This window comes from Bidens hawaiensis, unplaced genomic scaffold (assembly GCF_021521415.1).
Source record: "Bidens hawaiensis isolate Kalapana, Puna unplaced genomic scaffold, B.hawaiensis_p1.1 tig00006258_1, whole genome shotgun sequence".
NCBI lineage: Eukaryota > Viridiplantae > Streptophyta > Magnoliopsida > Asterales > Asteraceae > Bidens > Bidens hawaiensis.
Window position 1 is genome coordinate 62,217 of NW_027491415.1, and position 66,811 is coordinate 129,027.

The 66,811-nt window shown below is 38.7% G+C and overlaps 1 protein-coding gene, 1 long non-coding RNA gene and 2 pseudogenes across 2 annotated transcripts; 2 read left to right on the forward strand and 2 right to left on the reverse strand.

Annotated features, from left to right (window-relative positions):
• The first annotated feature begins 21,701 nt into the window (after positions 1–21,701).
• LOC143631767 (putative CCR4-associated factor 1 homolog 6 pseudogene) lies at positions 21,702–22,786 on the forward strand (annotated as a pseudogene).
• Positions 22,787–23,858: 1,072 nt separating this feature from the next.
• Positions 23,859–26,831, forward strand: LOC143631768 (cytochrome b561, DM13 and DOMON domain-containing protein At5g54830 pseudogene; annotated as a pseudogene).
• Positions 26,832–30,208: 3,377 nt separating this feature from the next.
• LOC143631770 (uncharacterized) lies at positions 30,209–32,801 on the reverse strand. The gene is made up of 3 exons (XR_013153428.1): positions 32,729–32,801; positions 30,990–31,960; positions 30,209–30,492 (listed from the first exon to the last, which is right to left on the reverse strand). It is a non-coding gene; the product is annotated as an uncharacterized LOC143631770 (long non-coding RNA).
• Positions 32,802–50,997: 18,196 nt separating this feature from the next.
• Positions 50,998–51,456, reverse strand: LOC143631830 (nodulation receptor kinase-like). The gene has a single exon (XM_077100456.1). It carries the CDS (start codon positions 51,454–51,456, stop codon positions 50,998–51,000), a length of 459 nt encoding a protein of 152 aa, XP_076956571.1.
• Positions 51,457–66,811: the final 15,355 nt, after the last annotated feature.

Below are 66,811 nucleotides of genomic sequence, written 5' to 3' on the forward strand. Positions count from 1 at the left end.
AATTTTTAAATTTTGAAATTTGAAGAGTTGGTGGATGGATAACAACCCAATACCTCAAACGTCGTGCGACGGTTTCTTCTGACTGTGTCAGGACGTGCCAGAAGTTATGGCGACATGACATTATGTGGTCATTCCAGTTGCTTTTTCAGGCGCGTGGGCACGGGATTTCGGGCGCGTAGCCGCGAAATCTCTGGCACACGTCCTTTTGACAGCTGTTGCCAGCTTGCCTTTGCCACGCGTCATAGTTTCATTGCACCTTTGATTTCTCTCTCTTCCGTATTAAATTCATCGCATTAATTGCGATTACTATATAAAGGGGGAGAGGGTTATTTGCAATTCACACTTTCCACTTTCATCTCTTCTTCTCCAGTAATTTCCGGCGAATTTCTCTTTTTCGGTAAAGCATTACTCTGAAATCTCTTCTTTCTTCCACCATGTCTTCTCACGATGCTGATGATCAGAAGACTGCTGGCGAATGCCAGTGTTCTCTTCCTGTCGAGCTGTACCAGTATATCGTCAGGAAGTTCATGCTCGAGTCTCTCGAGCCTGAGTTTCCTGAGCCCCACCATACTGTGTACGATGCCCCTAGTGGCAAGATCGGGGTTTATGCTGCATTCTTTGTCTACGGGAACCTTAGGTTTCCGTTGACAAAGTTTGTGTACCGTGTCCTAGAGAGGCACGGTGTGCACCTGACAGAGGTGCACCCCATGGCCATTGCCAAGGTCCGGCACTTTGAGTGGGTGTGCCGGATACTGGGCCTTGAGCCCCTCGTTGACCGCCTGATGACCTTCTATACTTGGAGGTGCATCCAAGGGTGGTACACTCTTACAACCCGTATCAAGGGTTTAAAGATTTGTACCGCCGAGCGGAGTCTTCGCTCATGGAGAAGAGAGTTCTTCTTCATATCCGCTCGAGCCATCCCCATTGCCATGAAGTTCAAGAATGGCCAGACGCTTCCGAACCTTCCCGCCATCAACTATGAGGAGGCGGAATGGTTCGCGAAGATATCCCGGGTCCAGTCCCCGGTTTTCCGTTTTCCGGAGTCGGCGATGGTGATGCTGGGGATGAGCCGGGTGTGGAAGGCGGCGAATGCGGATAAGGTTCCGATCGTCCTCGAATATGGTTCGAACTCTGTCCCTTATGGTATGTCTTGTTTCTTTTTGCTGACTTCGATTTTTTCTAACTTTCTTGTTGATTTCAGAGGGTAACGATCTTCAGTCGCTCCTGAATCCGCGGGAGGAAGATGGTCCTGCGCGGATGGGTACTCGTGCTCTGGACGAGAACGAGTTGCCCATCTTAGAGCAGACCGCGGGTCGGTTCGTGGAGGTTTACCCGCCGGGCCAAGAGATCTTGAGCCACCGACGGCCAGGTAAGCCTATCTTCTATCCTGAACCCCTCAATGCTGTGCCTGCTGCTGGAGTTAACATGTCTTCTTCTGAGGAATCCGCAGAAGGTCCTCCGCTGGTGCGGAAGAAGAAGGCTGCCGTCGGGAAAGGCAAGGAGAAGGTCGCCTCTACGGCCGACCCGGTAGTCCTATCTGACTCAGAATCAGATAGTGCAGAAGTGGCGGGGAAACCCGGTGGTGAGGAGACCACCGCTCCGGAGGCTATAGCTGTTACCTCCGGGGAGGAAACGACGACGACGGTTACCGGTGTCAAGAGGCCGGTTCCCTCGGGTTCGCCCCCGCTCGTCCGTACGTTCAAGCTCAAGAGACCCCGTAAGTACCATCATGATTCTTGTCTAAATTTATTTCAAATAAATTTTTCTAACACTTTTGTTTGTGCAGGTGTGGATGTTAACGCATTCCAGGGTGGATTTGGAGCGAGTATTCCCCCGCCAATGACGGTAGGCTCGGTCAGCCTTCCCGAGGCGTCGACCCAGGCGCCTGCGCCTGCTTCCGCTGGTTCCAGCCTTCCTGAGGCTGTTCCGGCTGAGAAGATGTCTCCGCCGGCTGTGAGTGCAATTTTTACAGCATCTCTCACGGAGCCGGCGGTTACTGCTGCAGGAGATCCTTGACCAGAGGGGGGTGCTTGACCGCACTGAAAGGAAACTCAAAAGCGTCGAAGAAGCTGCCGCCAAGGAAGTTCAACTTGCCAACCTTGATAAAAGCGGAGCCGAACGTGCTTACAAAGAAAGTCAAGCTACCCTCCAATGGCTGCTTCGAGAAGCGTTGCCTCAGGTATCCTCTTTTTTTTTCTTCTCTTTCTACTTGTAATTAGAAAATGTTCTAACTTGTAATTTTCTTTTGTAGGTTGTGCGTCGGGTCCTTTCAGAGACCTCTTACGACGATGCAATGAGCGCAGCCCTCAACGCTTCTCATGAGGATGGGGAGAAGACTGGCTTCCTGCTTGGTCTAGGGTTTGCTGAGAGAGGCTTTCCGCCCTCCAACTTCCCTTTATTCAATGTTAACACTGCAGCTGCTTATGACCAAGCAGTGAACCAGTACGCTGCCTTCCCGCATCCGGTGGTGGAGAAGGTGAATGAAGCTGCTGCTGCTGATGATGGGCTAAACATCCTTAAGACTTTCCTTGGACAGCCGCGCTCTGACGGTGCTGGTCCAAGCGGAGGTGGTCCTGAAGCCTGATCCTGAAGATCCCTTCCCACTGCTAGGATAGACTTAGCTTTGTATAGATTTCTTTTAGGCGGGTAGTTACCCGGCCACTGTTGTAATATATCATTGAAATATACGATTGTTATTCCTTTCATTGGATTCTTTGCTTTATAAACTTATGACTTGCATACTTAGTTTAAATTAGCAATTTTCCAAGTGTTTAGAATAAGTTAACCTGTGAACGTGGTTGATGATGGGTTAGAGTTTTGCTTCCTCCTTCGTGATTGTGCGGGTATAACCGTCACTTGCACTTGGTAGGATGGCTGAACTTTTGCCTTCATCTGACCGCGTGTAGGTTTTTCTTATCCTTTTTTAAGTGTTCATAAGTTAACCTTTTAACGTGGTAGATGGTAAGTTAAGTTTGGCTTCCTTGTTTGTGATTGTGCGGGTAAGACCGTCACTTGCACTTACAAGGATGGCTAAACTATACCTACATCTGACCTGCGTGTAGGTTTTCCTTAGAACTTTTTAACATTTTGGCGTTGTGTTTATGCGGGTATTGCCGCCTTCCACACGCAACTACTTCTTCCCGTAAGGGAAGTTCATAGGTTACAAGCTATCAATACATCATGAAAGGAGAATCATTTCCATTAGAAGTGGCTCTAGGCCTTTTCTTTACAAGTTGGAATTGATCTACATATAACATTTGCGTAATTGAGCTCCATTCCATGTTCTAGGGATGGGAGTGCCATCGAGCCTTTCGAGCCGGTATGCGCCCTTTCCCAGAACTTCTTTGATAACGTATGGCCCTTCCCAAATCGGGGCCAACTTTCCTGGGCGTTGTTGGTTCGAAGCCTCGTTGTTACGCAGTATGTAGTCTCCTTCATTGAAATTGCAGAGTTTTACCCGCGTGTTGTAGTATTTTTGCATTTGTCGTTTGTAGTTTTCTTCACGCACGGCGGCTAAGTCTCTGCGCTCTTCGGTTAGCATAAGGTCTAACCGTCTTTCCGCATCATTGTCTTCTGGTTGGATTAAGACCCTTGGTGAGGGTAGACCGATTTCGACTGGGATCATGGCTTCAGTGCCATAAGTGAGACTGAACGGGGTTTCTCCCGTACTGGTCTTCTTCAGCGTTCTGTTTGCCCAAAGGACGTGTGGAAGCTCGTCCACCCAACCGGATCTATGTTCCAAGAGTCTTCTCTTTATGCCTTCGACGATGCTCTTATTTGCTCTTTCCACCTCACCGTTACCTTGCGGGTGTGCCACTGAGGTAAAGGTGTGGGTGATTTGAAGTTCTTTCAGCCACTGCTGTAGCTTCTTGTCAGCAAAGTTGGTGCCATTATCGCTTACCAAATTCTGTGGAAGCCCAAAACGACAAATAATAAATTCCCAAATGAATTTTTTGATATGCTTTGCGGTTGTTTGGGCTAAAGGTTTCGCTTCTATCCATTTGGTGAAGTAGTCAATGGCTACCACTAGGAACTGAACATTCCCAGCTGCTGTAGGAAATGGGCCTGTCACGTCAATGGCCCACTTCTGAAATGGCCACGAGGAAGTGACAGGAACAAGTTCATTTTTCGGGCGATGCGTGTTGGGTGCGTAAAGCTGGCAAGATCTGCATTTTCTGATGTATGCCAACGCGTCCATATGCATCCCCGGCCAGAAGTATCCCGCGTTGTTTAGCTTGGCTACCACAGCGCGGGGGCCTGCGTGTACTCCACAGATGCCTTCGTGAACCTCCCTTAGGAGGTAGTCAGCATCTTGGTTGTCCACGCATCTTAACAATGGGCCAAGAAAGTTACGTCTGTAAAGGGTGTCATTGACCAGCTGATAATTCAGTGCTTTACAGCGTAGTTTTCTTGCCTGTGACTTTGACTCTGGTAACGTTCCTGCTTCAAGGTATTTTATTATTGGGGTCATCCATGTTTCTGTACCGGTTTGGATGACACAAATTTCCTTGTGCGGGACTGATGGTGTTTCGAGGAGTTCAACGCGGATGTCCTTTCCCAAGTGGGTGAAGGCCAGTGATGCAAGCTTGCTTAACGCATCCGCAGATTTGTTTTCGCTGCGCTTGACGTGTATCACTTTACAATCATTAAAATCGCGCATGATGGCTTTGGCCTGGGCAAGGTACAGGGCCATTGTGCACAGCCGTGTACGTCCCGTTTATTTGGTTTGCCACTAGCATGGAATCTACATGGGCTTCCAAATTTTTTACACCCATTTTACGCGCAATCCTCAATCCGGCCAGGAATGCTTCATATTCAGCTTCGTTATTCGTACTTGGAAAATCCAGCCGAATAGCATAAGTATATTCCTGGCCTGCTGGATTTGTTAATTTTAACCCTGCGCCTGAACCCTCGTTACTAGCTGCTCCATCAGTGTAGAGTCGCCAGACCTCATTGATTTCGTGTGCTGGGGAGGGTTGAACCTCCTCCTGACACTCTTTCTCCCGTGAAGCGGGGACTTCTGCAATAAAATCAGCCAGGACCTGGCCTTTAATGGCTGGTCTCGGCTTGTATTGAATCGCATATTCTCCCAATTCAATTGCCCATTTGGCTAGACGTCCCGATAACTCGGGTTTGCCTAGAACATTTGAGAGTTTGAAGTTGGTGAGAATAGTGATTGGGTGACCCTGGAAATATCGTCTCAACCTGCGTGAAGCGTGTATAAGTGCCAAGACTAGTTTTTCCAGGGTAGAGTACCGGGTTTCCGCGTCTGCCAGCACGCGGCTAACATAATAGATTGGCATCTGGATGCCTTTTCGTTCTACAAGCAGGACTGCCCCGGTTGCTCTATCTGTTGCGGAGAGGTATAGGATTAACTCCTCCCCCGCTTGTGGTGCTGTGAGTGTTGGGAGTTCGATCAGGCGTGATCGAATCTCCTGAAAAGCTGCTTCCGCTTCTGGTGTCCAGCGGAAGTGCGTTTTCTTTAAACAATTTCTTAGCGTTGACACAAAAGGGAACGACCTATCCGCATGGTTTGCCAAAAAGCGGTTAAGCGCGACTAGTCGTCCATTCAGTGTTTGAGCCTGTTTTATGGTGGTAGGTGATTCCATTTTGACAATGGCTTCGACCTTTTCAGGGTTCGCTCTGAAGCCATCCTTAGTAATAATGACTCCCAAGAACTTCCCTTCTTCCACCCCAAATGAACACTTGCTCGGGTTGAGCTTCATGTTTATCTTTCTGAGCGTGTTGAAAGTTTCGTCAATGTCTTTCAACATCGCCTCTGGCTCGGGGCTTTTGATGACCAAATAATCCATATAGACTTCCAAGTTTCTCCCAATTTGGGCGTGAAACTCTTTGTCCATTAGTCGTTGGTACGTGGACCCCGCGTTCTTAAGTCCGAATGGCATCATTTTATAACAAAATGTGCCATCGGGCGTCCGAAAGGCGGTTTTGTCCTGGTCATCTACAGCCATGTGGATTTGATGGTACCCCTTATACGCATCCAAGAAGCATTTAAGGCGAAATGGTGCCACCGAATCCACCTTGAGATCAATTTCTGGCAACGGATAACAATCTTTGGGGCATGCTTTATTCAAATCTTTGAAATCTATGCACATGCGCCATTGTTTGTTATTCTTCGGTACCATTACGGGATTTGCAACCCATGTTTGATATTTGCTAACGCGCACGATGCCCGCGTCAAGGAGTTCCTTGACTTGGGTTCTGCACGCGTTGGTTTGCTCGGGCCCCATTACTCTGCGCTTTTGTACGATCGGCGTAACGGCCGGATCGCATTTGAGCTTATGCTCTGCCTTACTCCGGGGTACACCAGTCATGTCGGCTGGTGTCCACGCGAAGATGTCTGCGTTTCGCTGCAGTAAGCGCTTGAGTAAGGTGCGTGTTGGATCAACAATTGTCGGGCCAATGGTAACGGCCTGATCGGGATATTTCCCATTGAATGCCCACTTTTCAGGTTCAGTGATGGTTTGTTTGGCCATCTTCGGTTTGGGTTTAGAGGAGACGGATGCGATGCATACCTGGGGAATGCCCGTGATCATCGCTACGCCTTCAGTTGTTGGCCATCCCATCATGCCGTGGACTGAGGATACCACGGCGTTGAATCTTGCCATCCCGTCTCTCCCGAATAGGATGTCATACGTATGATGTGGTTTTTTCATTACAACAAAATCCACATCCTCCGTGCGTGAATAATTCCCATCGGTGAGAGTGACGGGGAAAGATAGGGTGCCCAAGGGAGTGTTCATGCTGCCGTCAAACCCTTCCATTGAAGCGTAGACCGTCTCCAGGCGTTCCTTGTCTTCATCGTCTAGCTTGTCGAAGAACTGCCTGTACATCACTGTCGACGATGCGCCATTGTCAACGAGGGTGCGGGAGGTGATGTAGTGCCCCAGCTGGCTTTTAATGACAATGGGGCCTTCTTTGTTTGGGCCTCCCGGCACTCGCGGGAAGCGCACTTCTGCTTCCTTCCATGCGCATGGTTCGGTCATCGGTCTCTTTCTTCCTCTGACCTTACCATGGACCATGTTGATGCTGATGTCGACGGGCTTTCGTCCGTTACCCCTGTACCTGTTGTCGTTCCTTCCTCCCTTCTTGATAGATGCCACGAGGTGTGCGAGCCTCCCATCCTTGACGAATGTCTCGACGATGTCCCTCAAGGATGTGCACTCCTCAGTGCTATGGCCCTTTGTCCCATGGAAGTCACAAGACTTGCTTTGATCCGCATTGGGTTTCTGTCGGATCGCTGGGGCTTTTGGCCATGGCAGTTTTTCCGTGGCAAATATCTCCGTGACGCTCTTGGTGAGTGGCGTCCAACGGTTTTTCCGGTTCGAAGGGTGCGTGTTGTCCCTTCCGCCAACCAGAGGGCGAGAGCTTGAGGGGGTGTCAAAGTTTATCCTTGACTGCCAAATACCTTGCCGCCTCTTTTTGTTTAGCCGGGCGGTTCTCACATTGTTCTCCCTTGTCCTCTGTGTGTAGAGGTTTGTATTCTGGGGGAGATCTCTTCCCAGCTGTTTCTCCGTTTCGGCAAAGCGTTTGGCTGCCGTCATTATGGCATCCCATGTGGATGGCATGCCGTCTTTACCTGTCAGAGTGCGGATAAGTTCTGGGTACTCAGCGCCCTGAATGAAAGCGGCGCGAACGAGGTCTTCGCTGATGTTGCCCAGACTCAGCTTCTTGGAGTTGAAGCGGGTGATGAAGTCCAGTAAGGATTCATCCTCTTCTCTCACACAGTTGAGGATCGTCCACTGCTCCTCAGTGTGCTTCCTCTGTTGACTAAACTGTTGACTGAACTTGTTCTGGAAGTCTGTCCAGTCATAAATGTGGTGGACCGGTAAACGGTCGAACCATGCTCTGGCTGCTCCTACCAGAGTCATCTGGAACATGTAGCACCACGTGGGTTCCGTCCAGTTACTGACGGTTGCCCCCGCAATGAACCTGTTCAGATGGTCATCTGGGTCGGATAGACCATCGTATGTGCCAATGTTGGACATTTGTTTGGCACTCCTCGGGGCGATTGCTTCTGCAATGTCCCTTGCAAATTTTGACCTTCCTGCGTTTGTGGCAGTAGGTCTAAAGGCCTTGGAGAAGTCACGCGAGCTTTTTTCCGTGACTGGTTGGAATGCTTCCCCAAAATTCCTTTTTGGCTGGGGATCCGTTTCCTTACGCTTCCCTTTCGCCCTATGGCGAGGGTTCGCGTCGGTGTCGGAGTCTTCCCTCTCGTCGTCTGAGTACTCGTACTCACTACTCATGTTGAGGTGCTGGCGAGTACTACCGAATTCCTCAGCTTGTTGGACTGAACGCAAGCGTTCGTCCAACTCAGCCTGAAATTCTCTTTGACGTGCCTCGGCCCATGCCTTCACTTGATCAAGTGTTTGGCGAGGGGCTCGAGTTCGTTTTTCCAGCTGGGCATCAGTGAATCCCAGTGGAATATTTACTCCACTTGCCCCTACATGAGTGACTGGGGTAGTGTTCGTAAAATGTACTTCACTTGCCCCAGCTTGGGTGGCTGGGGTAGTGTTTGTAAACATCGTGTTGCCGGTGTTTACCCCAGTGGCTGGGGTTGTGGTTACCGGAATTTCTCTAGTCATCTTGGAAGTTTTGAAAAACTGGAGAAAGATGTAGTTCTAGCTTTATGCACGGATGGCGCCAATGAAGAAACACTAAGTGACCCCGGGCAGATTATGGGTAATCTGGGGGCTAAGTAATGTTTCCCTCGAAGGTTAGGTCCAGCAGAGTAAGTTGTACTTCAGGGAACCTGCAAAACAGACACCGTGAGCTCGTCACTGAGAAGGGGGGGGGGGGTTCCTCCTTGTGACCACCCTCCGGCGTGAGAATCAGTCTATATTGCTCTTTAAATATAAAAGTATATGAATACTATTAGAGCAATTATCAAGTAAGTTATACGAGATAGTAGATGATGAAATGATAATACCATTTGCTGTCTTTTATAGCCGAAGGTGGGTTTCCAAGGGGTTTAGCCGGCCCAACACGCTACCAACTGTAACCTATGCACGTGCCCTACCTGTGAGTGGTGGATAGGTAGCGGCTGACACAGAGCAGGCGTGCCGTGCACTCTTCGTCTTCTACCAACTGCAGGCTAGGCACGTGGTCTGGCAGGAGTTGGTGGGCAGGCGGCGGCTATTGGTCACAGTGCTGTGGCGTGCTGTCTGCCACGCTGCTGTCAGTGAGCTGTCGCATTCTTGGTCAGATCTTTTGTCTTTACCTCGTCAGGTATCACGCAAAAGATCCTCCATACGGACTGGCCCATTTTCTCTTATGCCAAAGTTGTTGTCAGGGTTGAAGCATAGCTTAAGCCTTACCTTATCTTAACCCCATAATATTTTTGTCCAAGCTTCATCACTGGTTATAGTATATGAAAGAACTTAGGCACTCGCAAACATGAAGAATAATTTCAATAAATCCTAATATAATAGAGTACTTGAAAAGATAGATCTTTTCTAATAATTCACCATATTTCTACAAATTTAAAAGGTATTATTTTGAATAATTTTTTTTATCAAATGTACATGCTTTTCAAATAAGGTTGGGAAAAAAAACCTTAGCCCAGTGGGTATATACCAAACATTAGAGATGGCTATACTCGTTACCCGTAATTTAATGGGTATTGGACCGGGTATAGGATTAGTTTTAAGTTTTTCCCCTAGTTAACTTTTAATTATTTGTTAATTTATTAATAACTTATGAATTGGGAATACTAATAGTTTCTGTAAGATATTTAGAAGTAAAAAGAATTATATATATTTTTTTAAATTGAGAAAAAGTGTGAATGTGATAGTCACTAGCCTTATTGTCAACTTCTTTGAGATGTATTTCTCAATGTTCAACCACATTCAACTATACTCTCAAGTGGTTAATTACCTATCAAATAAAATCGTCACATCTCCATCCCATTAATCTATTCGTCAATTCAAGAAAAGTGATCAATGATTATTTTTACACCAAAGGAATCATGTGTGTATACTAGTTTTTAATCCCGTGTGTTACGGGAGTTGTGTTTCATTTTTTATGTATAATATTTATATATTTTTTTGAATTTTAGTTTTATTTATTGTAAAAACTTAATAATATACTTAAGGTTTGACGATGAAATAATTTTACAAATAAATGAGATGTTATAACCAGTCTAAAAGCTATATGAGTTTGGTGAGATCCATGACCCGCTTATTTTGTTTTTTTACTATCAAACTGTTTCTTAATAAAAATAATATTTTTTTAAATGATATTAATTTTTAGAGCATGTTTGGGATTGAGTTTGAAAATTGTTTATTGGCTTATTGACTTTTTCAAAAAGTCATTTTAAAAAGTCAGGATTTGAGCCTTTTGTAAAACTGTTTTTAACCTTTTTAAAAACTTAAAATAAAAGTGTTTTTGTGACTGCCAAACACCTTTAAACTTATTGACTTTTTGAAAACACCAATAAGCCAATAAACATTTTCCAAGCTCAATACCAAATCCGATTTTATAGGATTTCCATATCCAATATTTGGTGAAATTAATTTTTAATATAATGAGATGTTATAACTCGTTTAAGGTTACATGGGTTTGGTGAGACAAATACCCGTGAATTCGGGTCAGATGTATGAAAAACCTCCATTTACAAATAAAATAATTTGGTCGCTTGGGAGAATGTAGGAAGCAATCAGAGAGCTTTTAAATGTTTCGTTTATATATATTTAAGATATAATTATTTTCAATTTACAAATCAAATTTCATACAAGTTACAACGATAACCCTAGGCTGTTTTGACTCATGAACTCGAATTTCTTCATTTTGAGTTACGGTTTTAAGTTTCGAGATTTCATGAAGTTTCTCTATCTAAATCGATTATGCTTTATTATAAAAACATATATATTGTGAAATTTAATAATTCCCACGTTTATTTAACATAGTTTTATTTTATGCTTAACAATTTTAATTTACAAAAGTTCAATCTTATCCATCAAATCTTGATCCTCTTTGTAAAAATGAGGGTTTGATTCATTTTCTAAATTCAAAAATATATTTATTAATTTTGTAAAAATGGGGGTTGCGGCGCAGCTTGTTGCCCGTTTGCCTGCCACTTTATTGTAATCGTTTTATAGTAAATTATATAAAACTTTTAAAAAAAATTTATTAATTTTCACCAAATGTCTTCTGTAATTTCCTTATAGACTTTTGGTGTTTACTGTTTTCTTTTTGGTGGCCAATGTTAATAGTTGAAGTAAGCAAAATTCTTGATTCAACAAGTAGGCTACAAAACTGCCTTTATCTAATCTAAATGAGCATAACTTTTTCATTAAAAGTTACGAGTCTTGTAAGAGATAGATGAAAAGAATCTCAACGAACGATGTATTGATTGAAAGACATAAGAAATATGTTTAGCCATCAAGCCTAGGTTCCATCACCCAAAGGCCGAAGCCTAGATTCTGGCATTGACGATTCACCCGAATTTTAGTTATTTAACTTATTTTCTTTTTAACGGTAAAAAAAAGTAAATCGGGAATGCCATTAAATTTACACAGTTATTATACTTTAATTTCATTTATAAAATGGCAACTTTAACTTCAATATTTGACAAAGCCCATCAAAGTTAAAATTCCCCTACAAAAAGGTATTGTTGTATTGATTTTCTCTTTCCATAATCCGATATATTTTTAAAAAATATTATCTTTTGTTTTTCCTTCTTGATGTGGGAGGTTGATAATATAGTGCGAATCTCAAAAGGACATTATGCTGGTAAAGTGATGTGTTCTTCAACCAAATGACCGTAAGTTTAAATCATGTGTGATGATTATAGGATCGAGTAGAGCAAGTGTAGAATACATAGTGTGTGTTCTTCAATAAAAAAATTAACTTAGTGCAAGCCAAACCTATAGAAATAGCTTTTTGCGAGTAATTGATTCTTTCAATTAACCATATCAAAAAACTCAAACAAACACTGCAATTGTTATTAACAGAGCGAAACAACAAAACATTGATCGTCTAAGCATCATTAAGGTTAGATAGGTCGTTCGAGGAATTAATGTTCGCTTCTGTAATATATTTATTACCACAAACTAACAAGAAGTTCTAAAAATGAATTAATAAATGATTAATCAAATTAAGCAAACCTTGTTCAGAAAAAGAAAAAAAAGAAATAAATAAAAATGGAAATAGGATGGACACGTGTTGATGTACTTATCTGCTATAGATTGGACCCACCACACCCTAATAAAGGTACGGGGTAAGTTGGTCCAACACGGATGATGACGTGGAACGGACCCATTATTTCATTGGCCACTGGGACCCACTAAGCTCACTGTCACGGACTTGCCATCCTTATCAAAACCCTCGAGACATTAGTTGGCAATTGGCAACTGCCTACAAGCTGCTTTATTAAATACAAAGTTATTTACTTCTTTTTAAGGAACATGTTTTCTATGATTAAATATCATATTTAATTTTATTAAACATATACCGGTGTAGGAAACTTTGGTAATGAAACGGGGTTAGCGACGCAACTTATTTATTTGTTTAAACATGTTAGAGATTTATATACTGTAATTAATATTATCAATACAAACTCATGTGGGTTAGTATATACTTTTTTATGTAAATAAATAAGGATCAATTATATTGTTTAGATAAAACATGACCTATCGTGTATGACTTGTTATTTTCTTAAATCTTTTATTCTAATTAATTAATTTGAGTATATTTGTTATAAAATAAGATAATATCGTGTTTAACGAATCCTTCCATTTTATTATATTGTATATAAGATAAAAATAACTTTATCACCGAATCCTTCATATAGGTTCAACCACTTGCACTTTTTATTGAACCTAATTTATTAATAACATAAAAGGATAGGACGTAAACAAGTTAAGCCGATATATAGATAAGTTGAGCGGAGTCTTTGTTAAACTCATTTAGTTTAAAAGAGCTCAACATCGACTTGTTAATACTTTTATTTAATTAGTTGATCTATTGTGAAACAATTCTTTTTTATAAGTAGAAATTTCTAAAAGAAAGATTGAGATACAATTCTTGATATCTTGATGGCTGGATTGATTTTATATAGTTGTATTATTAGAAGAAGAAAAGGTAATCATGCCATATTTCCCAACCTAGGATTGTTGACAGTGTCTTTAAATAATTGTAACAATTGTCACAAAAAGATGGACACCAATGCCCATGGTTGGGTGGTCTTTTAAAGCACCTATGGTTTTTGAATTTTGGTAGATCATTCAAAGTTGAGAACCATGTGTTTATATGGTCCTAAATGTGTTTGTCCCTTTCTACCAAGGGTCATGTTTGCTTAGTAGGGAAACCTTTGAAACTTTGAACATGGTTTAGGTTCTACTTATAGAATTCACAATTATTGCATTTTGCTAAAAGCCTAAAATAAATGAATCTAATATTGAATTTAATTAATCATACACTTGTACGTTGGTAAATAAAGTTGTACCTTATCATACGAGATTGAACAATAAATAGATTAAAACCTAAAATCAAAATTAATAATATTGAAAGTATATGATGTAATCAAATTTGAAGTATCCATTAACACCAGAATTTCACAATCCTAAATAGCAATGATAAAATAATAATATTAAAAAAAATAGTAATAACAACAACTGCACAGCACCACCGGTATATTTAAGTAGAGTTATTTCCTTTAACCTAGCTAAAAATTTGTCTTGTGTATTGATAGGACTACACTTCCCAAATTACCTCTTTGCTACATTATCTTTGCTACTATTAGGCCATATGTAATGGGGCTACAATTTGGGCGATTTTGACGCGAACACCGCCCCCTGGGCGATTTTTGGGCGAAAAAGGGCGGGGGCGAGGTCTTCTCGTCGCTGGAAGAAGGGGCGAGGTCTTCAGGGTGGTGGGGCCAGCATGTATGGATGTGTGTGTGCTATATATATACATATATATATATATATATTATATTATTATTATATTATTAGTTGTATCCCCTACACCATTACACCCCAAAACAAATTCTCACCCCTTGCTGACTGGGCGCCACACGGCGCAAAACGCCCCAATTTGTAGCCCCTCCACACGCATAGCCTTACCTGCCGTTAACGAATGCCCTGCTCTACCAACATAAAGGTTATTCCAATTACCAAAAGAAACATTAAGCTTAGTCATTTATTGTCTTATACGATTAAGGTACATATAACCTATTATTTTAAATTTTGTAGTACAAACTATTTTGTTACAAACCCTTTGATCTCGGGGCATAATTTGACTTATGATAAATTTCCGAAAACAATATATGTTTAGGAATGATATTATGACATTTTTTGGGCCATCAGGTGATTAATAGTTGATTTGCCATTTCGTTATCTATTTCCATGTTTTTTGTATTTCTTCTAAGGAATGCTAGTTATGTGCCCCTAGGTGTATATATCAATCCTAGGAAATAACACATCGTCTAAGTCTATAAATAAATTTGAGTCCCAACCGTGTAGCTCAGTTGATTAAGGGGGCGTTAGACTTGGAACAATAAATAAATTTAAAGATTATCTAAGTATGTAGTGTGTTCCACCCTAGGAATCGAAATATCACCCAACTACTTTCTTAGGTTTCCTTAAGAAATCATTTTTTGATGACTTTATTAAATTTGTTTTTAATGCTATACTATTATGATATTTCTAGTTTCAAGTTATTCGAGTTTACGTGGAAGGTACAAGTTATAAGTCTACGTGTTACGAGATACAACTTTATATGGTTATAAGTTACACGTTTCTATGATTTTATCTGTGTCCACTGAGTACATACTCTGACGTGAGTTGGTTTTGGTGTTTCTGTGCATGTTAGGTTACCAAGACCATACGAGAGGGTTTATGAAGTGTGTCTGATAACTTGAGAGCCTTACATTCGATACTAAGTTAAGAGTATGCATTTGATTCAAGTATTGTGATGTTTTGGTTATTAGTTACTGCCGTTTGATGTCTGATTACAGTAGTAGTGATACGTTAGCCCTAATCCCTAACCGAGCCATAATTCAAATCCAAGAATAAGAATAATACAAGTGTAGAATAAATAATAAAAGTTAGTCATAATTCTTAACTTTTGACAATGTTGAATACATCTAGTTACTTAATTATTAAGATGATGACGACCTCTTGACCTAGTGGCATAATGTGTTTATCTCTACTAAAACTATGAGGATTCAAGTCCAATAAAGTTGACATTAGACGGATTTTACGAGTTATATATGTGTATCATTGAAGACGTTTCGGATATATGCATTTATAAGAAATAATTCCGTAATATTAAAGTTATTTTACAACTTGTCGAACGAAGTTGAATGAAACAAGATTAAATTATGATTGAAACTTGAAAGCGGTTGGAGGTCGATTGCTTTCATTTTAAGTTTGATAAATCACGTGACATGAACATGAGGATAAGAGAACTTGAACAATATTGGATGTCATATTCTTAAGGTACAAAATGGAGTTGTCTCCACTATCCAAAGTGAGAGGAATTTTTTTTTTGTGGGGTCCTATTTCTTTTAATTAATCTATTAGCATTGTGTGTTTAATTAGGCCGACAAGTTAGTTCCTTTTTTATTTTTAAATAAACATTCCTTCGCATAATAACATTTTTGTCTTTGAATTTTAAGAATTCTTTACTTTAAATTTATAGATCACTTATTCACAAAGCTGATGTGTTTATGATAAAAGTTTAGTGGGTCGTGCATAATAACTCATCGACGTTGAATAATTTTAGCTTTGTTTTCAGAAGGCCCGGTTTTGTTATTCATAAAAGGACCGCAACACAACTTGTTGTCCGCTTATCTGTCTTGTCTCTCTATTGTAATTGGATCATTTATAAAATACAAATCATATATTGTTCATTATATTTTAAAACTTAACGAAATAAACTTTTCGGAGAAAATATGATTGTTTTAATTTTATTAGAACATCAAGTCAAATATTCATATAATTTACACGTAATTCTGTTCTATAGTGTATGATGAGACTTGGACCCCCTCGATCTTAAGGGAGGGATTATCAATTGACACATCAGGATATTATTATGTCAAATACTATTTGATTTTCATTTATTCAAGAACGAAAATCTCTAGAAGACTGGCTAATAAGCGTGTTAGAGGATTATAAGAATTTGCATAATTGCTAACATTTTACGGTGGAAACAACGAACTAGCAAATGGTATTCACGACTAATCTTACCGATGACATGATAGGAATCTATTGGCTCATCGCATTTGAGACAGCCAAATATCATTTTTCCACATATGGATCTATGGAATTTTTCTTTGAAAAAAATATAGGTTCATGCATCTCTTTAACAAAAAAACATATGCACTGAATCTAGAAATTATTTATAAGATATAGATCATAGGAAAACTTATATTATAAGAAGGATGAAACCGAACATAATGATATTATTTAGTTTTTAATTTGCAGAATGAGAAAGACCAGTATCAAATTAATACATATGTGTGTGTATCTGTATAGATGTGTATTTTGGTTTTTCCTTTTTCAAATACAAAACCCGATAAAACATAAATAACTATTTATTAAAATATAATATTAGTAAGTCTTGAACTTATAAAACTATAAATCAAAAGATTGTGTGGCATTAAGTTGATCAAATCCACTATTTGCATCACTCTCCACTCACTAGAAATATAATCAAATACATTAACTTTTGACTAGTGCTGTTCTAATAATATAAAATTCTCACTCACATTTTGACAAAAATATAACCACTTATCATCCATCATTCATTAAAATATTTAGCTATTATTTTCTTTTGGTTTTAATTTGGTTTTATGCCAATTAATATGTTTACTAGAAAATGTCAAGTATTAAAAGTTGACAATCCATCATGTTCAAACCAAAACACACATTACATGTAAATTTTCCGGTTTTGATGGATGTCACGAGAAAACTAATAAACTTTCGGTCTATAATATATTAAACACAATCAAATTTAAATTTTTGTTTAAGTGAACTGAAGAGTAACTAACTTTCATTTAGAATTATCCAAAATCAATGTTTATGCGTCAAGTATCTCTAACCAATGAGCATATACGATTTAACCCGTTTTGGGGCAAATTAAAATTTTTGGCTTTCGCTAAAAGTATTATTAGTGTAAGAAATCTCTTTTATCTGAGCGGAGCCGACAACTAAATAAAATATAGCCGATGGAGTTATCAATAATTAAACTTTTTTTTTTATTATATAATACTTAAATTAACTAAAAAAGAATAGCTAGAAAACCATATAAACAAACTACATTATCTAAGTTTAAGTGGATAGAATGCAAATGGGTTTAACCCAACTTTGTGTATAAAGCTCAAGCCCAGATCCAGTAGAACTCTTTAGGTTGCCCTTTTTTAATAAATTGAATGTTTGATGCATAATATTATATTATTTGCAGGAAACTTCCCTCACATACGTTTAAGGGATAGGATGAGAATGCTCTTATGCTGGTCAAATGTTTTCTCTTATCATTATCTTATTCTCTCATTTACTATATTTTACTAGGTTAACTATTTAGAAATATGAGTTCCGTTAAAATTGAAGTCTACTTGTTTTCAAAACTCTTAAAACTACAGAAGTATTTTATGCATAATTTAATAAATATTTTTCTTACACCTTTGTTTTCCTTATTATTTGTAGGTTCAACCATTCCATTAGCGATACAAACCATATAAGAAGGTTACATGGAATGGTTTAGTACAAGCATCTAAATACACAAACTACATATACCTATTATTTAGCATCCGTGTCACCTGACAAAACGATCATCCTAGAGCTTGCTGACAGCTTCAAAATCTTTCCACTCGTATTTTTTTTTGGACTACATGTTGAGATATGTTACGCAACACTTCAACAGAAACGGGTTTTATTCGATAATCACACGCCTCGAGAGTAACCATTTGGCCATTTAGCAACGACATTGACCTGAATCCTGCATCTAGGTCACCATAATGCCCGAGTTCATCCCACTTGGAAGCAGGGACTCCCTGAGTCTTCTAAGATAAAGCGGTATTTCTACACCAAATTCTTGCAGTTGTGAGAAAAAAAGATCTTCAATGCATTACATAAAAAGTCAATAACGAACAAAACGTCTAATTTGAAAAATGTAAGTGTTTTTCGGTACGTTTTTTTTGTTATGTTATGGAACAAATAGTACTAAATACAATAAGGGCTACTAGGGGTGCAAACGAGCCGAACCGAGCCCGAGCTCGACTAGACTCGAGCTCGGCTCGTTTAACTTACACAGAGCTCGAGCTCGGCTCGTTTCGAGCGCTATTTTCAAAGCTCGAGCTCGGCTCGTGTATGGATTTTGAAGCTCAAGCTCGGCTCGGGCTCGGCTCGTTTACTATTTATCAATTATTTTTTTATATAATTATAATTATTTTAAATATTTTTTTCTATTATAATTTTATGTATAAAAAAAATATATAATTCAATTATTTTTATTTATTTTTTTCATAACATTATATTTATTAATTAATAATTATTAAATATATATTTTAAAAAAAATTTATAAATGGCAGGCTCGTTTAGGCTCGCGAGCCGGCTCGAGCTTGATAAGTAAAGCTCGGGCTCGGGCTCGTTTATTAAACGAGCTTGTTTTTAGGCTTGAGCTCGGGCTCGGTAAAGCTCGGCTCGAACGAGCTTTTTAACGAGCCGATCTCGAGTAGCTCGCGGGCAGCTCGGCTCATTTGCACCCCTAAGGGCTACAGGGTCACTTGTTGTTAGTCAGAGGGCTGTTTTATCATAAGTCGTTAGGGCAGTTAGTTTGTTTCACTCAAACAAACTAACTTAGCAAACTATTACAAAACAGCCCTCAAACTATCAACAAATGACACTGCAGCCCTTATTGAATTTAGCAATATTTATTTCATAACACATTAGCAACCCATTTCACTTAAAAAAAACCCGAAAAGAAGTTTTACTTGAAGGTGACTCTCAACGTTTTCTCTCGTTAATCCTGGGACATTCATCAGCTCCAATATCTTCTTCGGGACCGCTTCTGCATTTAGTCAAATTCAACAACACAAGGACCAATTAGTAATTTTACACGAACAAGTTAAGAATAAAAAAACGAGTAAAAAATTTTCGTACTATCGATTCCAAGCTGATTAACCGCGGCAACAAACTGTTGATGAAGCTCAACCGACCAAACGACTCGAGGCTTCTTCAAAGAAGAAGAATCGTCTCTTTCTTCGGCTTCATCTTCCTCATCTTTCCGTCTTTTTCCAATTATTCCCTTCGTTCGCAGAAGACGAGTAGTCGGGCTTACGTCTTCGAACCACGTGTTGCCATATGTTACTTTAAAGCAAAAAAAAAAAAAAAAGAATATTAAAATTAATTTGGATTTCATCAAAGATTTTTTGAAAACTCAAAATTAACTAAATGGTTTTTTGATTATTTCAATTTCTACCACAAAGTTTTAATCTTGATGGATTTTTATAGATGGAACAGTATCTAGAGCATAAAATAAAACAAAAAAAATAATAACAAAAATTGAAAAACTTAGAAGAGCAAAAAAAGTTAAAAAAAAAAAGATTAAATCCATAATTATATGAAAATTGAAAATTAAGAAAAAAAGGGTATACATATTTAGCAATTGAAGGCATAAATCACCATAAGAAAACCAAAACAAAATGTTGTTTTTTTTTTTTCACACAGTGAATGTGTATATAGTGTTTGTGTTGCATGTACCTTGATAGTTGCATTGTCTAAGCATATTTTCTAAGACCACGAGACAAGTTGAGTCATCATCAACTACAAGCACCCGTAGACCAGCCGGAAACTGATCAGGGACACCGCGGTCACCACCGGTGGAACTGGACATCATCTGTTTGTTATTTTGGAAGATTTAGATTATCCAAAGAAGAAGAAAGGGAAAGCATGCAATTATAAGTTGGTTTTAATGAGCTAGACTTATATTAGCAAGCTCATGGCCGTGGCATAATTTCTAAAGGTTTTTTTTTAATCTTTTACTTGCTGTTTAGAAAGTGAGTCTTTATATTGAGTGTGAATCCAGCTCATGTATGATGTTAACCTTTTCTTTTTAAAGGCATTTATGATTAAAAGGTTTGGTTATTGTAATAAGTAATGACGTACAATGTGTCCTACCCGAAACAAAAGTATGTGTAACACTAACACATTTCAAACCTGCTCTACTTCTGTGTTTGATCCAATAATATAATTAGCTTTGACGTAAATGTATATAGTGATATGTGTTTAACCCATTACAATACGATGTATAACAATTATTGTTATTTTTCTCATATTAAGAGAATAAAAGCGATATGACCAAACATACTAAGACAATTTTTTTTTTTAACTTGGAAGCCTTAATTAAGTGAGGGCCTAAAGCCCTAACTTGTTTCCGTTGGCCCACGGCCCGGCCTTGAAAGTAGGTATTCTTGTCAAGATAAGGTGTCTAAGATTTTAAAGATGGTGTAAACCAATGAACACTACTAGACAAATGAGTATGATCGATGATCCATTACTAACGAAAATTCTGTTTGTACTTTCCCAAAGGAAACCACAAAAAACTTTAAAAAAACATTTTTTAAAAATAATGCCTTAGTTCAAAATCATGTCATTTTAGGCGGGGAAGCGTTACCCGATGAGAAGGGCCACACTAATCCTTGGTAATACTAGGTTAGTTAACGACACCCGTTGGTGGCCCCTCTCTATTCTTTTTAGGCGATTGTCAGTATATGAAATCTTTTTGTGTCGCCCTCTATTCATTAGAAAAAAAAATCAAATACAGTCTTTTTAGGCTTTAAATTCACTTACATTTTAACATAGCTATATACGATATATAACTATTTATCATCAATCATCACTATGTTAGTCTTACCTTTTAAGGCTTTAAGCTGTATAGAATCCAAATGGGTCGAAACGGGTGACACCGCAATGGTTATTTCCTTTTTATATTTATATAAATACTAGATTGAGTCGAAACAGGTGAGCTTTCTATGTTAAGATTCGTCTGAAGAAAAAGAATGCCGCTAGTCACGTCATAGTAGAAAGCCATATGAATCACCTCCTGTGTGATAGTACACATTTGATAATAAGTGAGAGAAAGACCGAATAACATAGAGCTAAAAACATGTGTTGGAGCATGTACACACCTATTATTAGAGCGTGATATATGGTAATCGCTGACACTAATGACATTTATCGTAAATACGCAACCCCTATTTAAAATATCCTCACTATGTCAGTTGGATTACCGTAGCAGATACAAGAATACATCACTCGTGTAACATTTGCGACTCTTCCCTGACACGTCTTTACCGCCTAACACATTGTCATATATTATTATGGCGATGCCTATTTCCTTGTTTGTCAAAAACAGTGTTGTAAAAATCGGTAGTTCTGCGGTGGGGTGTGGCATAACGATTAATCGAAATTTTATCAAAACTAATCGAGATTAATTAACATTTAATCGGGATTTTTACAACATGGTAAAAAATAGGGGTCTCTCCATAAATCTAAATTTGTAACTTTAATACCATATTTAATATCTCAACCAAAGTACCAAATTAGAAATTATAATATTATACATACATACAACACTATATATACCTTAACGTTTTCTTTTTTAAAATTAATATTTTCAACCGAAACCGTTACCCTCCCGCTCTGTTTTCCATTTTCAACATTACACGGTCAATCTCCCCTGTTTCAGCTCCTATCTTATCTTCCTCAATTTCATCGATTGAACACCTTCAATCTCAATACCCACAATAATATCCAACCAATTCACACCAAACCCACTTCAATTTCCCAATTCTTCATCTCCCCTGTTTCAAATTTTGCAATTACTCTGTTTCTAAACATGGCAGAAACAGAGTCTGTTGAAATCAGAGAAGTGTGGAGTGACAATCTTGAACAAGAATTCAAGCTAATTCGAGAAATCGTTGATCAATTTCCCTACATTGCAATCGATACCGAGTACCCTGGTGTTGTGCTACAACCAATAAATGAATTCAAGAACAATAATGATTCCAATTATCACAAATTAATGGTTAGTGTCAATTTGACGAAATTGATACAATTAGGATTAGCATTGTCTGATAATAATGGAAATCTTCCCATTTGTGTGTCCGGGATCCCTGGGACCGAAAAACCCTGTATTTGGCAGTTCAATTTTAAAGAATTTAGCATGAAAGAAGATATTTTCATGGAAGATTCAATCGAGTTGTTGAATAAGTCCGGGATTGATTTCGAGAGATTTAGGGAAAAGGGTGTTGATTTTTTTCGTTTCGGGGAGCTTTTAATGTCGTCGGGAGTCGTGTTGAATGATAATATTTGTACGGTTAGTTTTCATGGCGGGTATGATTTCGGGTACTTAATTAAGTTATTGACTAGAAAAGAATTACCCGAATCTCAAACCGAGTTCTTTAATCTGATAAAGATGTTCTTTCCTATGGTTTACGATGTAAAACATATGATCAAGTTTACTAATAATCTTCACGGGGGTTTAACTAAAGTCGCGGAAGCCTTGAAGATTCAACGAATCGGGGATAGTCATCAAGCGGGGTCCGATAGTTTGCTGACTATTCGCGTGTTCAAGAAAGTTAAAGATTGTCACTTTGTCGGGCCTATAGAGAAGTGTGCGGGTGTTCTACACGGGTTGGGTGTGGAAACTGAGGTGCAAGATAAGTAGAAAATATTCGAATTTGTTTTCGGGTTAAAGTGTTGATGCATCTTAGTATTGCAAGTTAGTGTTTGATAACAAGTTTGAAAGATTTTGGTATATTTTTGTCTAGGCTTGTTACTTGTGATTATACAGTATAATTGTGGATAACCTGATATATGGATATTGGTTTATAACTGTGGTATTTGTGAGTTTATTGAAGATTTCATTGTGACAAGAATGTACAAATATTCACTTGGGCTTTGTGGTCTTGGGGTTGTTTCATGTTTATTGAAATTGTTTTTGTGTTTATTATGTTTTCATAATACTTACATGATGATTATTCATAAGTGAAATAAGTTATTGTGAATTCAACAATGTAAAGTAACTTATCCCAAGCTGCCTGTCTTGTGATTTGTGTTTAAAACCATTAATTATGTATGTATAAGGATATTTGTTTTGAAATACTATGTACCATTGCTTGGATGAGCTTTGAGGTCTTGCTTTTGGCTCAACACAATTATAAACATGTTGATTAACCCTTGGCTAAAATTGAATTAGCAATTCCATGTTTTCCCCATCTTTGAGGGACGACTATGAGTCGATTTTGATATTAGCAATTCCGCGTGTATTGTAAGATTGTATCCTAAACCCAATATTATAGGTTTCCGATTACTCAATACTCATCGGGTATGTGATCGAGCTACTCTGCTAGTATCGGGATCCCAATTATTCTTTGGTAGTTAAAACTTAAAAGTTACCTGTTAGAATTCTCGAAACATGATTTAAAAACCGACTTCAGTATTTTTTTAGCTTTCAAGTTTCAAACGACTTCAGTATTTTTTTAGTTTTCAAGTTTCAAACGACTTTAGAAAATGTTTCGGATCCCGGGATACCTTACCGGATTCGTATTTTAAAAACATAAGGGGTTGTATAATATTAGTTAATATTATAAGGTTATATCTCATCCAAACCACCTTTTTTTGATGGACCAAAATCAAACAAATCACGAGGAAACAAACACAAACACAAAGACATCATTTCATGCAAACCTTTGATCTCTTATTCTCCGATGGCCAACTTTCAAACCCACCAAATTCCGGTGATCATCACAACCATACGCTGTCGTTTCGATTATTATTAAAAACCCATATTCATCTTCCTTATACCACCCTTTTCAAATCATAAAAATACCAACCAAATTTAATGGCAAATGCCCATACAATAATATTAATCTCATTCTATTTCCTCATACCCTTTTCAGATTCAACCCCGAATTGCCTGAAAACCAACACGTCTGTTATCAATTTCACAACACAATTTGTCATGAAACAGCAACAGGTACGAGGATCATTTAGTATCATAAATGACTGTTCTTTTAAGGTTCAAGAATTTGATATGATCAAAGGTGGTTCTGATGTGTATTGGTGGGGTGCTGCTGGTGATTCGTACGAGAATTTAACATCCGGGTTTGTCATATCTGATCAGAAATTAAACTCTACCACTTATAAAAATGAAAGCTTTACTGTTATGTTATTGAGTAATGTTACATGGGATAATATTAAGGTTGTGTCCATTTGGAAGACATCTATGGATTCTGATTTTGGGCATGTGGTGTTGGAAGAGAAGATGGATGCTCCGTCGCCTGCTCCTTCCCCGGGTGATCATACTAATTTTACGGGTGATTCGGTTGTTAAGATTGATGGTGAGCCGACTATGTTTGAGAATTGTAAGGTTTTATCGGATAAGTATAGGATTAGATGGACAGTGAGATCAAGGAACAATGTGATTGATATTGGGCTCGAGGGGGCGGTTGATGTTAGGGATTATATGGCTTTCGGGTGGGCTGACCCGTTTAAGGAAAATGATCATATGCTTGGTGCTGACGTGGCGGTCACGGGGTTTACTGAAATGGGATTGCCTTTTGTGGATGATTATCATATTACTAAGTATAGTGAGTGTACTACTAATAAGAATGGTAAAGCCGAGGGCGTGTGTCCCGACACGATGTATGTTGATTCGGATGATCGTTACGATAAGGAGTTGGTCAATAACACGATGCTGGTTTACGGGCATAGGAAAGATGGTGTCTCGTTTATTCGATTTCAGAGACCGTTGAAATCTATTGACAAAAAGTATGATTGGAACATTGATGTTAAAATGATCATGACTTGTATATGGGCTTTAGGGTTAATTAAACCGCCCGATTCAAACGGGCCTTATTATTTTCCGGAAAATCATGGTAAGACGTACGGTCATGTTCATATTAACGTTTCTGAGAATGTAAACGATTGCGTGGGCCCTCTTGATACGAAAAACAAGCAAGATCAAGACCTTGTGATTGCGGATGAAAAGGAGCCGCTTGTAGTGACTTCCGGGCCGGGCTTACATTACCCTAACCCTCCACACCCTTCAAAAGTTTTGTATATTAATAAAAAAGAATCTCCTGTTTTACGGGTCGAAAGAGGGGTCCCAATTAAGTTTTCAATCCAAGCGGGCCATAATGTGGCGTTTTACATCACATCAGACCCGCTTGGTGGGAATGTGACATCAAGAAACAGAGTTGAGACGGTTTATGCAGGTGGGCCAAAGGCCCACGGGGTGAAGTCCAAGCCCAAGGAGTTAATATGGGCCCCTGACCGGAACACTCCGGGTCAAGTGTACTATCAGTCTTTTTACACTGAAAAAATGGGCTGGAAAGTTCAAGTAGTAGATGGAGGTCTAACTGATATGTACAACAATAGTGTTCTTTTAGATGATCAACAAGTTTCATTCTTTTGGACACTTTCAAAGAAGTCAATATCGATTGCAGCCCGAGGGGAGAAGAAAAGTGGGTATCTTGCAATTGGGTTCGGGTCAAAGATGGTCAATAGTTTTGCTTATGTGGGTTGGGTTGATACTAATGGGAAGGGTCATGTTAAAACATATTGGATTAATGGTAAAAATGCCCAAAGTTTGCATCCGACGAATGAACACTTGACATATGTTAGATGCAAATCCGAAAGAGGAATAATCACTATGGAATTCACCCGCCCGTTGGATCCAAATTGTGAGGGAGATAAAAAGATCGAGTGTAAAAACATCGTGGAGCCCACTTCACCGTTCCCGGTTATTTGGGCCATGGGGGCTAAGTGGTCTCCGGGCCACTTAACCAAAAACAATATGCATTCGGTCACAAGTAGCAAGCCTGTTAGGGTATCGCTTATATATGGCTCAGCCGAGGCCGAGGAGGATCTACGGCCCGTGTTGGCGGTGCACGGGTTTATGATGTTCCTCGCGTGGGGTATGTTTCTTCCGTGTGGGATATTGGCCGCACGTTACATGAAACATGTGGACGGCGATGTTTGGTTCAAGATTCATGTCTACTCTCAATGGTCGGGTTTAACAATTACCTTTCTCGGGATTCTTTTTGCGGTTGCCGAGCTTCGGGGGTTACATATGGACTTGTTACACGTTAAAGTCGGGATCTTGACAGTAATCTTGGGTTGCATACAACCAATTAACGCATACCTAAGACCTAAAAAAGGTGACGGGCCTGAAAGCCCGTCACCCCAACGAGTCATTTGGGAATACATACATTCTTATTGTGGAAGACTAGCGGTTTTTGTTGGCATTTTTGCTATTTTTAGTGGGATGAAACATTTAGGAGATAGATACGATGATGAAAACGTTAGGGGATTAATGCGGGCCTTTGTATTTTGGGTTTTGGCGGGCGTTTTAGTTGTGTTATATTTGGAATCCAGACGGAAAAGATATATAAGAGAGAGGATTTTCGGGTTAGGTGATTGGGTTTTGGGTAATGATGATGAAGATGAAGAAACTAATCTTTTAAGGCGAGACCGGATACATGGAGTGAATGTGGAAAAACTTGCACGTTCTTCTGAAAGATCGGAAATTCAGCTTGAGCCTTTGACGACATAAAGTTTTCAAAAACCGAGCAGTCTTTCAAAAAACATACAGGCGGGTTTTCAAGAACAGGTGCATTTCAAGCGCTTATCTTTTGAGTTTCTTGCGCCTTAATGCACATTTTTTATGTTGCGGGTCATGTTAGTTCTCCGGGTAATATACTGTTTTCGTACGGATGTTTTCATATTATAGGCATATATGTTCTTAATAAAGACAGCATTATTTAGAATGATTGATGGTGTTCATGTCACATTGTTATAGATATAAGAGTACATGGGCTAATGTTAAAATAATTCATAGTTGAGGGATACAAGTGTAATAGTAGATATCTGCAACAATATTAACAGCCATGTGTAACAGAATTAACTACCTTGTACTTAACAGCAATGAGCAACCTGCAGAATAATGGATGAACAGAGTTCTACATGTATTATGTAAATATTTATTTTTTATGTACATTTTGTTTATAATTATGACTATAAGCATTAATAATGATATACAAAACCGCATTCTATGTACAAGGTTCAAAGTGTTAGGCCTCAGTATTAACGTGTCCTTAAATTGGCCGAAACTCGGCCCCACATACAATAAGACCAGACATAGTTCCTTCGTAACTTGTGAATTTCAAATTCACAAGAATACAATCATTTTTAAGTTGATTTGAGTTGAATTTCCAGACATTAACCTCCATCCATCCATCCATCCATCTTCCCTTTGTTGTGGAACTCGAGTAATGTCATGTATATTCCATGGACTTGGGGAAATAAAGTTAAGAATTTCTGACTCTTTGTTCCCTTGCTGGAATAAATCTCGTACTTTCACCGGACAATGCAACCCGTCACATGTTTCTGAAAGCTTGAATACAAGGTAACACGCATAAACTGTATCTTGTGACAACATTTGACTTTCAATTGTGCAATTGATACGAAATATGTGCTGTGGTAAAAGTTCAATCACCTCTTGGAATCTGCAATTATGATATATCATGTGATTAGTTCATTACATACTTCTTAAAAATAAAGTAATTAGACTCAAGAAATGAAAATTTCTTAAAATAACATGATCAAAGCTGATTTTTCATGAGCAAGCTTGGAAATTGGAAAATTTGATAAGCTTCGTTGACCAAAAAATGGAGGTCAATGAGAAACATAAAGAAGTTAGTTTGAGAATTAACCTGGACTGAGATGATGGCTTTGAAGTAAAAAGCTTCACATTAGAGAAGTTGTGCAGAGCGTCCTTCACCGAAAGCATCAAATGTTTCTTCCCATTAACTTCATTTAGTGCAAACTGTTCAAAGGTTTTGAGTTGTTGAGAACTTATAATTTTCTTTTCTTTTTTAATATCCCTAAAGATGAGTTTGTTAGCAATAAAAAATAGTACCCTCTCATTCGCGTAGTCAATAGATTTTTTAAATGTATTTTCAGAATTAGTTGACAATGGTTGCTCCTGATCCACATTCAAGTTTGATTTCAAGGCTTGTTGGACTTCCTGCACCTTATTGACTTCTTCATGCTTCACCTGTACAAAAATTGTAACGCCGTGTTATGTTAATTATATCTACAATAAAGTATTACCAAAGGAAATAGTACAAGAATGGAAAAGGTGTTTAGAAACTTGCATCATCAATTGCTCTAAACTCAAGGCCTTCAACATAGATGGGACAATCACCACAATCGTATGGTGAGAAGCTCTCTATTATAAACTTAAAACCGGGATCTTCCTTGTGATTTAAGAATCTCCACAACTCAATCATCATCCACTCGTTGTCTCTCCATTTTGCAAAATATGCATGTGAGGTTTCACTCTCCTTTGTGTACTTAAGGTTTACATACATAGGTTTAGTTGAAAATTTTATTGAATCAGAAAATTTGAAGACTAAATGGACCCCATAAACGGTATCTCGAGATAAAAGTTGAGGTCTTGTCTTGATTTTGATCATTAGATTCGATATATCTAACATCTCCGCTACTTTTTTAAACCTGCATGCATTAGAAGATTATAAAAGCCTAATTTAGTCATAGCCTGGCATCTAATAGTAACCAAGTTTTTTCACTGTTCCCGCAAAGTTCAGACCTTTTTCTAACTCAAAAACCATTCAAGTTTTAGTATTCTTCCAATGTTGTAAAATTTAATAAATGATACATTCAACTTTAGTATTTACTATTTAGTGATATATTTTTTTCTATGATTAACCCATAAGCTATGAGAAAACAAGTCACTAAATACTAATTTATCTTGTGAGGTGTATGGCCACACAAACATACAGAGTGTGTGTAACATAGAGAGTGAGAAACCTTGATTCTGGGACGGCTTTCCACTTATGTAGACTACGGTTTACATATGAAAACTTTGTTGATGATATCATTTCATTCCTTCCGCCACTACTTCCGAGTGAAAACCACTGTTATGCAAAACAAATGTATTAAGCTCAATGTGTATCAAGAGTAAAAGCATGTATGGTTTGGACCATCCCTCGTGATAATAGCATATTATCTTAAGATAACAGTGTAATAAAACCGAAAGAACTTGAAACTAGTTTGACATGTTGTCTGAAAAATATGAGGGTAATTATTAAGTTAACCAATACACACAAAAAATGTGTGATCTTTTAATAATTTTTTTGAAAGGAAAAGGAACATGGAATACAGAAAACACAAAAGCCAAAAGAAATGAAATATGAGAAATGGCAAATACCACTTTGTCATCATGAAGTAGGATTCCCTTGGAGAACATATTGTAAAGATCTTTCTTCTTTGTTGTAGAGTATATCCCTGATAACTTTGACAGTTTAATTATCTCCTCATAGTCTTTAGGCAATTTAGGGCCCCATATCTCATAATCCTCCTGCAAATTATATTAGTTAAATAAGTAAAACTCATATTTTGATGCCATAAACTAAACGTTTTTCAACTATGGAATATCCAAAACAAGGATTCTAAACAAACTAGACACCTTACTTTTATCTTGTTTTTAGTTATTGCTACCTTTTGATTTACATATAATAGTTTTGATATACGGATGCCACATTTGTATAATTATGAAAACGTACTTGAAATTCCAACACCTCTTCTGCTCTTGGCCGTTTCTTTCTAACACTATCCAAGCATTGACTAGCAATCACTTGAAATGCAGACAATGATTCCGGAGCAATTTGTTCCTTTATCCGTCAAACACGATCAAGCCAAGCTTTCCTTCTTCATGGACGTGCTTTAGGATCGTGCTTACATGTTGCTGATCATAATCCTTTGCACTTGGCACTAACAATTGCCCAGACAATATCTCAGTTAAAACTACTCCCAGCGAGTAAATGTCAGATTTTTCGGTGAAGAAACCTGAAATCTCATATACAGGGTCAACATAGCCAATTGTGCCTACAAGCATGCTGATGACTTCCTGATCTATTGCGGTTATTGCAGATAACCCAAAATCGGAAATTTTTGCCTTCCAATCTGCATTTAGTAGAATGTTGGCACTTTTGATGTCCCTATGTATCACCATCTCTTTTGTTGGAGCACCTCCATGAAGAAAAGCCAGTCCTCTCGCAACATCAATGCATATTTTGAGTCTTTTAGTCCATGTAAGACTTATGTTATTAAGATGTATATCAAGACTTCTATTAGACGCGTGCTCAAAAACAATGATTTTTTCATCATTTTCGATACAATAGCCTTCAAGACCTATGATATTTTCATGTTTATACTCAAAAAGGATTTCCAGCTCTGTCAAGAAATGATGTTCTCCCTGACCTTGACTCCTATCCAGCCTTTTTGCAACAACTACAGTAAGTTGATTACCGCGTATAACTTCTCCCTTAAATACCCTTCCAAATCCTCCTCCTCCAATCATATTCTCGCGATGGAAGTTTTCTGTGGCCAATTTAATTTCTTCAAATGACATTTGGAGGGGGTCCTTACTGTTTTCCTGCGGGTCATTAAACACACAAATCAACTTTATATATAGTTCTTGAGTATATTAAGTTCGTTGTTGTGCTTATATATTTATTTGTTCTTCTGTTCAAACAAGATCCCCAAACTTTGCCAACCTTTTGGAAGAAAAGTCTAAAAATGTTTGTTGTATGAACACTTCTTTCTCTTTCCAACTATTTCTATAAAGCCCCAAGTAGGCAAGTACTAATGCTAATGCAGTTCTCAACTTAAAAATAGGTTAAGTAATGTGTGTGTGTGTGTGTGTGTGTGTATAACTCATATAATAAATGACAAAACTACTTTCATATATTATCAATATTTAAAATAATAAAAAATAAATTATTGGTTAAGTTTCTAAATTAGCAAGGAGTTCTGAAATTGTGAAATGAACCTCGTCCTCTATATACATGACATATACATATAGAGAGGATCGTTGACAATAAAACCAACCAATTTTAAGTTGCTATAACTGATAGAAATGCATAAACTTACTTGAAATGATAATGCTTTCTGAAGCTCCTCAAGGATATTATTCGCCATGGGACGTTCGTCTTGAGTTATTGCCACACATCTATATGCAATTTCCAAAATTGTTCTCAAAGAATCTTGATTGGGTCCTTTATGTAGAGTAGATGCGAGTTCATCTACTTCTTCCATTATTTTAGGATCTACCATTTCATGTATTGTTTTCTCTTCAAAACGCCGTCGTGCAACCTGTGCAATTCCGTATTCATCCTCTGCGGTGTAAATTGGATCATTGGCAAGCTTTCCAAACAAGATCTCAAATAAAACAACCCCAAAAGAGTAAATATCTATTGCTTTTTTCAACCTTCCAGTCTTCATATATTCTGGACACAAATACTCTTTCGTGCCTGCAACCTTTTCTGTATAGAGACTTTTTGATAGTTCACTGTTATGGTGGAATCTTGATAGTCCAAAGTCAGCAATCTTCGCAACCCAATTTTTCCCAACAAAATATTGTCACTTTTTATGTCGCGGTGAACTATCCTTTGTTCATCCTCCACCCTTGTGTGGAGGTAGTTCAACCCACGTGCAATGTCAATGCAAATCTTTATACGTTGCACCCAAGTAAGGTTAGTCGAGCTATTAGTGTTTCCCAAATAATTATCAAGACTACCATTAGAAGCATGCTCGTAGACAAGGATCATCTCATTACTTTCATCACAAAAGCCAAGTAGAGGGACTATATTGTCATGCTTACAACTAGTAAGTAATTTAATTTCAGCTATGAACCCTTCTTTTCCATGCTTGTCTGCTCTTATACATTTAATAGCTACAGTTCTCCATTTCCTGGAAAGTTCTCCTTTCTCTTCTATTGGTAGCTCAAGTTCTGCTCTATACACCTTACCATATGTGCCTGACCCAAGGTATCTTTTGGTAAAATTCTTGGTGGCCAGCACTATATCAATGAGTGGGATCTTTAAGTGTTCCAAGTTTTTTCCCTGCAACATTGCGTTTTAAGCAAAAGAACATCAATTTTGCAAACCCTTACCATTATTTCGTGGTTAATATAAAGGCGTTAAAATAAAAAGTGTGTGCCAAACTTATAAGTGCTTAATATAGTATCAACTTATAAGGGTACTTAATTTGGCAAAAATAATTACCATTCTAAACGAATAAGGTTAGAGCACAATATGTGAGTGCTAGATAATACCTTAGAAACTAACATTTACAACAGGAAACTAAATCAATCTAATTAAGGTAACAAATAGCTAAATGTCTAATAAGTTTAAGTTGAACAAAATAAACAAATTTTCTTTTTTCCATGTATGGGGTAATGGAATGAATGAGGGAATAAAATGGACAAATGAATGAAATAGATCTTTACCATTCCATTGAGATGTTTGGTTACTATGTGGGAATAGAATAAAGCATTAATTTGTGCTGTTTGGTAAGCTAGAAAAGACAAGTGATAAAATAAAATGGCAGTGAGTGGCAATGGTGGTGTGCGATGGCAGTGATGGTGGTTGGCGTCTAGTGGTGGCGATTTTCCGGGGAGATTGTTGGTGGTGGTGGAGGTGATGCAGGGTGAAAGGAGTGGAATAAAATAAAAAAAAAGAAGAAACAACAAAGGGGTGGATGGAATGAAATTGGAGTTTTTAATTCAATTGACCAACCAAATGCCAATTTTTTTTAAATCCCTCAATGGTCCATTATAGTCTCCCTCTCATTCCCGCATCCCAAACACTGTCTAAAAAAAGTTAATTTACCTTCCAACGGTTGGATGATGTTCCTTCAACTTCACTTGAAACGGTTGGGTGCTCCTTTAATACCAATTGCATTAACAAGAAATAAACTAATAAGCATATGACTATTATTGTAAAGGTGTATTGGTTTTATTAATCTTAACGATTATCTTTTGGTCAATGTTGGTCCCAACTAATGAATTGGCTGCTAACGGTCTAATATTTTAACTTATTTGTTCTCAACGGTCCGCGACTAACTGAATCCTAGTGTCGTTACTTACAAATCGCCGGAAAAAACACTTTTGGCCGGAAAAGTAACATTTTTTGCCAGAAAACTCAACCTGAACACCGCCACCACCACCAACTAATTATCACCACTTGAACATCACCAACCGATTCCGACGATGGTTCTAGAGTTCTGACGACCTCAATGATTGGGGCTTTTACTAGAAAAAGGTTCGATCCAAGGTTACAAAGATGTTTGACACGAAAATGTTGAGTTTTTTGGGAAAATGTTAGTTTTCCAGCCAAAAATGTTTTTTTAATGACCTTCAACTAACGACGTTAGATTTTTGTTCGTCGAGAACCATTGGAAACGAATATGATAAAATGTGATATCGTTATCAGCCAGTTCATTAGTTGGGATATGCAACGACCAAAAGATGATAGTAGGAGTTAATAAAAACCAATACACCTATTGTAAATGATGAAAGAAAAGTAAAGGAATAGAATGGTCTTACGATTTCCCGTTTCAATTGATAATTTAGCGCGCTCTCAAGGTTTCTGAGAATCTGATCTATGTTGGGACGTTGTGCTCGCTGCTCCTTCAAGCAGTTATATGCTGTTTCCGAGAAGATTTTGAAAGACTCTGGGTCCATTTGTTCACGTAGAGCCGGATCGATTATATCATCAAGGTTTTCCTCATCATAATGGGATTTAGCCAATTGAGTTAGTAACTCCTGGTATGGAGTATGCAAGTATTGATTAAGTCTTTTCATGGTAAATAAGGGTTGTAGTGTAAAACCTTCCTCCTTCGAGGAGTATGATTTTCTTAGCAGTGTGTTGGCAGGTGACGATGTCGGTTCGTAGTTATCTTTGATCTCCGTTGAGGACGTTGCAGTGTGGGTTGACCTGATACTATTGATCTCTTCATTAGATGATAACGAAGACGGCCCTGCATGGACAAGTGACTTCGGCTGTCCGTTGCTCGACGAAGACTGCAATCCGAATAACTTTTGTTCATTGGTAGATGAAGACGTCCGTGCTTTGGTGTATTTGGAGGGTTGTATGTCTGTAGATGGGGATGACCTTACGCAATTAGACAACGACAACCATACACGGGTAAATAATGATTTTCGAACGTTGGTAGACGACGATGGCTGCATTTCTTCTGGCACTAGGGAGTGAGGTTGTTTATCTGATTTAACATACGAGGAGGGCCCTGCGGCCCCTGCCAAGACAAATGACTTTGGCCGAGCGTCGACAAATGACTTTGGCTGCCCGTCGCTAGACGAAGACCATTCTCCGAACCTTGGTATAGGAGGTCGAGAGGGAGATAGACGGTTATCCTCATCCGCCTTTCCCTCTTTGTAATCTGCTTTAGCAATTTGAGGTGAATCACGCTCCTGCTCGTCTGGAATAAACGCTTTCCTCCCGCACAAGATTTCAAATAATATAACTCCAAAGGAATAAACATCCGACTTATGGGTCACAAATCCAGTCTTTTCATATGTCGGGTCCACGTATCCTATTGTGCCAATAACTTCAGCCAGGAGTAGGCGATGCCTTCGCTCACTTGTATTTCTTATGGCATGTTCAAAACCAGATAACTTGGGTTCCCAATTCTCATTCAGTAAAATTTTTGAACTCTTAATATTACGATGTATGACACTGAAATTGCATCCAACATCATAATTAATGAAATTCATTGCACGTGCGATACCGACACATATTTCCAATCGTTTTAACCATGTGAGGACCGGATCTTTCAGATACTTGTCAAGACTTTCATGGGACTCGTATTTGTTTATGATGATCTTCTCGCCTTTCTCATCACAATACCCCACAAAAGAAACCAGATTTCTATGTTTGAGACCAGAAAGCATCATGATCTCCGTCCAAAACTCAATATCTCCTTGGCCATAGTCGTAGTGCAACCTCCTTGCAACGATAGTATGTCCTGCCACCCAGAGTAATCCTTTATAAACCTTTCCAAATCCACCTTCGCCGATGAGGTATTCATCAGCAAAATCGTTGGTAGCGTATCGTATATCTGCAAGTGGGATTTTTAAGTGTGCATACTCTTCGTGTGAAGACATTATGTTTCGTTTATCTGGTAGAACCAAAAGCTAAATAGTATGATACTACGATTAACTGAGATCAACTATCAAAGCAGCATATGAATTTGTTATATAAAGTTATATAAGTAAATCAGTTTATCGTATAAGCTGTGGTGGAGATTTATGTTTGTTTTCATATCCGCTTCTACGAAGACAATATTTCTTTTTTTAAAAGATAAATAGAGAAATTTTGGAAACAATGCATCAGCATCAATGAATCCTCCAAGATCTAAAGTGATACTGTTGAACAAATTTAAACGTTGCATGTGACAAGTTTCCAAAAGCAATCATTCAATCAAAATGACAACCTTTTGATAATTAAGATGCATTATGTATATCTTGTGAAAATTAAGTTAAGAACTTAAGATCATGTAACTATGATCCTCAAATCCACATATATAAATGTCAATCTATATAGTCTAATCGAACAAGTCAAGTAACATATTTTATTCACGTCTTAGTCAAGTCAACAAGTCAACCACACATTTCTTCACGCGTTCACATTCACATTTGAACTGGCCAGTTAGTGCATTTGGGGGGTGGGGGGGGGGGGCAGACATTATTATAAAAGTATATTCACTGTTGGGTTTCAACAGTGGTCCGAGACAAAAAACGGTTAAACTATTTAAATCCGTTTTATATATTAAGTGTCGTTTCGATAAATATTAATCCATATTAATATGTATATGTAAACGAACATCAAAACGCAGCGGATATTAAACTAATTAAACGAACCATAAACCGAAACCCGAACCCGGATCCGATTACAAACGTTACGAGTACGAGAAAACGATAATAAACAACCATAGGAGGTTTATCATATACCTCGGTTACGAGAACCGGGAAGACACCAAGGAATAACGAGATGCACTAGAAAAAGACACAATCAACCACCCACAGCAGTCCCGACGGCGGCGGCGTTAAGCGGCGGCGGCGGCGGAGCTCCGGCGAGTTGATATGGTGGCCGCAGAAGGTGTAACAGCCTAGATCTGATGATTACAACAGCTTGCAGTAACCAATAGAACTTCCACAGCAGCTCCGGCGACAGCAACGTGGCGGAGGACGGGGGCGGAAGGTCCGAACAGCAGCAGCAACTTAATACCAACTCTGAAAAGCAGCGCCGAACCTTCAGATGAGGTGGCGGTGGCTCGTCGGTGATGATTAGAAGGAGCGGCGGCCGGGATTAGGTTCACCGGAAAAACGACCCTCGCCGGAATCTTCAAAGGTCGCCGGAAAAAGCAAGTTCTGGACGATTATTAAGATTATATTGGGCGGCGGAGGATTCCAGTGATTAATGGATAGAAGATGGTGGCTATATTGGTGAGCTCGGTTTTCCGGTGGCCGGAAAACGGCGCCGGAAAATATGAGGCAGCCAGGGTTTATTGTTTTTAAGTTGGTTACCATAAATAGATAAATAGTATGTATTTATAGGTAATTAACTTAGGGTTTAATAATTAACCATCTTGGGCTTGAGCCCAATCAAACAAGTCCAATCCATATAATTATTTTATATGTCGGGCCTAATTAACTTTTAAGTAGGCTTTTATTTCGTTACCCCCGGTGTAACTCTATGCGGGTCACGTTCTGATCGGTCACGTTGACTTGACCCGAAACGTCCATAAAATTCAACAATTCACTATGTGTGGCCTCCAAAGGAATTTAAATCTATAACAAATATAAAAGTTAAAAACTTAATAAAACTGTTTTTTTGACTTATTATAAACAGTTCTTCTTATGTATCCTTTTAATTAATAAAATATTTATGTTAAACATACTTTTAGCAACTCTAGTCCGAAAGAATTTCGGTTGACAATAAGAACAATAAAAATAAGTTTATAGCTCAATAAGTAAGATGAAACATGAACATGTGAACAACTTTATAAGCATCATTTATTGCATATTCACGTGTCATTAAGTGCTTGTCTTTTGTATTGTCATAGGTGAACGGACTTCTTACTTGTTTTAGTACCTGGTAAAAAAGTTACACCAGAAGAAGTCAAGAAGCTAGGCTATGGCGACGACGACAATTATATGAATATTGATAGGGAATGATCTAGGAATACTCTTATGTTGGTAAAAATAAAAAGAACCAATCTTTAAGATGAGTAGCGATAATAAGAAAATACAAGTGACCAAATTTCGATGTTAAAATAATGAAACTTCCATGTAATGATGTAAGAACGTGTGGGTCATCATGTTATTGTTAGGTAGATGTGTATGTTAACCCTTTTCACATTGTTAACACATAATTTTTTTCATTTAATACTAAACATATAAAAAATTGCTAAAGTAATGATTTAAGAAATTTCATGTTACAAGGTAAGGAAGGAACGTGTGGTCTGGTCATTGTGTATATATATATATATTTACATTATTATGACATTTTGTAGATGTGCACATTCAACATATCTTAACGATGTCTGGAACTGGACCTCCATCATTCTCAGGCACATTTAGGGGGCATGGCTCCTCTACGTCCAATTCCAACAACACTACCGTTAAGAAACCGTTATCGTTCCAATACTCCATAGAAGATCATAAAAAACCTCCATCCGTTCAAGATGTGGATCCCCGTGCAAAAAAGTCTAATGTCGAGACCGTTAAAGAATCCGGAACCACCTCTGCTAAGCCAACATCGGTTGGAGATGCTAATCTTACTCATGTTGACAACAATTGATTTTGTGTTTTAATTTTATCGTCATGTTCTTGGTCTTCAATAGTTTTCGTTAATTGTGTATGTTTAAGGGAGTAACGAGTAAGTGTTGTTAATCTAGTGTTTTTATTTTGGATAAGTGAGTATGTAACATTTGTTTCTAAAGTCTCCGCCATTATTGGGTTGACTTTTGGACAATATCAACTTGTGACTGAAAATTGATTATTATAAGTAAGAGTTTTGATCTTTTCAAATCTTATTTACTAGTTGAGGATTATATTGTTTCATTATTGCTTGGATTATATTCATTTAATCAGTTTGTGATAGTAGTTAATAAAAGCGAAAAATACAAAGATTTTGAGTTCAAGTTTCTTCGATAACAGAATTTGTAGTTAAAAAGAAGAGTTGTTAAAAGCTTGTGAAAAATAGAGCACAATGTTTGGCATAATCTTAAGTTAATTAGATCTTGAATTATTATCTTTCGATTTTGACTTAAAAAACGAGTGAGCTCTTTTTTTGGCACAATCGTTGGTGGGACTACCTAACACAACGTCGACGATACGTTAAAACTTAAAAGAGAGAAATCTCAAATCTGGAAAATTGATTTTGAGGGGACAAATTTGAGATCCCCGGGGCTATAATGGGAATTTTCCCTTCCCCGAGACCAATCCATCTCCCCTAACTTTAGTTCAAACAACGTTTGTCGTGTTTCTTAGATTTTAAAGATTAATGATGGCCGTGGAAGATGGAGTCAACTTTAATATGTGACTATAACTTATTTTGTATTGTTAACTAGTATTTTGGCCCGACGCATTGCGGCGGCGCGGGTGTGAAGCCGGATTAAGACTCCTATGTAGCGGGGGCGGGGGTGAAAAATTATAAAAAAGAAATTTATTTAACCCAATTAGGTTTAACCCACTCAAGACATCAGCAATAGGAAAGCGAGAGGCGGCAACATCATCCCCTGAAAACTTGTATAGCCAAAGAGGTTGTAAATTTGTTTCATTGAAAATACAAAGTTATGGAAGTATGGTTTTCTACATACTCTTGCAAACTCAACTGCATATTCAACCTGTGAGATTACATCAAAGTTTGTGTGACATAAATGACAATTCAGAGGAAATTAAGAGAAACACAAAGAATAGGAAGAAAGTTGCTTACTATTCCCCTAGAAGAATCACCAAAGTAGCTCATGATACGATCTGAAACACATGTATCAAATTTTGTTAACTTTCAAGTTGATAATTGAACAAAGCTAAATCTCAAGTGTGAATAAACCTTCTTGATACGCTCAAGTTCATTTTGATAATCATTATCTGTGTACCCCAACTTCTTAAACAGGGCACGCCGATCAGCTAATCAGTTGCAAGAAATAAAGATGGTGAATCACTTTTAAGAAAATAAAATCTTTTATGCATAAACCATCTATGTTACTTTTAGGGTGTGTTTGGGATTCCTTATTTAAGTTCAAAAGGACTGGACTTTATGTGAAAAAGAATTATAAACTTATGATTTTTTGAGAAGGTGTTTGTATAAAAGTGTTTGGATTAATTTATGTTAATTAGTTGTTTTTTAAGGAGTGTTTGGGAATATAATACCAAGTTAATAAGTTAGAGAATCATAACTTTTCAAAACCCTCTTATTTTGCCTTGGCCATAAGTTAAAAACCATAAGTCCTTATGTTTGCCAAACACCTTTTACACATTATGAACTTTTCAAAAAGTTTATAAGTTATAAGTTGGTGTAAATAAGGAATCCCAAACACCCCCTTAAAACTTGTCACGTGCCCTTAAACTAACCATAACGAGCATGTTCACTAATCATTTACTCGTCATGACTAAATAAATTACATGTCTCGTAATCAACGTCCAGGAGTAATTCATAAGTCCTTTAGTCGCGACGACTAGTTTACCTGGTTTACATTCTCTACACGAGTAGTTTATTAATAGTTAACTCGTCGCGACTATTTTAACCTTACAATCTGTTCGTCGCAACTAAATGACTTATGAATTACTTGTGGGCGTTGATTACGGGGCATGAAACTTATTTAGTTGTGACGAGTAAATGATTAGCTAGTGAACTTGCTTGTTACAGTTAGTTTAAGGGCACATGACAAGTTTTGATTGGTTCTACAAAGTACTCGTCACGACTAGTTTATAATATATATTTTTGGAATTTCTTGCAAATGTCACCTAAAAATTGAAATTTGTTTTCATAAACGTTTATTTTCGGAATTTTCCCCTTGTTTAATCATTAATTTGGCTTTTATAATTTGTAGATTAAAATTTAAAAGACTTAAAATCATATGCATAACGAAAGATTTAAAAATGTGTTAAATTTTAGTTTCAAGTTTTTAAGTGCAACGCAAAAGGATTTTCATCCAATCATGATTCATGTAAACACCGCATACAAAGAATAAATATATTTTATAGATTAAATTTTATAATTATCTGTGCAAGAACGTCTGGGTTATCATATTAAAGCACCCACAAGTCACAAAACAAACGAGCAACAACAAACTTCTGCGTTGTGGCCGACAAGCCGTTTGTTTAGCGAGTGAGGTTTGTCGTTGCAAACTTGAGAGAAGACAGGGAAGTGGGGGACCGTGAAGCCACCCCTCTTTTTCTTTCTCTCTCACACACAAATATATATAATGATGGTATATGTACAATTTTAATAGATTTATGGAAATATGGTGTTATTGAGGAAAGTAAAAGTTTTTTTTTTAAGTTTTAATTTGATGTGATGCTAATATGGTGATTTGTGTACGTCCAACTTTGTAAGTGCTTTTAACTAGACGTGTACCTAAACCCTTTTCACACACATCATTGTTTATTAAGGATATAAATTACCTTTTTATAATAAACATAATAATAATAAAATATAATATAAAGATGCTAAAATATAAATTTATGAAATTTCATTGTCATGATGTAAAACGTGTGGGTCCACATAATACATGTAATATGAAACCCATTCACACTGTTTAGGATATAAAAACTAAAAAGACAAGAATTTTCATGTAACAACGTACGAAGGAACGTGTAGGTTGGTCATTGTGTATATATATATATATACATACATTATTATGTAGATGTGCCCATTCAACATATCTTCACAATAAACAGATCACCACTTTGAAAATATCACTAGCAAAATATATCTAACGATGTCTGGAACTGGACCTCCATCCTTCTCAGCCACAGTGAGGGGGCGTGGCTCATCTATGTCTAGCTCCAACAACACTACCACTCGTGACAAACCGCTATCGTTTCAACGTTCCATAGAAGATCATAACAAACCTCCTTCCATTCAACATGTGGATCCCCGTGCCAAAAAGTCGAATGTCGAGAACGTTAAAGGATCCGGAACCACCCCTGCTAAGCCAACATCGGTTGGAGATGCTACTCCTACTCATGTTGACAACAATTGATTTTGTGTTTTAGTTTCTGATTTCATCGTCATGTTCTAGGTCTTTAATACTTGTGGTAAATTGTTTATGTTTATTTAAGGTAGTAAGTGTTGTTAATCTAGTGTTTTTATTTTGGATAAGTGAGTATGTAACATTTGTTTCAAAAGTCTCCGCCATTGTTGGGTTGACTTTTGGACATGATTATCAACTTGTGTATTAAAAATTGATTATTATAAGTATGAGTTTTGATCTATTCAAATCTTATTTACTAGTTGAGGATTATATTATTGAATTATGGCATTATTGCTTGGATACTATTTATTTTATCATTTTGTGATAGTAGTTTTATAAGCGGAAAAGACAAAGATCAAGTCTCTCGTATAACATAAATTCGTCGTTAAAAATAAAATAAAAATATGTTGTTAAAAGCTTGTGAGAAATAGAGCACAATGTTTGGCACAATCTTAATTAGATCTTGAATTAATCTTTCAATTTTGACATTAAAAACAAGTAAATCCTTAAAGATCATTTGTTGACTAAATACCCTAGAAAATAATCATTATAAGATGATTTGCCTTACTATTTTTTGATTGGAAAAGATTTAACTAGTGGCGTTTGTGACTATTTATAGGGTATTTAAGATATTAAGTTGTTAATTTAGACTTTTGGAGGTCTTATCACTTAATTTTAGACTTTTGGTCTAGCTTGGGTCAAGCAATGCCATAGATTTTTTCTTTTTTCTGTCTAGACTATGGTTTGACTACTACTTAAACCACACCTACTTAATAATAATGTGTTACAACTTACAAAAAATGTATATTATAGTGTACACTAATTAAAATAAATAAAAACCTTACATTTTCTTTTTAAAGTTAAACCAACTAAACTAATGAATAACATAGGCATGTACCCGCACTCCGCAGGTTGAATCAAGTTCGCTAGTTAATGTCTAATTACCTACGTGACGTCTGTGTGACGCTTTAACCAGAAGTCATTATTTAGCCCACAACAAATAGCCTTAATATAAACCTTTTAGAAACGGTTTTCCATAACAAAAGTTAATTTTACAATACACATAAAAATAATAAAATGTAAAGACAAAATATGTTGAAAAGATTAATACTCCGTAGTTTCATGTCATAGTGTAAACACGCGTGGGTTCACAAAACTAACAAAACATAAAATAAAATTAATACAAAATAAAATAGAGATGCAATATTAAAAGACTAAGAAATTTCATGTAACAAGGTAGGAAGGAACCTATGGGCCAGCATAACTGGTAGATGTGTGTATCTATTCCTTAATAAATAGACCACTTTGAAATCACATCCAACATATCTTTCACAATGTCTGGACCTCCATCTTTCTCAGCCACATGGAAACCTGGCTCTTCAGCCTCTAACTCCAACAGTAATATCCGTAACAACAAGCCGGTATCGTTCCAACGATCCATTGATCAAGAACAAAACAAGCCTCCATCAATCCAAGATGTGGATCGTCGTGCCAAAAAGTCAACGGTTGAGACCGTTAAAGTGACTGGTACCACCCCTGCTTCGGAAGGAGATGCTAATCATGTTGACAACAAATGATTGTGTGTTTTTTTGGATTTTAATGTCATGATCTTCAATAATTGCTGTTAATTTTGTATGTCTATTTAAGGTAGTAAGTGTTGCTAATCTTGTGTTTTTATTTTGGATAAGTAAAGTATGTACCATTTGTTTCAAAAGTCTCCGCGTTGACTTTGGGAGAATGAACTTGTGATTGGAAAATAATTATTAGTAATTGTTTTGAGATTTTAATCTTATTACTAGTTGAGGACTTTATTATTGCAATTTCGTTTGGATTATATTCAACTCCTTTTGAGATCGTAGAAATATTAAGTTACTGTTGGAAGCATGGAGGACAATATTTGGCAAAATCTAAGTCAAAATCTTGAATAGTTGAATTGATTATCCAATTTAGAATTTAACGAGTCATCTTGGCCTTTCTCTTAGTGGTGAAGCTTCGACGAAAGGGTACATGGGGGCACCATTATGCTTCACCCATGTTCTCTTAAAGCAGACACTCGTTATGTCATCCCAACTTCTCACTCTTTCGGCCTTATTCATATTCTTATAAAACCATATCTATTCAATGACTTTATATCCATCTCATTCTCATCTTAGAGTCGAGCTTACTTTAACACTCACTTGACTAAATATTATGCATTACCGTGACGTGAACTCAACCCATTCAACACACAATACTAACTACCTCATAATTTTAACCAAATCCTGCGCTTAAAAATGTTTATACCTCTCGTTGAAGGTAACCCGCTTATATGAACCTAACCAATAACCAGAAAATGGCTAGTCATAGAATGTGTTGGCAGCTCCTGACTAATGAAACATAATCTGGACAGATCTGGGCGCCGTACGGGCTGTATGACTAGGTACCGACCGTATGACTCATATGTTAAAAGGAAAGGATTGAAAAATATTGGATCAGCATGATTGGTGGAACAATTGCATCTTCTTCATCAAAACAAGATATTCGGTTTCCTTTCTTAAAAATGACAGCCACATATTATTGTTATTTCTAAATCAAGAGCTTTGTAATCTCCTATATAATGGTTGTATTCCTCTTTATGAATATAATAAAATGAGAAACCAATAATCCTTGTATTCAAATCGAATCATGGTATCAGAGCAGGTTTGCTCATCACATACCGATTGATTTTTTTTTTCAGCCCCAAATCAATAAACCCAAGCCACCATGTCCGGAGACGGCAACGAAGGTTCTGATTTGTCACTTCAAATCAAGAATCTGCTAAGAAACAATCTCAACCAACAGCCTCAAAATCCAAAACTATCCGATAATCTCCAGATTAACCTCAAGCTGAACAACCAGAACTACGGACTATGGACCCGTATGATCCGAGTTGCCATAGGCGGAAGATCCAAAGCCCTGTTGTCACACCTGAATTCAGATCCCCCAAAACCGACAAGTGAAGATTATGAGAAATGGGAACAAGAAGATCTCATAGTATTTTCTTGGCTCATTCAGAATATCGAGCCAATACTCGCAGGCAACCTAACCGAGTATCCTACCGCGAAAATGCTGTGGGATGCTCTGGTGGTCACCTACAGTAGCGGACGAGACAAGTTACAAACTTTCAACCTTCATGTCAAAGCTAATGACATCAAGCAAAATGACAGACCCCTTGAAGACTTCTGGATTGTGTTACAAGGGGTATGGGGAGAGATCGATAGAATCGATCCAAATCCCATGAAATGCCCTGAAGACATCAAGACCTACGCAAGAATCCGATCAGAACAGAAACTTTTCCAGTTTCTAAATGCCCTCGACCGGAGGTACGAACCCATTAAACGGGAAATACTCCGGTTGGACCCCCTTCCGTCTGTAGAGGCGGCCTATGCCGTGGTTCATAAAGAAACCGCTCACCAGAACATTCTGGGAGCAACCACCAGCGAATCACAAGGCATAGCGGTCGGTTTAAGTGCCATCGAAACAGAAGGGTTGGGTCTCGTAACTAAAGGTCGCCGATCGGAATCAAGGAAAGCCGGTAAGGACGATAAAACACACCTGAAGTGTGACCACTGCGGAATGACCAGACACACGAAAGAGCAGTGCTTTCGTATCGTCGGCTACCCCGACTGGTGGGCCGATGGCCACAAAAAAGGCACCTTGAACTCCGAACCAGAAAAACGCAAAGCATCTACTCAAAAGAAGAACGTCGATACTAGTGGCGACCGGAAAAATCATGGCGATCGGAAAAACACCACCGGATTTGGTGGGATAGCAGCGGCGGCGGTCTCTGATGAAGATGGAGAAGAGGGTTTTTCGATGGATATAGGTACAGGGGGTGAAAGACAAAAAGTCTCAAAACCCCCATCTTATTTGTTTGGAAATTTTAAAACAAACCCCATAGTTTTCAAAAATTGGCAATCTACCTCATTTACTAGCTTTATAAAAGCAAGTTACAAAAATTGCAAAAAGAAACCCATTGTAGGTGGTATGGCAAATATGGCCCACAATAATAATCAGAAATCCGAAGTGTCATGGATATTTGATTGCGGAGCAACCGATACCATGACCTATGATTTATCAGATTTCGCCACCTCAACCAAACCAACAAAGTCGTGTATAACAGCGGCTAATGGGGAAACGATGATTGTAAAAAACGGGGGAACTATTGAAATTTCACCGACACTTAAACTCTCAAATTGTCTTTATGTACCTGCCCTATCACACAAACTCCTGTCAATAAGCCATGTTACAAAGGAGTTAAACTGCTCCGTCCTTATGCAGCCCACTTTTTGCATCTTGCAGGATATCCGGACGGGAGCGATAATTGGGCGTGGCACTGAAAGGCAAGGATTGTATTACGTAGATGAGGTGACTCAAAATGGTGCTGTAATGCTTTCTCATGGGACAATAGAACGAGAGGCATGGCTGTGGCATCGAAGACTCGGGCATCCATCTATGAGTTATTTACATATCTTGTTTCCTAAGTTATTTCCTTCTAATTGTAAGTCATTCTGTGAAACTTGCGTGTTAGCCAAAAGTCATCGTAAAACATTCAAACTTAATAGTACAAGGGTGGACTCACCTTTTTCATTAATCCACTCAGATGTATGGGGCCTTGCTCCAATTCTTGGGGGTCAGGACTTTCGTTTTTTTGTTATATTCGTGGATGATTGCACTCGAATGACATGGGTGTATTTGTTAAAACATAAATCAGAAGTCCTTGATAAATTCATCACTTTCTACACCATGATCCAAACTCAATTTCGTAAAAACATTCAGGTTTTTAGATCTGACAATGGGGGAGAATTTGTTAACTCTAAGATGAAAGGTTTTTTCCAAAACAAAGGAATAATTCACCAAACTACCTGTCCCCATAGTCCAGAACAAAATGGTGTAGCTGAACGGAAAAACCGTATTCTACTAGAGATAACTCGAGCCCTTCTAATAGAATCCCAGGTTCCAAAGTCTTTTTGGCCAGAAGCGCTTGCTACGGCTGCGTATCTCATTAATCAGCTTCCCACTCATATTCTAAAATCAAAAACCCCATTACAAGTTCTCACCGAACACACCAACCCCCTCTCTGTTCTCACTCTTGAACCACGAATCTTTGGATGCACCGTCTTTGCTCACATTCCCAAACCACACAGAGATAAACTCGGTCCATGTGCTGAAAAATGTGTCTTCGTTGGATATGGAATAAATCAGAAAGGATACCGATGTTACAACCCAAAAACCCGTCACATGTTCACAACAATGAACTGTGATTTCCTTGAAACTGAATACTGCTATGCCTCCCAACACAGTAGTCCGGGGGGGATGGAGGATCTTGACACACTGAGTTGGTTAAAGTATGTTACATATACCCCAGTTGAGTCACAATCTGAAGATCCAAACGTCAGTGCCACCCCAACTGCTCCCAACCTGATATCCGAGGTAAGTAATACTTGTTATCCGCCTATACCTAATTTGGTTGAAACTGACACATCAAGGCAAGATGAGAATGTACAGGAACAAGAGATGGGTACTACACAAGAAGACCATGAAAACAATGAAAATGTGCAGGAAAACTCACAGGACAATTCTCCTCCACAAGAGGAAACAACAGAAACGTATGTACTGCCGCCAAGAGCAAATCGGGGAGTCCCACCAAAGAGATACTCCCCAGAAAAGAAGTCTAGAGGGAGTAGATATCCGATGGCTAACATAGCCAAAGGAAAACTATCCGAAGAGGCCAAAGCTTTTGCTGCATCAATATGCTTTGATGAGATCCCTACGAATACAGAACAAGCTTTAAAGTCAAGACATTGGAAAGATGCAATGGAGGAAGAAATGAAAGCTCTTGAAAAAAACAAAACATGGGAGAAATGTGTTCTTCCACCCGGAACTAAAACTGTCGGTTGTCGTTGGGTGTTTACAATTAAATACAAGCCTGATGGAAAGATTGAAAGATACAAAGCAAGACTGGTAGCTAAAGGCTATACACAAACATACGGAGTTGATTACTCTGAAACTTTTTCCCCAGTTGCAAAGATCAATACAGTCAGGGTTCTTTGTTCTATAGCAGCAAATAAAGAATGGCCCTTATATCAGTTTGATGTAAAAAATGCGTTTTTACACGGGGAACTAAAAGAAGAAGTTTATATGGAAGCTCCCCACGGATTCACAAAGGATTTCAGGAAAGGAGAAGTGTGTCTTCTAAAAAAATCACTCTACGGTTTGAAGCAATCACCTAGAGCATGGTTTGGTAAATTCACGCTAGCCATGAAAAGTAATGGGTTCACACAGAGTAACTCAGATCATACATTGTTTTTCAAAAGAAGAGGCAACCTCACAACTTGTCTAATAATCTATGTTGACGATATGATTATTACAGGGGATGATAATGAAGAAATGTCTAAACTAAAAGAAAACTTGTTCACAGAATTTGAGATGAAAGACCTAGGGAGACTCAAATATTTCCTTGGGATTGAAGTTCTGAGATCAAAACATGGAATCTTCATGTACCAGAAAAAGTATGTTCTTGATCTATTAGCTGAAACTGGCATGGTTGATTGCAAACCGACAAGCACTCCGATGATTCCAAACCAAAAATTATTCATGGAAGAAAAAGCATGTCTAACCGACAAAGGAAGATACCAACGACTTGTGGGGAAACTAATTTATCTATCCCACACCCGACCTGATATAGCGTATGCTGTGGGAGCAGTCAGTCAATTTATGCATCAACCCCAGGAAGCTCACATGGAAGCAGTCTTAAGAATTATAAGGTATCTCAAGGGGACAGCAGGGCACGGGATCTTGTTCAAACCAAATGGAGATCTAGAAACTCAAATATACACTGATGCAGATTGGGCAGGAGATAGAAGTGACCGCAGATCCACGGCTGGCTATTTCACCATGGTTGGTGGGAATCTCGTTACGTGGAGAAGCAAGAAACAAAAGGTGGTTGCCCTTTCAAGTGCAGAAGCTGAATTTCGAGGAATCGCAAGAGGGCTAACTGAGGTCCTTTGGGTCCGAAGGCTCCTGACAGAGATAGGATATCCTCCACAAGGAACGAGCAAAATTTGGAGCGATAATAAAGCAGCCATTCAGATTTCAGAAAACCCGGTACAACATGATCGAACAAAACATATAGAAGTGGATCGACATTTCATTAAAGAAAAATTGGAAGCACAAATCATTTCACTTCCGTTTGTCCGATCGGAAGACCAACTTGTTGATATCTTAACAAAGGCTGTTAATGAAAAAAAACTACACCACTGTTTGAGCAAGTTGAACTTCGGAAATCCTACCGTTCAACTTGAGGGGGAGTGTTAAAAGGAAAGGATTGAAAAATATTGGATCAGCATGATTGGTGGAACAATTGCATCTTCTTCATCAAAACAAGATATTCGGTTTCCTTTCTTAAAAATGACAGCCACATATTATTGTTATTTCTAAATCAAGAGCTTTGTAATCTCCTATATAATGGTTGTATTCCTCTTTATGAATATAATAAAATGAGAAACCAATAATCCTTGTATTCAAATCGAATCATCATATGGGTTGTATAAAACCATATGGGTATGATTTCTGGTGTGTCACATAACAATTAACATTCTACTGTTGTAGTAAATTGACTTTTGAATGAAGTTTTCAGTACTACACGGAAATGAGCCTTTACATGCAACAAGAAGTTATGCAAATACTAAAACTCTAAAAGTAAAAAAAAAAAGATAGAAAGTTACATAGGCCAAAACTCAAGCCCACAAAGAATAAGGCCATACATAGTTCCCTCATAAGCTATGAGCTTTAGATTCACCGGAATACAATCATTTTTAAGTTGATGACTTGAGTTGAATTTCCAAACTTTAACCTCCATCCATCCATCTTCCCTTTGTTCTGGGACACTATTGTTTTCATGTAAATTCCATGCTTCTGGGGATCTAAAATAAATAATTTCAGCCTGTTTGTTGTTTCGGTGGAGTAGATTTCGAACTTTCACTGGACAATGCAGCCCATGACATTTTTCCGAAAGCTTGAAAACAAGGTAACACAAATATTCTGCATCTTGTGACAACATTTGACTTTGAATTTTGCAATTGATACGAAATACTTGTCGTGGTAAGAGTTCAATCACCTCTTGAAATCTGCACGTATGGTGATACATCATAGTAAAGTTATATTCCGTGTATATATATATAAACAATTAGAATTAAAAGCCATAATTAATTTGCTTAAAAAGCAAACCTTGACTCGGATGAGGATTGCAAATGAAAATGCTTCGTGTTAGACGAGTCGTACAAGACTTCCTTTGCTGAAAGCATAAGATGTTTCTTTCCACTGACTTCGTTTAGGGGTGATAACTGTTCATCAAATGGTTATAATATTAGATGGCATATATAACTTTTTATCATAATAAAAGCTCTTTAGCATTTTCTGAGAGCCACTTACCTGTTCGTTGTTTGTGTTTGATTTTAGAATTTGTCGGACTTTGTCCGTGTCTTCATTTTTTATCTGTTTGTATGAAATAAAAACACATGTTATAAAACTGTTACAAATATACATGTCCCATTGTACATATGCTTTAATACATAAAGAGCTAGGAAGGAAGCTAGCTATAAGGTATTTTTAATACTTACATTGTCAATGACTCGAAATTCAATGCCTTCAATATAGATGGGACCGTATCCACAATAGTATTGTGAAAAGCTTTCAAGCAGAACCTCAAAATGAGTATCTTTCTTGTGACATAAAAATCGGCACAATTCAGTCATCATCCACTTGTCGTCTCTCCATGTTGCAAAATATGCATGTAAGTTCTCGCTCCCCTTTGTGTACTTTAGGTTCACATACCTTGGTTTACTTGAAAATTTTCTTGTATCACAAATTTTGAAGATGATATAAGCCCCATAATTGATGCCGGGAGATAAAAACCGAGTTGTTATCTTGATTTGGATCTTTAGCTTTGAGGCATCATACATCTTAGCTGCTTTCAGAAACCTGCAGACTCCCAAAAAGACCACACACACTTACATTCTTCTATCTACTTTCATGTTCTTCATAGCAATTTGAAGTCCAATAATTTATATAAAATGATACACAGTTGCACAAATATAAAAACCGCAATTTTGCATGTGAACTAGGAGTAAACAGGACATGTTTTTAAACAAAAAAACACACAGAAAGAGATACGAACCTTGAATCATGAACATGTCGCCATTTTTGTGACATACGGTTTTTGTACAAAAACGTTCTTTCCGATATCATTTCATTTCTTTCTCCATTACAGCCAAGTGAAAAAAACTACATATGAAACAAAGTACTGAATTGAACCCAAACTTTATCATGTGTAAATGCATGTATGAATTTTGAACATCTATCCATTGAGACTGTTAAACTAGTATTTAGATATCCACTTTGTTTAAGAGAATTGAGAAACGATATTGAGAGAGAGTTGGTTACCACTTTGCCATCTTCAAGCAGGATTCCCTTAGAGAACATGTGGTAGAGATTCTTTTTTACTTCGCTAGTGTCACGGAGCTTCGGAGTTTTTGACGCATGGATGATTTCTTTGTAGTCTTTAGGCAACTTGGGCTCCCATATTTCATAATCCTCCTATATCATAAGTAATATATTAAAACTATATTTGTTTTCATTTTGACATTTGAGCCATTTTTTCTTACTTTATAGCAAAGAATACATTCAACAGAAACTAAAAAATAAGCTTTCAAGAAAATAAAAAGCACATCCCAGCTTATCTTAAGAATTGATTCTAATTTTACCTTTTAATTACAGAATATTTTTAAGCTGATATTTGACAAAACCATATTGTTTCAATTATATGTTGATATGTTTTGAGCTATATATTTAATACATGTTAAAGTTGCGGTGCAAATGCACCAAGTACAGTAAAAATATGAAAACTTACTTGGAATTCCAATGCCTCCTTCAGTTCTTTAACCAAAGTAGTTGCCTTTGAGAGAAACCTACTGTAACAGTCTAAGCAGTTAATGGCAGCAAAAACAAATGTACTCAATGATTTTGGCACGATTTGTTCCTTTATACCCTTAAATATCATCTCATCAAGGTTTGTGTTTTGCTTGTAGTACTGTCTAACAGCTAAGGGGCCTAACGACTGAGAGTGACCTTCACATCCCTCGGCCCACGACACTCTCCCGCATAACAATTCTAATAAAATCACACCGAGTGAATATATATCCAAGCGTTCACTTGAGATATAGACATCTTTTTGGTACTTAGGATCAACGTATCCAATTGAGTAGCGACTATGATCATCTAGATGTTCGTGAGCGCAGTTATAGATATCAGTTGACATCTCAAAATTAGAAATTTTCGCATTCCAATCACCGTCAAGTAGAATGCTAGCACTGAAGAGGTAGGTCCCAGCAGAGCCCAGTTGGACCCGCAAGACTCACCTTGGAGAGGGACGTCTGCGCAGAGACCAACTAGATCCGCAGGACCCACCATGCTCAGAGAGATGAAGACCTTACGCGCAGTACGCCAGCTGTTCCCGCAGGAAAAGCCTCCCAATGGTGAAGTAGCCCACCTGTTCCCGCAGCTGCGGATACAAGCCATCAGGGAAGGCTACCCGCACTAATAGCAAGGCTACACGCACAAGGCACTAACTCTCAATAATTCAGTAATGTCACCACGTCACGGAATGAGCAAGGCGGGAATACTCCCGCCCAAATGAGCCAGTCCGTACGCTTCTGGAGGATCTTTTGTACTATACCTGCCAAGGTATGGACAAAATAGACAAGATCTGACCAAAGCAGCCCATGAACCAATCACAGGGTGACAGCTCACTGACAACAGTACGACGAGGAGCACGCTCTAGTACTTAATGTCACTATCAGCCGCTGCCTACTCACCAACCCTCATCGTGGCACGTACATAGCCTGCAGTTGGTGGAAAAGGAATAGTACACAGCCGGCCATGTCACTATCAGCCGCTGCCTACCCACCAACCACCAGCATGGCACGTGCGTAGCCCACGGTTGGTAGAAAAGGAATATTATACAGCTGGCTGTACCTGCTTGGAAACCTACCTTCGGCTATAAATACTCCAACACCTTGGAACGGTATCATTATCTTATCATATACTCTCATATATCATCTGATGCCATCACATATCTTATCTGCTCTAGTTATTTCTCTTAATATACACTTATATTCAGAGCAATCTAGTCTGATTCTCACGCCGGAGGGTGGTCACAAGGAGGTACCCCCCCTTCTCAGTGACGAGCTCACGGTGTCTGTTTTGCAGGTCATCAGAAGAATAACCATCTTTGCCGGACCTAACCCTCGTGGGAAACATCTACTTGACCCCAAGATTATCCGTAATCTGCCGGGGTCACTTAGTGTTTCTTCATTGGCGCCATCCGTGGGACCAACTGTTGCAAATGCGGGAACGTCCAAATTTGCAAGGGACATTGCGGAAGCAATTGCCCCGAAAAGTGCCAAACAAATGTCCAACATAGGCACATATGATGGTATATCTGACCCAGACGATCATTTGAACAGATTCATAGCGGGGGCAACCGTCAGCAATTGGACGGAACCCACGTGGTGTTACATGTTCCAAATGACGCTTGTTGGGGCAGCCAGAGCGTGGTTTGACCGTCTACCGGTCCACCACATCTACGATTGGGCAAACTTCCAGCAGAAGTTCAGCCAACACTTCAGTCAACAAAGAAAGTATACCGAAGAGCAATGGACGATCCTCAACTGCATCCGAGAGGAAGATGAGTCTTTACTAGACTTCATCACTCGCTTCAACTCAAAGAAGCTGATTCTGGGCACTATAAGCGAGGATCTTGTTCGCGCAGCTTTCATCCAAGGCGCCGAATACCCAGAGCTTATCCGCACATTGACGGGTAAAGAAGGCATGCCATCCACATGGGATGCCATCATGACAGCAGCTAAACGCTTCACGGAAACGGAAAAGCAACTGGGTAGAGATCTTCCCCAGAGTACAAACCTCCACTCAAAAAACAAGAAAAAACAACGTCCTTACCGCCCGACAAAACAAAAAGAGGAAGCTTGGTATTTGGCAGTCAATGGTAAACTTTGGCACCTCATCCGGCTCGCACCCTCGGTTAGGCGGAAAGGATAACATGCAGTCGTCGAACCGGAACTCCAGATGGACGCCACTCACCAAAAGTGTCACCAAGATATTTGCCACCGAGAGGCTCCCATGGCCAGAGGCTCCAATAATCCGACATCGTCCAAACGCTGATCAAAGCAAATCCTGTGACTTCCACAGGACAAAAGGCCACACCACGGAGGAATGCGTAGCCTTGAAGGACGTCGTCGAAGCATTCGTCAGAAATGGGAAACTCACTCACCTCGTGGCGTAATGGACGCTAAGCAGGCTAATGCGTGTAGAACCCCAGTTGGGGAAAACACGGATGAAACTGCAGCTTCAATGTTGGAGACTACATACTGCGTAAACAACGAGATTCCGAACCAGGTGCATATCGGCTCGAAAGGCTCGATGACACCCCCATCCCAAGAACATGGAAGGGAGCTCAATTACACAGGCTGCATGTAGATCAATTCCAAACCTGTAAAGAAAAGGCCTAGAGCCACTTCTAATGGAAATGATTCTCCAAATCACATTGACGCTGATGGTCTTACATTTATACTTATGAACTTTCCAGACTGATATGCCGGTATTCACCGCATAAATAAGTGGGGAAGTAAGTCGTTGCGTGTGGAAGGCGGCAAAACCCGCATAAGCACAAAAAACGGCAAAAATTTCTAAGATGAGGAAAACCTTCACGCATGTCAGTTATAGGTGAAGTTTGGTCATCCCACTAAATGAAAGTGACGGTCCTACCCGCACAATCATGATAGAGGAAACTGAACATTAACCTATTGACAACCGCGCGTCGAAAGGTTAACTTATTCAAAACACTGATATGCTGGTATTCACCGTATAAATAAGTGGGGAAGTAAGTCATTGCGTGTGGAAGGCGGCAAAACCCGCATAAACATAAAAAACGGCAAAAATTTCTAAGATGAGGAAAACCTTCACGCAGGTCAGTTATAGGTGAAGTTTGGTCATCCCACTAAATGAAAGTGACGGTCCTACCCGCACAATCATGACAGAGGAAACTGAACATTAACCTATTGACAACCGCGCGTCGAAAGGTTAACTTATTCAAAACACTGATATGCCGGTATTCACCGCATAAATAAGTGGGGAAGTAAGTCGTTACGTGTGGAAGGCGGCAAAACCCGCATAAACACAAAAAACGGCAGAAATTTCTAAGGAAAACCTTCACGCAGGTCAGTTATAGGTGAAGATTGGTCATCCCACTAAATGAAAGTGACGGTCCTACCCGCACAATCATGATAGAGGAAACTGAACACTAACCTATTGACAACCACGCGTCGAAAGGTTAACTTATTTAAAACACTTGGAAAATTGCTAAGTTAAACTAAAGTATGCACGAGCGAATCATATATTGTTTTGAGGCAAAACAAGTGCCAAATTAAACTATAATATGCATGAGCAAGTCATATAACGTTTATAAAGCAAGTCATTAAGTGAAAGTGACGGTCCTACCCGCACAAACATTTCAAACATTACAAGAATGGCCAGGTATCTACCCGCCTACAGAAATGTAAATATATCCTAACGGTGGGAAGGGATCTCAAGGTTCAAACTTCAGGACCACTCCCTCCAAACCCACTCGAACCCGCACCATCAGTTGGCTGTGGCGGTTCAAGGAAAGCCTTGAGAATAGTTAGCCCATCATCAGCAGCAGCAATTTCGTTCACCTTCTCCACCACCGGATGCGGGAAGGCAGTATACTGGTTCACTGCTTGGTCGTAAGCAGCTTCAGTGTCCACGTCATAAAGAGGGAAGTTGGAAGGCGGGATGCCCTTCTCAACAAACCCCAGACCAAGCAGGAAACCAGCCTTTTCCCCATCCTCATGGGAAGCGTTGAGGGCTGCGCTCATGGCATCGTCATAAGATGTGTTCGTGAAGATCCGATGCACAACCTACAAATATATATATATATATATATATATATATATATGTATCAAAAACTTTTCTAAGTATAAAGAAAAGCGTAAAGATATTATGAAGCTACGCATACCTGCGACAACGCTTCTCGTAGAAGCCATTCCTTGGTGATCAGAGCTTCCTGGAGGGCAGCTTGAGCTTGGTCACGGGCGCCTTCGGCTTCATTTTTGTTAAGGTTGGCAAGCAACACTTCCTTAGCAGCAGCCTCTTCAACGCCCTTCAGCTTACTCTCAGTGTGGTCAAGCATACCCCTCTGGTCCAAGATCTCTTGGAGCTTTTTGGCATCTTCTAAAGCCAAAGCATCATGAGCCTGCTGAAGCCTCTCTAGTTTGGCTTTAAGCTCCTCATTCTCAGCGCGCAAAGGCTCAGCAATGGCTTCAGCTCTGGTGGCCCTCTCGGTCGCGTTCCGCGCAGTTTCCTTAGCCAACCTAAGCTGTTCGTTAACAGCTTGGGTAGCCTTGGAACGGGCCTCGAGCCGGGCCTGAACTTCAACCTCGAGGGCCTTGAAGGCCTTTTCCTTCTCCGCAGCAATGGCGGCAAGTCTCCTGTTCTCCTCCCGGATAGCCCGCGCCTGAGCCACTTCCTGGCTACGCGCCGCCTTTAACCTGTCGTTTTCACGACAAAGCAACTCGACGCGCGGCTGCATCCGGGCAAGGAGAATCCGAAGCTCATTCGTCAGCCTACCCTCCTGGTAGCTAGACATGGCTTCCCCCAACGCACCACTTGGGGCTGCGTGACGCGCCCACTCAACGCAGTCCACAGCCGTTCGACGGGTTGTTCCCCGGTGGATGTTCCACCGTGGAACATACACCTCATTTGAATTCGAAACTGCAAAAACAAAAAGCGGTTAGGAAAAAATGATAAAAAAAAATAAAAAATAATAGGCCAAAATAACCCTACGCACCTGTAGGGTCGACAACAGGCCGGTAGCCGCCAAACCCATCACCCGAACCTAAGGGATATCCATCCAAGAGGTCAGGCAGATGGGAAGGAGGCAGAGATTGGCTAGAAGCCCCAACCCTGAACATACCTGATGAACCGGCCGGGGACGAGGTAGTCGCCGGTGCCGGAGGCACGGTTGAAGCCGCCGCGGTAGAGACCATCGGAGGTGAACTCACAACCGTGGCCGCCGCTGCGGAGGAGTCCGCAGAAAAAATCACCGCCGGCTCAGTGAAGGATGCAGTGAAGATGGCACTGACAGCCGGCGGAGATGACGTCACAGTTGGAACAGTTGCCTCAACGGGATGAGCAACTGAACCAACACTGCAAACAGGCGCAGCCGCCTTGGTCATCGCCTCGGGTAGGTTGACCAAACCTACCGTCATGGGTCCAGAGATGCTCCTTCCCGCTCCACCCTGGAATGCGGTTGCATCCACGCCTGCACGAAGACAAAATATTAAAAACAATGGCGGAAAGAATTGCGGGTAAGATTAATTTATACTTACGAGTTTTCTTGAGCTTGAAGGTTCTGACAGGCTGGGACGAACCCGATGGAGCCGGCCTCTTCATGCCGGTCACCGTCGTCGTACTGGGCTGCCCGGAGGTGACAGCTGTCTCAACCTCCGAAACAGTGATCTCACCATCACCAGGGTTCCCCGCCACTTCCTCACTTTCGGTCTGAGTCGGACCGATTTCCCTGATCGGCGGTGGAGGCGACCTTCGCCTTGCCCTTCATGCCGACAGCTTTCTTCTTCCTCACGAAGAAAGGACCATCTGCGGATCCCTTATCAGAAGATGATAAAATTAGGGAAACTCCAGCAGAGGTTTGAGCATGAAGAGGACGAGGGTTAAAGAATCCCTTACCTGGCCGCGTGGCGCTCAAAATCTCGTGGCCCGGCGGGTAGACCTCCACGAACCTATCCGCCGTTTGCTCCAGGATGGGCAACTCGTTCTCATCAAGAGCACGAGTACCCAGCCGAGCGGGACCACCGCTCTCACGCGGTTGCAGAAGCGACTGCAAGTTGTTTCCCTCTGAAAATAAACAGAAAAACAGTTAGAAGAAAAAACCTAAATCAGCAAAAAGAGATGGAGCATACCATAGGGAATAGAATTCGAACCGTATTCGAGGACGATAGGAATCTGTGGCGCCTCTGCCCCAGCATCCTTCCATACCCGGCTCATCCCAAGCATCACCATCCCAGACTCCGCAAAGCGGTAAACCGGAGTCTGGATCCGGGAGATCTTGGTAAACCATTCCGCCTCCTGGTAGTTGGAGGCGTGAAGGTTGGGGAGTGCCCTCCCGTTCTTGAATGTCATCGCAATAGGGACGACACGGGCAGAGATATAAAAGAACTCCTGCTTCCAAGACCGAAGACTGCGCTCGGTAGCACAGATCTTCAAACCCTTGATCCGAGTGATCAAGGTGTACCAGCCCTGGATGCACCTCCAGGAATAGAAGGTCATCAGGCGGTCGACGCGGGGCTCAACGCCCAGAATGTGGCACACCCATTCAAAGTGGCGAACCTTTGCGATCGCCATCGGATGCACCTCCGTTAAGTGTACACCGTGTTTCTCCAAAACACGGTACACAAACTTCGTCAATGGGAACCTGAGATTCCCATAGATGAAGAATGCAGCATACACCCCTATCTTGCCCTTGGGGGCATCATACACCGTCTGGTGAGGCTCAGGAAACTCAGGCTCGAAAGGCTCGAGCATGAACTTCTTAACGATGTACTGATAAAGGTCGACGGAAAGAGCACACTGGCACTCGCCAGCAGTACTCTTATCGTCCTTGTCAGACGCGGACATCGGGTTCTCAGGGTATACGTCGGACTCTTCGGCAGTAACCTCAGGATCATGAGTAGAAGACATGTTGAGGTTGGAAAGAAGAACGATTTCAGGAGAATGCTCGACAAAAGTTAGAGTATTCGCTGGAAATCGCTTAGAAGAAGAGGTGAAGGTGTGGATTAAGATGCACCCTCTCCCCCTTTATATACTCATCGCAATGAATGCGATGAATTTAATGCGGGGGAGAGGGAAAAGCGCAGGTGCAATGAAACTATGACACGTGGAAAGAGCAAGCTGGCAACAGCTGTCGACAGGACGCGTGCCGTAAACTTCGCGCCCACGCGCCCGAAAACTCGCGCCCACGCGCCTGAAAAAACGTCTGGAATGACCATATACTGTCACGTCGCCATAACTTCCGGCACGTCCTGAAACTGTCAGAAGAAACCGTCGGACGACGCTAACGTCCCTTCAACAGTTTGGACTGTTCTTATCCTTTCACCAACTCTTCGAATTTCAAAAAGATTCAAAAAGATTCAAAAATAAGAGGGAATATACCCCCTTACCTTGGAAAGTGAGAAACCATAAGGCGAGTGCGGGTACAGTGTCAAGGCGAAACCCTTCACATACCTAGCACCTGCAGGGAATCGAAGCTAACAAGATACCTTGGTAACCAAGAAACCGTAAGACGAGTGCGGGTACAGTGTCAAGGCGAAACCCTTCACATACCTAGCACCTGCAGGGAATTGAAGCCAAGAATACCCTGGTAACCAAGAAACCGTAAGACGAGTGCGGGTACAGTGTCAAGGCGAAACCCTTCACATACCTAGCACCTGCAGGGAATTGAAGCCAAGAATACCTTGGTAACCAAGAAACCGTAAGACAAGTGCGGGTACAGTGTCAAGTCGAAATCCTTCACATACTTAGCACCTGCAGGGAATTGAAGCCAAGAATACCTTGGAAGTCAAGTAACTATAAGACGAGTGCGGGTACAGTGTCAAGGCGAAACCCTTCACATACTTAGCACTTGCAGGGAATTAAAACCAAGAAGGATCTTCTGGGCCATGCTTGTGGAAAGGGAAATAACATCCCCGCATAGCGGGAATGTTGAGAACTAGATTGTTTGAAGCTCCAAGATGGAATTGGTTGTTTAACTTAATTGATCACTATGTCTAAAACTACCAAAACCTCGTGGAGAATCTACACAAGTGAAACTCAACGCTCCTGACTTGCGAGGAGGTTACACACCTACCCGCATCATACCCAAAGATCAAGCAGAAAAGTCGGGAATTTCTGCACGTGACATTAGGGAAACCGCGGGAATAATCCCCACGGACAACCTTAAAACTAAAAACCCTTTTCAAAACCCCTTGCTTAAGTCCAAAAGTTCACCTCACTTATTAACAATTCATGAGAAGAACAATGGACTGGGGGGACTTGAAGAGGTATGTCCCAGCAGAGCCCAGTTGGACCCGCAAGACTCACCTTGGAGAGGAACGTCTGCGCAGAGACCAACTGGATCCGCAGGACCCACCATGCTCAGAGAGATGAAGACCTTACGCGCAGTACGCCAGCTGTTCCCGCAGGAAAAGCCTCCCAATGGTGAAGTAGCCCGCCTGTTCCCGCAGCTGCGGATACAAGCCATCAGGGAAGGCTACCCGCACTAATAGCAAGGCTACACGCACAAGGCACTAACTCTCAATAATTCAGTAATGTCACCACGTCACGGAATGAGCAAGGCGGGAATACTCCCGCCCAAATGAGCCAGTCCGTACGCTTCTGGAGGATCTTTTGTACTATACCTGCCAAGGTATGGACAAAATAGACAAGATCTGACCAAAGCAGCCCATGAACCAATCACAGGGTGACAGCTCACTGACAACAGTACGACGAGGAGCACGCTCTAGTACTTAATGTCACTATCAGCCGCTGCCTACTCACCAACCCTCATCGTGGCACGTACATAGCCTGCAGTTGGTGGAAAAGGAATAGTACACAGCCGGCCATGTCACTATCAGCCGCTGCCTACCCACCAACCACCAGCATGGCACGTGCGTAGCCCACAGTTGGTAGAAAAGGAATATTATACAGCTGGCTGTACCTGCTTAGAAACCTACATTCGGCTATAAATACTCCAACACCTTGGAACGGTATCATTATCTTATCATATACTCTCATATATCATCTGATACCATCACATATCTTATCTGCTCTAGTTATTTCTCTTAATATACACTTATATTCAGAGCAATCTAGTCTGATTCTCACGCCGGAGGGTGGTCACAAGGAGGTACCCCCCCTTCTCAGTGACGAGCTCACGGTGTCTGTTTTGCAGGTCATCAGAAGAATAACCATCTTTGCCGGACCAAACCCTCGTGGGAAACATCTACTTGACCCCAAGATTATCCGTAATCTGCCGGGGTCACTTAGTGTTTCTTCAAGCACTTTTAATGTCTCCATGTGATATCGAATTCTTGTGCTCTGCATGACCTTTATGGAGAAATTCCAATCCTTTTGCAACATCAAGGCATATCTTCAAACGTTTCAACACAATGAGCTAGCGACATATCCGGAAAAAAAAATACATGGGAAAACAAATAAATTTGTCACCCATAATTCCTTGTAATCAGCAACGGATCACAAACAGACACCCTAGATCATGAAATGGAGATCATACCGACGTTTGCCAACAATGTTAAACCGGTACATTGGTTGCCAAGGTGGGATCAGTTTACATTCATAGGATCCCGAAAGCAATTTTTTTATTTAAGGTTATTTATGTACCAACAGAAAACGTCGTCGATAATCCATAAATGAATATTTAGTCATGCGATCTGAAATCGGTTGGTGACATAAAAAGTCCTAACACCACTGTCTCATTTCATAACACCATGTTAATTAGTATTTTTAATATAATTAATTGGAACTATTTTTAATATAATTAGTACTTTCGCCCTGCCCCTAAACATTAACTATAAAATTTATTGGGTAATAGTTTTATTTTGAGTTGACTAACAAAGTGACCCATTTCCAACCCAATGAATCAAATTAAAAGTAAATATTCATCCCCAGCGAGTTCGGCGGTGTCAAGAATTGAACCGAAAATCGGTGTTAATTATCTGTCCTCTCTTCTTAATGGGACAGTTTCTTACTAACATAAAGTTTTGAGGTGATCTAAAAAGAGACTGGATTTAAACCGAGAATCTGATAAAAATGGATGATTTTGCAATACATACTAATAAAAGTTATTGTATTCGGAAATATTAAATGGTACTCAAGCGGGAAAATTAAAACGACAAGTATAATTAAATGGTAGGGAGAAAAAAGAGACCGAATGGTATGGACTCTAGTCTGCTAAAGTGTTTACCAATTTCTTTGAATAGATAAAAAAAATAGGACCAATGATGACTAAAAAACAAAGCTATCCTCGAAACTGTTTTTTTTTTTAATTCTTAGTTTAATTGCAATTGTATATTCTATACATGATTTAAGATTAGATCTGACACTCTTAATATTTTGAAATTTGTCACATTAACTTTTAATAGATTAAATTTTTAAAATAGGAAGAATATGGAGAATAAAATGGATTATAGGAGAGAGAAAAGATGTATTACAAAAATAGGAGATCATTATTTACTTTTTTATATTATTTACTTAATAACCAACACCTTATTTAACGAATAAAAAAATTGTTTTTAACGTTTTTTAAAAATATGTTTTGCCTCTTTATTATATTTTAGTTTTGTAAATGTTATTATTTAAAAAAATACAAAATTTAATATTAATTATTTTTAATAAAAAACACCAGTCCCTTTTTCTTTATATTATTTACTTTTTTCTTTTTATTATTTACTTAATATACTTTTTTAAACAACATAATTTAACAAATAAAAAGTTAACAAATAACTTTTTTAAAAATATGTTTCGTCTCTTTATTATTTTAGTTTTCTAAATGTCACTATTTTAAAAAATACAAAATTTAATATTAATTTTTCTTTTTTAATAAAATTGATGGCTGGTAAAAAACGAAACCCGATCCAATTCGTCAAATTGTCACACACCATTCGAAATCCAAGTGAAAATTATCAAATGGCACTAGCAGTGGTTTAACAGTTTAAGAATTTAGGTTAATGTCAATATAAAATTGTAGTATTATATATTAGTGTTTAATGTTAAGCTGACATATTCCATTACAAATGACGGATATCCATCAAAATATTAAAATTACACATGTTAGTGTTTTTAATAAAAAAAATCTTTTAATTTTAAATTTTGTATTTTTTTTAAATAATGATGTATTTTTTAAATAGTTTAAAAAGTATGTCGTAATTTCTATTTAAACAAATAAAATATCTAACAAAATTAAATGATACTTACACTTGAATACAAATAATAAACTTTTGGAACAACTTCTCTAAAATAGTAATTTATGTCATCTAATATTAGGGAACAAGTTCTCTAAATTACATGATAAATTACACTTGAATACACATATAATACACTTGAACTCTAGCAAAAACACTACCCCACCGGTAGTGGTTTTCTGGGATTTAACCTGTTTTGGATAAAAATCGCTCAAGGATAATGTATCCAAATCTGTTATGTGAGGATTAGTGCTATGATGATAATAATGAATATGTAAGCGAAACAATAATGAACACAAGAATTTGTTACGAGGAAAAGCCCTTGATTATGATAATCTTACTTCGGTCAAAAACTAGCAAGGTTATCTTTGGTCGAACTGCTTCGGTCAAGGATTAACAATGTAATATTTGGTCGGATGGTACGTGATTATAATAATCTCCGGCAAAAAAACCCCGGGTGATGACAAATCGTCTATCACCACTTTATTAATCAAAAATCGGGTTACAATGGTGGAGACTATGATCAGTAATACAATGATTTCTAAGAGTGTGTGTGTATTGCTGTTGTATTCGCAGTGGATTGTGTGTGTTTTCCTAGCTGATCATAGTCTCTATTTATACATAAAAGATAATAACTCAATGGAGTTATGAATAATAAAGACTATTAACTAATAATCCCTAAAAATCCGCCATTGCCTTCAATATAACTCTTTCCTTCATTATCCACGCATTTTATTAATTTGATGGCGAGATTATAGCAAACTATTAGTATATAACAAACTATTAGTTGACTTAAGGATGGCAATGAAACCCGAATCCGATGGGGAAACCCGAAACCCGACGTAGTTGGGATGGGTAATACCCGACCCATTAGGGTTTGGGACGGGGTTGGGATTAATTATGAAAATTTTCATGGGTTTGGGACATGTTTGGGATTTGTAATATACTCGATTACCCGACCCGATTACCTGATAACATTAATTCATTTACCCGATATACCCGACATAATTTTTTTTATGTTTATATATATATATAATATACTCTAAATATTTATAATATATTATCTGTTGAAACATGTTTATAACAATTATTTGAGACATTTTATTTTTATAGTAATAATTATTTGTGATCGATTAGTTATATTTTGTCAAAACCAGATAGAAACCCGATGGGTTTTAGACTGAGTATACCCAACGGGTCTTTTGACAAACCCCGATTGGAAACCCGAAACCGATGGGAAAACCTGAAAACCTGACGGGTAATTATCCGATTAAAACCCGACGGGTTTGGGATGGACTTTCATAACCAGGTATGGGTTTGGGAATACCTAAACACGACTCATTGTCATCCATAAGTTGACTTGATATGAGGCTAGTTAAAACATGTCTGTCCGTTTTGGTAAAGGGTCAAACCGGTCATTGTCAAACTGGGTTGGGTCAAAACAAGTTATGACCAAAATAGCGTTGAGTCAAAAATGAGTTATTTCTGAAAATATACAAATTGGTTTTCTTAACAAAAGTTCTTTACAAAATGGATTCAACTGAAATTTGGTCGCTTTTGAAAAGAATATATTTCAAAATGAATTCACCTAGTGGTGGGGGGTTGTGTTCAAGGTGGTGGTGGTGAGGCTGCAGTGAAAGTTGCAGTGACAGTTGTTGGGAGGCGATGATGGTGGTCTCATTGACTATTAGATGGCGGTGGCATACAATGTGGTGAGTGATGCTCGCTCATTGAGTCATTGGGCCATTTCAAGTTAATAATTTATAACAATGGCTCGAATTGACTTGTCATATATTATGAGCTTGGTCAACTTGGTTTGTTGTATAATTTAAATGGACTTAAATTGACCAGTAAATATAATTTTTACACAAATGAACTTATTTATGGATAAATAATGTATAATTTATTGATTAGGAAAATATTGACTTTAATTATGCAACTAGAAACTTGCATTAGGAAAATCATCCTTTGCTCGCTAAATTTCTCATCGTTGATTTGTTAATTAAGCTTATGAGTTGTGTAGGGGATGATCAAATAAAAAGTTCATTTTTGCTAAGCTAGCTAAAAAGACATCTTGGTTTTTTTTCATTTTTCTAATTAATGATTGAGATCAAAATGTAGGTAAAAAGAGAGAGGCGGAAATATTCTAGAGATAACTACTTTTATTGATTTTTTTTTCAAATTCCTTCAATGTTTTTTAACATTATTTTGATTTGACTATATATATGTATATGTGCGTGTTTGTTTTATGCTACAGGAGTGCTCCTTCCACTCTTATGCTACATCCACATAATTAATTATAAGTTATTGTTATAGTTTTTTATTTAATTCAAAAAAGTTAACATATTACGTGATTATCAGCATCTATTGTCAGCTAAAGTATTTGCCAATTACATTAAATGAATCTAATTGTAACTAGATTAAGAGTAAAATAGTATGAATGCATAATATTTGCCTAAAATTGTGATGCTAAAGTATATATGAAAATGACTAGACTGCCATTGTTGTCACGAGAAATCCAGCGACACAACAGTTAGTTTTTATGGAGAGAGAGAGAGGGGGGGGGGGGGGGTGGGGGTTTGTAAGTGTTTCTACGACTAAGCCAGCCACGAGGATGGTGTAATAACTTACTTTTATAAGTTTTTTTTCTGTATGTGTATAATAACAAACAAATGTACGTGATGTAAATTAATAAACACACAAGGGTACCTTAAAGATGGAGATTATGTATGATCAATCTTAGCTTCTAAACTTTTGCACCCTTCTACTCCTGATCCGTTTCTCTTTCTTTTCTGATTGCAATAAGTAGTAAAGGTTTGGGGGTATTTGTAGGAGGTCTTGAGATATATATTAATTTATTTACTCACATGTGCGTTGGTAGAAAGGAAACTTCCGCATGCACTTAATCACGTCACATGCTTATCATTTAATTACTTATTATCATAACTATTTATCTATTTTTCGTTTGAATTGCGACTTTCTATTATTTGTGAGACTTAAATACAAGAACTTTTAATCTTAGTATTTTGAAGGCCTTCTGTTTGTCAATAGATCACCAATCCTATTGGATTAATTAGCTGCTTGTCTAGAGCTTGAAGATGAACTTTAAATATTCTTACGATAATACTTTAAAATAAAATATGTGCGAGAGCTTGAAGATAAAACTGTGTTTAATATTTATAGTTTTAGTAAAACTTCACCTAGGAGCATTTAAATAACTCTAATTTACAAGAAAACTCACCCTAGCCTTTGATCTTATATATATGGCTGATATTATAAATCACATCTTAGTAAATAAATTAAGGAGACTTTGTGGGTTTTGATTAGGGGTGTTTTTTGGGGATTTTTTTTTAAATGAGTTTCGGGTTATACTGTTTCATGTTATACCGTATATGGGTTTGCAATTAAAATTAAAAAAGTATAGTGTTTTCTAAAAGTGGCAAATGTATTATTACGTAAATGTAATTTGTTTTCGTGTACATATATGATCTTCGCGTTTGTGTAGTTAGGGTCCATCACGTCTGTCATGTTCATTAATGATTTTTGAATAATAATATCACCCCGTTTTCAAAATTTTGTAAATTGAAAGAATACCGAAAAAAGATAAAACAAAATTCACATCTTCAATAGGTCAGCTTGTTGTATAAATATGAACTATATATAAAACTAATAAAAAGAAGTGAAACTTATTTAAAAAAAACAAGCATAGATCTTGATAAATCGAATCGCTAAAACATTTTTAAGATATTTTAAGCTGACCCGTAAATTAATTAACTATATTTGATAGAAATCGTTCTTTATGAATGAGAGTTCTTCAACCTTATGCGTTGAATATGTGCATGTTTTTGTTTTATGCATGTAAATTCAACGGTGTTAGATGTGTGTGTATGTGTTTGGTTAAATAATAATATATAATAAACAAAAAATATTAAAAATTCAATTGGTACACATAAATATAATTAAACCGAAAAAAAAATATGTAAGGTATGAGCTCGATCTACATGTTTGATGTTTCTAGAGGGGGTGTTTGTTAGAGAAATTATTAATATAGAACATTATACAGTGGCGAAGCTTGGACTGAGGCACCGGGGGGCCGAGCTCAAAATGTATACAAAATTTCACAAACGAGGGGGGGGACTCAAATTTTCGACCAAAAAAGTCTAAACTTACACTACGTATAAAATTTTTCGGCCGAAAACGAATAAATTTACACTATTGCGCAAAAAAGAAGGGGGGCAATGAAGATTTGCCTCTGCCATTATAAGATGATCTAGTGGTAAACTGATAATCAAACCGTATAAATTACCTTTCATGTTGCTTTTGTTACCTTTCGAATTGTACAAATTATAACTAAAAAGTTATATTATTGTACGTTCAGAGGAAAAAAGTACAAACATAATATATACATATGTAGCATAAAATACCAAACAAGATTCGGATTAATCAGCTTTGGGTTATTTAGGCCGAGTTAATCGGTATCCGCTGTCGGGTTTCTAAGTACAGGTTGCAATGCATAATGTATAATTTCGTTTACCATTATAT

Bases quoted from the DNA above. Each gene is read 5' to 3' on its own strand.
- LOC143631830 (XM_077100456.1), bottom strand. From the start codon at position 51,456: ATGTCAACTGATATCTATAACTGCGCTCACGAACATCTAGATGATCAT.